At 36.9% G+C, this 71056-nt stretch overlaps 6 protein-coding genes and 1 long non-coding RNA gene across 13 annotated transcripts in view; 3 read left to right on the top strand and 4 right to left on the bottom strand.

The window, feature by feature from the left end:
• Nucleotides 1-3582, top strand: part of LOC145227731 (small integral membrane protein 14-like) — a 4044-nt gene extending 462 nt beyond the window's left edge. The window contains exons 2-3 of the mRNA XM_080092631.1: nt 13-155; nt 3239-3582. Of these exons, the coding sequence (XP_079948757.1) occupies nt 13-155; nt 3239-3289 (194 nt within the window). The 3' untranslated portion in view covers nt 3290-3582. The remainder of the gene's footprint in view (nt 1-12; nt 156-3238) is intronic.
• Nucleotides 3583-4248: 666 nt separating this feature from the next.
• Nucleotides 4249-21974, bottom strand: LOC145227730 (low-density lipoprotein receptor-related protein 11-like). Its single transcript, XM_080092630.1, has 6 exons — nt 21734-21974; nt 21079-21253; nt 6788-6932; nt 6164-6257; nt 5298-5468; nt 4249-5237 (listed from the first exon to the last, which is right to left on the bottom strand). Exons 1-6 carry the CDS (start codon nt 21930-21932, stop codon nt 4888-4890), a joined length of 1134 nt encoding a protein of 377 aa, XP_079948756.1. The 5' UTR covers nt 21933-21974; the 3' UTR covers nt 4249-4887.
• Nucleotides 21975-32151: 10177 nt separating this feature from the next.
• On the bottom strand, nt 32152-34865 carry LOC145229894 (uncharacterized). 5 transcript variants are annotated; one of them, XM_080095237.1, is made up of 6 exons: nt 33862-34865; nt 33531-33675; nt 33359-33407; nt 33191-33298; nt 33029-33112; nt 32152-32944 (listed from the first exon to the last, which is right to left on the bottom strand). In XM_080095237.1, exons 2-6 carry the CDS (start codon nt 33531-33533, stop codon nt 32760-32762), a joined length of 429 nt encoding a protein of 142 aa, XP_079951363.1. In that variant the 5' UTR covers nt 33534-33675; nt 33862-34865; the 3' UTR covers nt 32152-32759. The 5 variants fall into 5 exon arrangements, with proteins under 5 accessions (XP_079951363.1, XP_079951361.1, XP_079951360.1 ...); XM_080095235.1 differs by having other exon boundaries at nt 33191-33407; nt 33829-34865; XM_080095234.1 differs by having other exon boundaries at nt 33191-33407.
• Nucleotides 34866-35182: 317 nt separating this feature from the next.
• Nucleotides 35183-35556, top strand: LOC145229895 (uncharacterized). The gene is made up of 2 exons (XR_013860506.1): nt 35183-35246; nt 35303-35556. It is a non-coding gene; the product is annotated as an uncharacterized LOC145229895 (long non-coding RNA).
• Nucleotides 35557-48057: 12501 nt separating this feature from the next.
• Nucleotides 48058-51165, bottom strand: LOC145227919 (uncharacterized). 2 transcript variants are annotated; one of them, XM_080092880.1, is made up of 10 exons: nt 51014-51165; nt 50711-50848; nt 50562-50650; nt 50302-50498; nt 50135-50247; nt 49975-50076; nt 49611-49906; nt 49376-49552; nt 48748-48930; nt 48058-48679 (listed from the first exon to the last, which is right to left on the bottom strand). In XM_080092880.1, exons 4-10 carry the CDS (start codon nt 50475-50477, stop codon nt 48506-48508), a joined length of 1221 nt encoding a protein of 406 aa, XP_079949006.1. In that variant the 5' UTR covers nt 50478-50498; nt 50562-50650; nt 50711-50848; nt 51014-51165; the 3' UTR covers nt 48058-48505. The 2 variants fall into 2 exon arrangements, with proteins under 2 accessions (XP_079949006.1, XP_079949005.1); XM_080092879.1 differs by lacking the exons at nt 50562-50650; nt 51014-51165 and having other exon boundaries at nt 50711-50777.
• A 16-nt stretch (nt 51166-51181) lies between these two features.
• Nucleotides 51182-52144, bottom strand: LOC145227922 (uncharacterized). Its single transcript, XM_080092883.1, has 2 exons — nt 51642-52144; nt 51182-51577 (listed from the first exon to the last, which is right to left on the bottom strand). The coding sequence occupies exons 1-2, from the start codon at nt 51857-51859 to the stop codon at nt 51343-51345; spliced, it is 453 nt and encodes a 150-aa protein (XP_079949009.1). The 5' UTR covers nt 51860-52144; the 3' UTR covers nt 51182-51342.
• A 1115-nt stretch (nt 52145-53259) lies between these two features.
• LOC145227921 (hippocalcin-like protein 1) lies at nt 53260-65216 on the top strand. Of its 2 annotated transcripts, none has more exons than XM_080092882.1 (5): nt 53260-53388; nt 55865-55988; nt 63537-63676; nt 63765-63870; nt 63947-65216. In XM_080092882.1, the coding sequence occupies exons 1-5, from the start codon at nt 53281-53283 to the stop codon at nt 64054-64056; spliced, it is 588 nt and encodes a 195-aa protein (XP_079949008.1). In that variant the 5' UTR covers nt 53260-53280; the 3' UTR covers nt 64057-65216. The 2 variants fall into 2 exon arrangements, with proteins under 2 accessions (XP_079949008.1, XP_079949007.1); XM_080092881.1 differs by having other exon boundaries at nt 63537-63682.
• Nucleotides 65217-71056: the final 5840 nt, after the last annotated feature.

Raw genomic sequence — 71056 nt, 5'->3', positions numbered from 1 at the left:
TATTTTTTTCAGTTCCAACAGAAAATCCTGCTCAACAGGACCAACAATGGATTTTAGTGTTTGCCTCAATTTTTTGGATTGTTGTTGTCATGTTGCTGTTTTTGACAAGACCAGCAGGATTGAGAAGACAAGCAAAGGCAAATGGTGGAAATGATGTAATGCACAAAATATCAAAAACCTATTTCATTTTTTAGAAAAGAAATAATTATTTTGTACTTACATACACTAGTATAGATAGATGTGAAACATGATGTTTTGTCTGAAAAAGCAGCATGTTAACATTTTCACAGATGACAAAATGTTTAGGCATGTATGGACTGAAATTATTCGGGAAGAGTAGTTTTTATTAGAGATGTACCGAATATTCGGTTTGCCGAATTTATTCGACCGAATCGGCCACTGTTTTAAAGATTCGGCTTTTCAAGAAACCGAATCTTTTACGAACCCACATTTAAAGTGTTAAACGAGTGTTTTCTGCTGATTACCAATGCAAATTGCCTCAATCATTATTATGGGTCCCCTTCCCTGAAGGGGACACATATTGTTTTTGTCCGTATTTTTTTTTTCTTTTTTCTGTCTAACGCTGGTTTGTGAGACGCATTTGGTCAAGAAAGAGTGCTTCAAATTTATTCAAATTTGGACATATGTTAGATATTAATCCAAACTTGGTCCACCTGAAGTTTGACCCCAAATTACCCAGCGGTTCACCCACAGGCCCCCGAAACGTAAAATTTTTAACGCTGGTTTGTAACGCTTGTTTACTGAAGAAAGCGTGCTTCAAATTTATTGAAATTTGGACATATGTTAGATATTAATCCAAACTGGGTCCACCAGAAGTTTGATCCCAAATTACCCAGCGGTTCACCCACAGGCCCCCGAAACGTAAAATGTTTAATGCTAGTTTGTAACGCTCGTTTAGTAAAGAAAGAGTGCTTCAAATTTATTGAAATTTGGACATATGTTAGATATAAATCTGAACTTGGTCCACCTGAAGTTTGACCCCGAATGACCCAGCGACACACCCACAGGCCCCCGAAACGTAAATGTGTCTAACGCTCATTTGGTCAAGAAAGACACTGTAGGCAGAAGTCCCAAGAGAGTACGTTTACGAATAATAGGACAGAGCGGGAGGGCTCAGCTTGACGTTGGACAGACGTTTTACGAGACGTCGTTTCGGTGATTAGAAATCAGCTGTTTTGCACAGCAATGCTATGTCATTTTATTAAGTTATCACTCACATTTTCAGTTTTGACAAAGGTTTCACACCTATGACGATTTAAACCTAATAAGCGTGCTTCGGTTTCGTATATGTCAAGCAAAACTTTCTTAAACAAACTAAATATGAAAAAATAAACTTGACTTTTTTGCAAGATAAAAGTTTTTTTTAAATGCTTAGTGTCAGGTTGGCCGCTGCATGACCACGGGTTACTTAAGGTCAATTAGTAGGTATTACTAACACAGTTCAGAACTTTCTTACGTCATAACGTAGCGTTTTTTTTTTTTTTGAATCAAATACTCAAGGCATGTATATATTAGGTCAAACGGTGTTGTTGAACACCAAGGACGGCGTGTTATTGAAAACGGTGTCAAAAGGTCAAACAGTCGTTTGGTGTGTACACCCTAAAGGTTACTACAGGTCAATGGTACTCGTTTGCGAAACAAAGTTAAATGAAAAACTCGTTTTGCGAAACAAAGTTAAATGAAAAGTTATGTATACACTTGCAGCAAATCGCTTTTTAATTGTCTGTAACACAACTGTTACAGCTTTCTAGAAAAAAATTGTGTTTAAAACCCGACCTTGGACGACAATATCTGGGTCAAAGCAAGAGATTAAATTGAAAGTATTTGTTTCGTTCTTTTTTATTGTTTTTGTAATTATACGACAATAATAGTGCAAAAAAATACAAACAAAATTTTTTTATTGTTGGGTTAATGCTTTTTAAAAATTTGTCCTTAAGAATTAAAAAATCACCGCAACATTTGTTTACCATAAATCCGCAAAAACACGCATGTGGGGACCCATTAGTTTTTGTTTACAAAAACAATCATATGTGTAGATCAAATGATATGTATAGTAAATTGGTAAATATCGTATAGAATATATAAAATGGAAGTATATCAGAAAGCCACTCTTCTAGTATTTTTTAACACATTATCTTTTTTCCACTGCAGGCAAAATATCAATAATTCATTATCGGGTTGGAAATCATGCTTAAGGCAATGATAAACCTCACAGGACTAAAATTAGGACGAAACACAACCATTCTGCATTAATTGCCTGGTATAAAAATTTATGTGTTTATGTTTATGCGTAGCGTACGACTTCGCGTGATGTCATAAATGATTCGGTCGAATTTATTCGGCAAAACCGCCGAATATTCGGTTTCGGCCGAATCGAAAATTTGCCGATTCGGTACATCACTAGTTTTTATACTACTCTCAGTCAGAGACACTGCTTTTTTTACACAGAGTGCACCTCCATGCCTTCACAATTTTTGTCATACAGTAAACTTTGGTTACTCCAGACTCGGTTACATTATTGTCAGGGGTGCTCAAGTTTTAATGTAGTATTCATAAATTACATGACATAGGAAAATTGATTTCTTACCATCTATCCTATCACTTTATTGATTTCAGGATTGCCAATTAGTGTCATTGGTACCAAGAATGGTTTGCTGAATTTTTAAATGACTAGACCTAAAATGGATCTTGCATGTACAGATGCAGACTTTTCCTCTTGAAAACTGAATAAATACTATTGAAACATTACCACAAACACTAAACAATCATGAACACATGTGTGTTTATGTATTTATTACAACCTAAAACATGTACAATTTGACATTGAAATATTAGCAAGGGGTTGAAATAATATTTGTTTAATTCTATTTAAATACAATTCAGATAGTCGATGCCTAGGCTTTGATGAATCAATTCACTTGAGTATAATTACAGGAATCAATTCATTTGAATTGCTGGTATTCGACAGCAAGCAATGAGTATTTTACCAATCCATGAACTAAACAAATATGGCCTGCATGACAAGAAACTTAACAGGGAAATTTGTTTTTTAGGAATTCTTTAGGAAATTTTACAGAGATTAAAACTAATGCCATTTTGAAGAATTAAAAAAAGCCACTGGCAGTTTGATAACAAGTTTCTGAAATAAGTTAGATAAAAATTTAACACAGCAACTAAGTGTTAAATTTTCTTGCAATTAAATTGACCTTATTCTTAGGATCATCAACACAATGGCCAGCAACCACCTGATGAACCACCAGTGTACTAATAATTTGTAATGTATTTGTATTGTATACTAGTGTAATGTTTTGCATTGTAAATTCATAAGATGGTGCACTTACTTTTGTTATAAAATGAGTTGTGCAATATGCCAGGCATATAGACAAGATATGGTGAAGCATATATTATGTCATAACTTTTTGGAGTCAATAACTTGTGATGACTGTCTTTAGCTTAGTGCCTTTTAAAAGTGTATTAAAATAGCATTTGTGGCCATTGGTAAAAGATAAACCAACTTGCATGTACAAAGTTTTCTCAATAAATAAACATTTTTGTGCTTGACTAAGCTGCATTTGTGCCAGACAGTTTTTCATTTATTTTTATAGAAACAGTTAGTTTCTCGGCCAATGCTAACAACGAGACAGGGGAGACAGTGTGATTATTAAATAAAAGATATATTACTTAACCTTTAGAGCTGTGGTAGTTTTAGGCAAAGTTATCCAAAATTAAATTGCATGTCAGTTGCTACATGCTTGACAGTTCTGTACCATCCAGATGGTTAAAATGTCTCCTCAAGTTCGAACCAAATTTTACAGCTTGTGTTGTGTCAAGCTGTGTATTTTTGTAGAATATTTTACTGAAATTTGACCATCGTCTACTAAAAACGTGGCTTTCACTTAATAGCCCATACATTATTTGCCAAACTTACAATATTGGTGACCAAAATTCAATTGTATCTGTATCTTTAACTAATACTTAATAACAAGGTTGTTTCAGCTCCCGAAACTAATATGTTCCCCACACTCATATGCATGCTAAAGGGTAACAGTATTATTGTGGTGTGATCAAAAACTCACACTGAAGATTGTACATGTTCTTTTTTTAATGGTGTTCTGCTCCAAGCAGAAAAAAATACAATAAATTCTAGTATGGGTATATTAGTTATGTGTTTGTTGACCAATATTAGGCTAATATATTCCTCTTCCTTTTTATCATTAAAATGCACTATTTAAAAGTGGACTTGGATGTATTTTGAACAACACAATACAAATGATCACGAACAAAAAAACATTTTTTAGTACAAAAAAGTGTAACATAATAAGAAAACAAAACATTTAGGCACATTTGGTTGTGCAAACTGCATTTGTTTTTGTACAAGAAAGGAATATATTTTAAGTCATAATTGCACGAGTCCTAGTCTAGTCATAGTCATATAGTTGCCAAATACCTTTTGAAAACGACAAATTTGTACAATGTGCCTTCGATGGATCGATTGTGCTAAAGTGATTGTCTTTTTGGTAAAAATGAATCCTAGCTTGTTGTGTCGGGTGCCTTTCACTTTCATAATTTGTTTAATTAAAAAAATATCAGATATTATTTCCTAGAAATATTGTATTTTATGCACTAAAGTTTAAAAAAACAGTCTACAAAACAAATAGCTATAGATAAAGTATCAGAGTTTATCAGACCTTGAATGTGTGGTGTCAATATCTGGTTCATATATCTACCACCATCTCACAGTGTACAAGTAGTAAGCTCATTATTTCCACAATTAAAACGTGTGAATGTATACCAATACTGGCCTGAAAACATTCTTTTTCACTGACTGGCAATACTGATAAGTGACTGAGAAAATTTGGAGTTGTGTCATAGATACATTCCATTGATTAAATAGTCTGACTCGTCCATTAGCAGTGGGCCAGGTTTCCTTGAAAACTTTTTTTTCATAATTTTGAGTCTGCACAACACCATTACCAACACACATACAGTAACAGCAAGGCCCAATGCTAAAGGTAGCAGTGCACCTTGTTCAGGATGAACTGCAGATACAACTTGGTCTTCAAATTCCTTTTCTGTTGAAGATGTGATAATTGTTGTTGTTGTTGAGTGTAAAGTGCTTTTTTGCAGAGAAGTTAACTTGAGAATAGTTTGTGTTGGTTCCATTGTTGGGAATGCAGTTGTGGTAACATTGTTCACATCAATAATATGTTTTTCATCTGAAAAGATACTGTAAGCACCCAAAGCAATGGGAAAGTTTTCATAAAAATAAAACTAACCATCATTGCTGAAGTGTTGCCAAGTTGTGCCTGGGCAATCAATTTCATCACTCCCATCACTGCAGTCTATCACTTTATTGCATACACTAAACATATTTATACACACTCCAGTGCCACATTTCCATTCAAACTTGTCACACCTTTGGATGGGTAAAATGTCACCATCATGATCTAGACAAAAATCTTTACTTGAAAAAACAATTTAAAGCAACATAAACTAGAATGGTGGCTTTCCCACATATTTCCATTTTATATGTTCTATATTTTTTTGCTAACTATTTGACCAGAAAACATATGGGTCCCCAAACAACAGTTTATGTGACTTGGTTACGGTAAAAATGGTGCGATTATATTTAGATTCTTAGGAACAAAATAGTAGAAAGCATTAAGCCAAACTTAAACTTAGTGAAAAAGAATGGGAAAAATACTCCCAATCCTCTAAAATTTTAATATCTAGCTTTGACCTAGATATAGCTGTTCAAGGCCAGTTTTAAAACGGTTAAAACTTTTTCAAGGAAACCCAGACGGTATAACAGACATTGACAAATTAAGAAGATATTTTGCCGCAAAGGAATACATAACAAACTGTTCTTTAATTAACTTTGTATTACTTCCTCGGGAATTGTAAATAACAAACATGTAACCCACTAAAAATATATAATTCAATTTCAGCATTGCGGCTTGTTTTTTGCAAAAATAATAATAATACAAAATCAAAGGGAGAAAAATGGGTGAATCTGATTAAAAGTTAAAAAAGTAGCTTAGAATATCTTACAATTAGACTAAAAGATATAATACAGACCAAAAACGAAATGTGTGTCTTTCAGGAAAGGGGATCCATAATTACAAACCCACTATTAACTTACCTTTATTTGAAATAACAGCAGAAATTGGATGACTAGTTTGAGTCCCATGAGTAGTTGAAGTTTGCAATGGTCCATCGGAATTGGAAAGTGAAACCTAAATAAACCAACCAATTGAAGTATAAAAAAAGTATTGTAGCACTCTAACTGGTGATGTTTCTTGACACTTTATGCTTTAGCTTTATTGTTGTGGCTCCATTACCAGCATAGGCTACAAGGCCGAATAACTTGGGAGCGAATTTAGCTGAACCAAGTGGATGTCTTCTTATGACAATCCAAAATACACTTCAAGGAAGAGGATCAATAAAAAAGTTAAACATTATTATGATCGCATTTTTAGCCAAAATGTTTTGGCCCATCCAAATGTTTAGTTAGAACTGGAATACAATACCAAAAATGTTGGGTATCACAACAACAAATCAACATTTTGCAATTAATTTTTGTGATGAATTTGACAATAAGTTGGGAGCACATGAGATAAATAGATAGGGTCCTCTGGCCACACTATATACATAAACAACAACATTTTTCCAATGTTTAAGAATTTTTTTTCATAAGAGGTGTTAAAAGGGTAGCAAGCAAATTTCTTTATCAAGAAAAAATATATAAAATTTGGCACATGTATACCTGTCGTTTGTATGTTACATATCCAGTATGTTTAGAAAATAAACACAAAAATTCATTATCCTTTGATTCATTGACACAATCAAACAAAAAGCATTGTGGCACATTCTGTCTTGCTGATGTTGCTTGAAAAACTGACAAATCACATCTGTACAAACAACAAATCGAATGTTATGTGAACATGAAGGTTCTTTTTTCTGTGTTGCCACTACACATATTAAATTAAAAATTATTATAACTAGAAGGGTGGCTTAGCACATATTGCCTTTGCATATACACTAAAGCGTATTTTGAAACATTAATATATTTCCTACACTTATTTTATATTGGATCCCATATTATCCACTGTCTTTTATAACCTTGGTTGTTTCTGCAAGCAGAAGCGCATTGGTCCCCCACACATGCAAAGTTGTAAATAATGCATTTCAAGAGATAACAATGAAAAAGTTCGGTATTGTTAAGTCAAACACAGTGATTGGTACTGAGCATAAATATATATGCTATACACATTTTTGAAGTTTTTTTTCTATTTTATGGTCTATCTGATAAAAACGTGTCAAATCATGAGAAAATAGAACAAAACACAACAATCAGCTCCTATTAATGCCGTTGTTCACACAAATGTAGGGGGCTAGTGGAGTAAATGATAGGGTTACAGCAGGGGCGGGCAACTTCTCCAGTCGGCGGGCCTGATATGGGAAAATGAAGTACTTGGCGGGCCGGATTCCTGAATCGATAAATTAATCGTGTACTTATCCAGTGATATAAAACGGATCATTGACCACCTAAACCAAATACATTCAAGAACATCACAAATACAATACAGTACAAACAATCTAACTGATATAACATAAAATTATTCACCACAGCAAATTTAATGCATACACCACAGACTTAGATACTGCTGAAACACTAACTAGGCTACATGTGTGGAAACAAAGGAAACCGTGAAAGCAGGCGACACACATTGTTGGCAGTTATGTCGTAACAATGGACATATGGTGCAATGGTAACAACGGGGGGAAAGATTTTTGGTATTGGGGAGCATTACTGTTCATTACAACTATAATTTGACATAGTAAGCAAGTAGTGGGGGATTGTGGCAGACTATGGCCGCAGGCCACATTATCATGTAAGACCTGAAACTGTCTGCGGGCCGCTCAAAATCTCGTCCGGATCCAGCCCACGGGCTGGTTGTTGCCCACCCCTGGGTTACAGGGTTGAACACAACAATGGACACCTATAAATGGCACACTCTACAAGCTATCTAAATTTCATTCAATTTTGACATTGTACAAAAAATTGGCCCACTTTGGGTGGGCTAATGGGGTAAATGTTGGGCAACAGGGTTGAACATAACAATCGACATCTATAACTAGAAAAGTGGCTTTCTGATATACTTCCATGTTATATATTGTATATCATATTTACCAGTTTACTATACACATAATTTGATCTACACATATGATTGTTTTTGCAAGCAAAAACAAATGGCACATGTGTTTATGCGGATTTACGGTAATTAAAAGTTGCAGGTATTTTTAGATTCTTAACGACAAATTTTTCGCAAAGCACTCAACCTTTAAAGGTTTTTGTCCGTATTCTTTTTGCATCATTGTCATATAACTAGAAGGGTGGCTTATTTTTGTTGTTGCATTCACACTATAACCTATTTTAAAACAAAAATATATTTCCTATGCTTATTTTGTATTGGGTCCCACATTAGCCTTAGTTGTTTCTGCAGGCAGAAACTCATGGGTCACCACACATGTAAAGTTAAAAATAGTGCATTTCAAGAGATAACCATGGTCCACATGCTACCCAAATTTTAGCCAATTCCGACACTGTTTTATAAACTTACCCATTTTAGGGGGCTAGTAGGGTTACTAATGGGGTTTGACAGTAAACTAAAAAAATATGAAACCTCAATGACTCAATCCATAGTATTGCAAAAAAATAAAACGTCTGTCCGCACACATATTATTATAAAAATATGAAACCTCAATAACTCAATCCACAGTACTGCAAAAAATAAAACGTCTGTCCGGACACATATTATAGGCTGTAAAGGTAACTGGCAAAATTTTAAATACTAAATGAATACCCTACTCAAACAATTGTTAAATTTTTCGAAAATATATTTCCTATGTATTTTACATAGGGTCCATTAGCCAACGTTTTTTATAACCTTGATTTGTTTGGGCATACAGAAACTTGTGGGTACTCAAAACCCCACAGTTGTAAACAAACTAGAAGGGTGGCTTAGCACATATTGCCATTGCTCACACACTGTGACCTTTTTTAACATATATTTTCCATCCACCACTTGTTAATTTTTTCGAAAAGTTTAGCATCACAGGGCTTGTATTTCTGGCCTAAAACTAAAACAGATTCCTTCGGGATTTAAGAGGTAAAACAATGGGTGAATCCAATAAGAAGTTACAAAATTCTTTAGTATACCTTACATTGCACCAACCAACAAAGCATGAAACTCCTAGCTCAAGCACTTTGGTGAGTACAGCCATTTAAAAAAAACATTTTGGGGGCCTGTGGGTGAACCTCTGGATCATTCAAGGTCAAACTTCGGGAGGATCAAATATAGATAAATAAATAACGCCTGTCCAAATTTGAATTAATTTAAAGCACTTTTACTTGACCAAACGCATACAAAAAACGCTAGACAAAAAAAATAAAGACAAACACAATATGTGTCCCCTTCAGGGAAGGGGACCCATAAATAGCACATTCTACAATCTATACAAGTTTCATCCAATTCGGACAATGTTTAAAAAAATTATCCTTCTTAGGGGGCTAGAGGGGTAATTTTAGGGGTTACAGGGTTAAACACAATTCCGACACCATTTAAAAAATTCATCCACTTTAGGGGGTAAGTGGGGTAACTGGGGGTTCAACACCCCAAAGCATAAAATATAAAATCACAATGACCAAATTAACAGCCATGTAAATTTTTATCCAAATCGGACAATGTTTACAATTCTGACCACTAGAGATGCTATTAGCAACATTTGTTAACGCTTCTGACGGCATAAGTCTGTTAGCACCCCTCTGTTGGCATGTGCAAAACCATCCACAAAGTATTGCACAAACACAAGTACCATATGTTCTTTTGCCTTTATTAAACTATTACACCACAGAAATCTTTGGTTTGTGGTGCGCAGCAACATACAAAAACGTTTTACACTTTGGGAGCTAGTAGAGTACTGGGGTTATCAAGTCAAACGAAGCAGAGGGCACAACTACATGACCATATCTACCATCTGTGAAAGTTTCATCCAAATCCATCAAAGATTTGATGCCAAAAGTGCAAGGACAAACTTGGGCGAAAAAAAGAAACAAAAAATATTTCATTTCACTTGTACTCACAAGATCTTAAATGTCAAAAAAAATTGCATGTCACTGAACCATTGCATAAATATTGGGAGCAAAATAGCAAGCAGTTGAACATATAACAGTCATTCCCATTTTCCCACTGCACCCATCAGGTGATTTTACACTGCTTTCTTAATTTGTCAAGGATAGCAAATATTGAGGTCAAAGCTGGAGATTTAATTTTCAGAGGTTCAGAGTATTTTTCCCATTCATTTTTACTACTTTTGTAAACAACAAAAACTAGAAAGGTGGCTTTCCTATATATTTCCATTTTGTATATTGTGTACCCTAATTATCGATTTACAACAACAACACACACCATTTTATCTATAACAGTGGTTCTCAAAGTATGGGTTGTGACCCAAACTTGGGTCGCGTTATGGTGATTCAATTCTGCCCAAACGATCTTTTTTCATTTCATTTTGAAAGTTTTTTTTTCGTCCATCATGACTGCATTCTTACATTATAAGCATTTCATGTGGCTTCATCTCAGTAACCTGGAGTATTGCATCATAAGTGGTTTTCTGAGATTTTGATGGCAGCCAGCTGCAGTACAGCCATAGCCAACTGCAGCCTCCATCGACCAAGTTGTACAGTAAAATGAACCAATCATTATAACATACCGACAATAGCCTTTCAATTTTCCTGTTACGCACATGGCGATTGTAACATCATAAGATAGAACAGGAAATAATAGGACAAGTAAATCATGCAAAACTGAACTAGGAGATGTAACAGTTAGTGTTCAAGGATGAGTAGTTTGTCTATTTCCTGTTTTCATTATAATGTCCCATATTTACAAAAGTAGTAAAAACAGAAAATAATAAATACTCCCAATATGAGACTTTAATCACTAGGTTTGACCTTGATATAGCTGTGCAAGTCCAGTTTTAAACAGTTTAAACTTTTCCTCGAAAAACCTAGACAGTATTACAGACGCTGACAAATTAGGAAGATATTTTTGAGCAAAGGTATAGATAACAAAGTGTTCTTCAGTAGCGTATCGCTGTGTAGTCACCGAATAACTGTACAACGACCTTTTGACATAGTTTTTAATAGCACACAGTCCTTACTGTTTGACAATAACCTTTTTCCTAATTTATATATAACTCACATATTGTTTCTTGACAATACGCATCAAAAGTAAATAAGCTTAGTTGTGACAAAAAATCATTCTCAACTATGTTTTGCCTGCAAGTTGACCTTCAGTGACTTTCGTCGTATGACGGCCAAGCTGACAATAACCGTTTAATGACTCTTTATTGTGTCTTAAAACGTCCAGTTTTTTATCTTCATGTTAATCAACAACGTTTGCCTGAAATGTTAGATACTAAAGTTCTAAGATATAAAACCTTTGCTAAAACTAAAAATACGCATGCTAACCACTTGGTTGATTGAGCCAAAATTTTAAATACTAAATAAGTAACCCACTGCAAACAATTGTTTAAAATTTTAGCACATTAAGGGCTTGTCATTCTGACTTAAAGACAAAAAAAAGCTGAATACAAATATTCCGGGGTTTAGGGTGTGAAAATGGAGTCCAAATAAAAGTTACATATAAAGTTCTTCAGAATACCCTACATTGCACCAACCAACAAAACATGAAACTCCTATATAATGTCTTTTAGTTAGTACAACAGTTTTTTTTAAATTACATTTGGGGGGCTGAGATCAAATTTCAGAAGGATCAAATTGGGATCAATAACTAACATCAGTGTATATTTGGGGCACTCTTTCTTGACCGAACGTGTATAACACACTGTAAAACAGAAAAAAACACTAGAAGGGTGGCTTAGCACATTTTGCATAACACATACACTACAACCTGTTTTGCAATGGTTATATATTTCCTATGTATTTTACATAGGGTCCATTAGCCATCGTTTTTTATAACCTTGATTTGTTTGGGCATACAGAAACTTGTGGGTCCTCAAAACCCCACAGTTGTAAACAAACTAGAAGGGTGGCTTAGCACATATTGCCATTGCTCACACACTGTGACCTTTTTTAACATATATTTCCATCCACCACTTATTTTATAATCGGTCTCATATCAGCCACTGTCTTACTCATGTGTCTCCCACATATTCAAACTTGTTAAGTTAACAAAGGTTGGCAAGGTGGTCAAATATGGTCAATTGACTGGTCAGTTGACAGTACTCTATTTGACCAGTCGAATACTATTTTCAATTTTAAAATTCAAATGTGGTAAATTTTCTTGGACTTGCTTTTCAGTTGTAAGAAAGGGTAAACTGGAATAGTGGTTTTCCTATATATTGCCAGTTTATACATACTACATCTTATTTACTGATGTAATACATATAGCATTTACTATATTTATAATGGATATATATATATATATTAGAGATAGACCGATACGTTTTTTTAGGGCCGATACCGATAACTGATTATTGGTAGTCAAGAAGGCTGATAACCAATATTTTTTTTACATTTTAGGGAAAAATTGTAGTCTCAGGAACAATCAAATATCTCACTTAACCTTGGCTGTTTGTCTTGAAGCACATGTTTTTTGGACAATAACTAAAATGTTTTTTGATGAAAACAAAAATGAAACGAATATGGTAAGAGGTAACCCAAAGTCAGCAACAAAGTGTCATTAATTAGTATTTCCAATTAAGCAAGGGTAAATTATGGTGCAAGAAGCACAATTGCTCAGCGTGCTGTCCTGTGAGACGGCTTCTTTTACTTTCATTTATCTGAGAAACTTCGCTGAAGACACACTCACTTGGGACTGATGATGGTGGTATGCAAAGAAATTTTCTTGCTTGGTTGGCAAGAAGCTTAAAACTTTCTTTAATTTGTTTCCACCACTGCAGTGGGTCCCCTACGTGTCTGTCGATCACAGGCTCTTTAAAATACAGATGTAATTCATCATAAATGCTACTACTGGTCAGCAAGTCACCAGTGTGAGGTGTAAGTAGGGAACTAAACATCGCATCAACCCTGCTGGATGTGTTTTCCATTCGGCACCTTTTGTTGCTCATGTTTCCCTCGGTTTCATTTGCTTCCTGCTCTGTCATACTGAATTCAGTGGCAGCTGGCTGTTGCATGGTATGCTGTGTGACCTCTTCCTTTTTCAACCATTCAATGGCCTTGCTCAATGTGGTAGCACAAGAGAATGTGACTCTTATACCTTGGATCTAAGAGACAAGCACACACCACAGCTTTTGTGTCTTCTACTTTAAAGAAGCGTTTGCTGATGCTCTCCTTCATGACTTGCCTAATTGTTCCAATGCCTTTTGTGGAGGGGCCCTCATCATCACAAAGAAGCATCTTCAGCACAGTCAGACATGGAATTATACAGAAAGCTGATGAGTTGCTGTGGCTTACATGAAGTGTAACTTCTTCAAACAAATCCTCCATGCTCGCCACAGTATATTGTCAGTGCGCGCTTTTGCTCTAGCATTCTTTGCAGCATGTGAAGTGTTGAGTTCCACCTTGTCGGTACAGCCTGGATTAGGTTGTGCTGTGGCAAACCAAGTCCCCTCTAAATGTCTCGCAACCGTTGTTTGGCCACGATTGAATGATGAAAATGTGTTGCACACTTTTTCTGCATTGCGATGATATCAGTGATAGCTCTTTGACTTGTAAGCCGATCATTGACCACAGGTTGCAAGGTGTGTGCCGTGCAGCTTAGGTCTTGGAGCTCAGCAAGTCTCATTTCCTTTACAATATTTGCTCCACTGTCACGGAGCACAAGGGCTACACAGTCTTTGCATATTTGCCACTCATCAAGCATATTCAGGAAAGTTACTTTCAGATATTCCCCAGTATGAGACCCATGCATTGCTTTTGTATTTAGGATTACATGCTTTCTAGTCCATGTAGCATCAATGAAATGGCATGTTAGACTCATTAGAGATTCTGTAACACCAGCCTAGCAGTCTGTGGTGAAGGAGAGTGAGTAGCCAGCATTTTCTGGTTGAATCATACCTTTGATCTTATCCACAACCTTTGGATAAACCTCTTGCAGCTTCTCGGTACCGTAGTACTTGTCACTTCTCAGTTCATATCTCGGCTCTGCTACAGCCATAAGGCGTTTGAAGCCAACATCTGACACCACTGTGAATGGTTGGTCATCAGTAGCTATCATCTCCATGACCAGTTTATCCAATTTTTTCGATCTTCCATCTGAATGTGACCACATTCTTTGTTGTTTAAACATGTTGTCGATTGTTGACTGAGATGAAGTTGCTTCATTCTTGTTCGATTTACATTTCTGTTTCTTTTGTGTTTGATCAAACAACTCTAAGTGATGAATCCTGAGGTGGGTCCACAAGTTTGATGTATTTTTATTTTGCCCTGCAGTTGCCTAACCCCTTTATTGCATGCATTACACATTTCCCAGTTGTGGTTAAGTACAAAAAGTCCATACTGCACTTTGTACCTTTAGTCTGTCCATCTGCAATCAAGGTTCACTAGCTATAATTCTGCAATGTGCTTTCCTGCAATAAAACGTGCTGAATTACCATTCCTACACATCAACACTCCTGTCACTGACTATTTTCTATCAATGCTATCAGCTAGGTTTAAACCAGTCAAAAACACCAAATAGCCTGCTGTTGCAATCTTGTGCACATTTACCCACTGCAGCTTGCAGCCTATATTGCAACATGACATACCCTGAAACGTAACAATGCTCACTATGCGTAATAGTTCAAGCGAAAGGTCATTGTGTCTGAGTCACTGTTCCTAAATTTCTGGTGTACCACGTAGATTTTGCCATGACCATCACTCTCGCATTGTGCATGTTTTAAATTGTATTGCGCACTGGGGCTAGTAATGCGCACAGGCATGTTACCCGGCAAGGGCAAGGACAGCACAGAAATTATACCACTGGAGAACAACAGTTATTTGCCGTGACAAGTTATTAATTTATTTTGCAACTAAAATTATGGCTTACTATTATATACTAAACTTTAAAGCCCCTGAAACAACCAGTATCAAAGTATCAAAGTATAAAACTGGACAAAGTTCAAAATTAGGCTACCACAAGTTGTCATGTATCCCGCATATAGCAAGCATCAAAATGCTTTCTGCCATAGGTGAAAGAATAGCTAGTGCTGTCCTAGCCCGCACCAGTAATTAAACCGAAGGACAATGCGAGCTTATATACACCGCTTCTAGCAATATTTCGCAACAGCGGTTCTTTTCGGTTTTTAGTTTGTTTTACATTGAGATTGCAACATTCCAAGGCAATGCCGAAAATGGCACCATCTCAACACAACAACTAACTTTCAGTTTGTTTCAAATAACTCTTGCAACATTCCTATGCAATACCGAGATTGCACCATCTCGAGCATCATCTAGTTTTGCGTCATGGAAATGTTCTGTTTACACAATATGTGGCCGCTACAGACCACACAATTTTGGTTTACATCCTTGGACCAAGCTCTGCTAATGAACTGTTTTCGCTTGAGCATGAACTTAACAATACTGCAGGACAGAGTAAGTAAAAAATAATGGTGTCGCATGTAATGATTGTGCGACAAAATGGTCGACAACTGCAAAGAAAGTTAGTCTTGTATGTTTTAATACATGCTGTACATAAAACAGAAAAATCAGCTTTAATGTTAGGGGTCATTGTTAATGAGCACTAGGTCGTTTGCCGCCGTACATTAAGCAACATAAAATTTGTACAAAACAGACACATGCTTCACTTTTGCGGTGAAACCAATTGGCGACCAGACTGAGACGATCAGACGAAGGAACACGGCTGAGTCTAGTAAACCCCCAACAATTATCGGCCAACAGATTAAAAAAGGGCCGATACCGATAATCGGCGAAACCCCGACTATCGGCGCAGATAATAATTGGCTTGGCCGATAAAATCGGTCTATCTCTAATATATATATATATATACATTTTTTTCATTGCGTCCCTATCTTTTTACTGGCACTTTATAACATGATTGTTTCTACAAGCATAATCCAATGGGTCCCCACACATGTGCATATGCGATTTGGTAACTATAAAAATAGTGCACAATGATTGTTTTTAACTGTCACACATTATACGTAATACAGTGCAAAAATTAAATCCAAACATCGAATAGGGCTTTTATGAACACTGTCTTCACTTTGTAGTTGTGTGTTTATTGACAACCGTCGCAGCATTACCACGTTTCCCTTACTTCATAAAAGTGTCGATTTTTCACAGTTTCGTTTCCTTCGATCATTGTCTCATGTGTGCGAATGTTGTTAGATAAAGATATGGCGCAGAAACTGCCTGATAGCACGTCCAGTTATGCGCGAGGCTGAGATATTCGCTTTTCAGTGGACAGGTTTACGCTTTTTGAGCCCAATTGGGAGTTTCGCGTTGTTTTCATGAGGTGGAAAATGGATGAGTCCAACTATTTAAACTTTTAACAAAGTTTTAACATTTTTTCCCTAATAGCCCTTTGTTTGTTGAATTATGATTTTTAATCTGCACATAGCGTTCGCTGGCGCCGTTAAGTTTCTACATACCAACAATACGATTGCTTAGCTGGGCTTTTTATGTCCAAAACCTGTTCTGAAACGGTTTTATTAACGCTTTCAGTTTGAGAAGTCACGTTACACAGGTATAACAAATCGTGCTGCGTTGTCGCTCTGCGTTTCGAAACACGAATAAGTTGACCTACATTAACATTTACAGCGCAATATAAGTAACATCGTAACATCTTAATTCCAACCAGTTAGAAAATGGTCAAGTGACGACTGCGTTCATGCATGAAACAGATGCATTTTTTTCCATGCACCACTATCGCCAATCACTCTCCTTGCATTATCTGTGCACTAAGCGAGCACAAATTTGACAAAAGACAGCATGTAAAAACATATTTGGGGCAGTAAGAGTAATTACTGAGCCAATTGCACAGCTGTTTAAAATTTCAGCAGGTTAAGTCTTGTACTTCTGACCTCATTAACATGTGAACAAACAAACAAATATTTGGGGGTAAAAGGGTGAAAATGGATATATACAACTTCAAGTTACAAAATACTTTAAAATACGCTGCAATGTACCAATCAAAAAAGTATGAAACTCCAGAATCATCTGCTTTAGCAAGTATAGCCGTTTCAAAAAATTTCACGTTTTTGGGGGCGGTGGGTGAACCAAGGGATTAAACAGGGTCAAAATTCACTTGGACCATCTTTAGATCAATATTTATAATGTGTGTAAATTTGAAAAGGTTTGAAACATTCTTTCTTGACCAAAACGTGGGAACAAATCAGCGTTAGACGGAAAAAAGAAAAAATATATAGAGACAAAAACAATATAATATGTGTCCCCTTCAGGGAAGGGGACCCATAATTATTTCTAATAACCCTTAGGTAGAAAAGTTGAGGGCATACTTTTGTATTAATAAGTGCTTTGAAAACCAATTTAGATTTGTGTTGTGCATTAGAAATAGCGCCTTAAACATTTAGGGGATATTTTTCGTGTAAAATTAATACCGATATTTGGCCAATTTAAAAAGTATTTGACCGGTCAATTAACCGGATTTTATTTGACCGGTCAAATGCGCAACCCTATAATGTAAACCAGTGGTTCTCAAACTTTTTTGACCGCGACCCAAATCTGAGCTTTATGAACATCTTGCAACCCAAGCCTCAAACAACAAAAATGTATTTTTTATTTTTGTATAAATAGTTATCAATGCTAACTGTTACTTTCCAAGTTCAGTTTCGTATGATTAACCTCCTATTATTCCCCGTGCTAACGTGTTACAATCGCCGTGTGCGTAATAGAAAATTGGAAGGTTATTGTCTGCATGTTATAATGATTGGTTCATTTTGCTGTATAGCGTTGTCGAGTGAGGCTGTATTTGGCTACGGTGGTATCAAAACTCTCAGAAAACCATTTACTTATTTATGCTGCAATACTCCAAGGTTACTAAGATAAAGCCACATAAATTGCCTATGATACAATAATTCAGTCATGACTGAGAATTAAAAATACTTGAAAATTGAAATGAACAAAGTTCGTTTGGACAGAATTGAATCACCACAGCGCGACCCATTTTGTGACCCTGCGCAACCCATGTTTGGGTCGAATACAGTGCATACTTTGAGAACCACTGATGTAAACAATGCATTTCATGAAAAATCCATAATAAATTTTGGTGCTATAAGTTTAAACAGGGCAATAAAAAAGTCTGCAGAAATATTCATGCTATATGAGGTACAAACTATACAAGTCACATTCAATTCTGCCATTGTTTGCAAAATTTACGCATTTTAGGGGTTAGTAGGGTAAATGGTGGGGCCACATGGTAAAACTTAACAATTAACACAAAATGACATATTCTACCAATTTTTCAGATTTTTTGAAATTCAATGTTTAGAAATTACACCCATTTTAGGGCTTAATGGAGTAAAGGTGGGACTTAAAGGGTAAAACACATCAATAGATGATATATTTTATAAACTCTTTAAATTTCATATAATTTGCCTATTTTTTTTTCAAAATTCAACCATTTTAGGAGACCAGTGGGGTAAATATTGGGGCCGCAGGTTGAAATGCAACAGTCAACACCTATAAATGAAAAAATAAACAAACTGTCCAAATTTCATCCAATTCTTTTAGGGGGCCAGTGGAGTAAAAATCGGGGTTACAGTGTAAAACACAACAATGGTCACCTGATCATGGCAAAATGAACAAACTGTCCCAATTTCATCTAATTCGGATATATATTATTTAAAAATTTACCCATTTTAGGAGGCAAGTGTGGTATATAAATACTGGGGCTTTTAAGTCAAACGAAACAGATTGCACATCTGCAAGATCATATATATTTATCTGTGAATATTTCCCCGCAAATCAGCAGAGATTTCATAGTTCCAAATGTAACTACTTCTAAAACTAGAAGGGTGGCTTTCTGATATGCTTCCATTTTATATATTCTATACGATATTTACCAATTTACTATACACATCATTTGATCTACACATATGATTGTTTTTGTAAACAAAAACTAATGGGTCCCCACACGCATGTTTGTGCGGATTTACGGTAAACAAATGTTGCAGTGATTTTTAGATTCTTAAGGACAAATTTTTAAAAACCATAAACCAAACAATAAAAAAAATTTGTTTGTATCCTTTTTGCACTATTATTGTCATATAGTTACTAAAACATTAAAAAAGAACGAAACAATTACTTTAATTTAATCTCTTGCTTTGACGCAGATATTGTCGTCCAAGGTCGGGTTTTAAACACATTTTTTTCTAGAAAGCTGTAACAGTTGTGTTACAGACACTTTAAATTAAAAAGCAATTTGCTACAAGTGTACACATAACAAATTGTTTTTCATTTAACTTTGTTTCGCAAAACCATTGACCTGTAGTAACCTCTCAGGGTGCACACGCCAACCGACTGTTTGACCTATTGACACCGTTTTCAATAGCACTCCGTCCTTACTGTCCAACAACACCGTTTAACGTAATTTATACATGCCTTGAGTATTGATTCCTAAATTGATTGCAAAAAAAACTCTACGTTATGACGAAAGAAAGTTCTGAACTGTGTTAGTAATACCTACTTGTTGACCTTAAGTAAACCGTGGTCATGCGGCGGCCGACCTGACAACGAGCATTTAAAAAAACATTTAGCTTGCAAAAATGTCAAGTTTATTTTTTCAACTTTATTTTGATTAACAAGTTTTGCTTGACATATACGAAACCGAAGCACGCTTATTAGGTTTAAATCACGTCATAGGTGTGCAACCTTTGCCAAAACTGAAAATGTGAGTGATAACTTAATAAAACGAAATAGCATTGCTGTGCAAAACAGCTGATATCTGATCACCGAAAGTCTCGTAAAACATCTGTCCGACGTCAAGCTGAACCCTCCTGCTATCGTAAACCGTTGAGTTACTCTCTTGGGAACTTCTGGAGGATCAAGTTTGGATTAATAACTAACATATGTCCAAATTTGAATAAATTTGAAGCATTCTTTCTTTACCAAACCAGCGTTACAAACCAGCGTTAAAAATTTTACGTTTCGGGGGCCTGTGGGTGAACCGCTGGGTAATTCGGGGTCAAACTTCTGGAGGATCAAGTTTGGATTAATAACTAACATATGTCCAAATTTGAATAAATTTGAAGCACTCTTTCTTTACCAAACCAGCGTTACAAACAAGCGTTAAAATTTTTACGTTTCGGGGGCCTGTGGGTGAACCGCTGGGTAATTCGGGGTCAAACTTTTGGAGGATCAAGTTTGGATTATTAACTAACATATGTCCAAATTTGAATAAATTTGAACCACTCTTTCTTTACCAAACGAATGTTACAAACCAGCGTTAGACAGAAAAAAGAAGAAAGAAAAAAAAAACGGACAAAAACAATATGTGTCCCCTTCAAGGAAGGGGACCCATAACTAATCATGCAACAATGTTTTTACATATATTTGGACTGAAAATGTAATTACTATGCAGAACTGGTAAAATTTTCAACAACAAACAATGAACACAACACTTGCAGATTTGCAAAATTCTACTGCTTTTAGGGGTGGATTTTAGATCTAAAGAGCCTGCAAAACATACAAAGGAAATTTTGGCATGAAACGAAGCAAATTAGGTAAATTGACTCAAAACATACAAACCGCTTTTAAATACTATGCAACATATTACATTCCAAAAACTTATGTAGTAAAGGAGTTAATACATTTTCATGTTTGGTGGGCCTGTGGGTCAAAATTAGTACTTATTGGTGTTATGTGTAAATTTGGAATTGTTTGAACCGTATTTTCCCAATTAAACCATGGAAACTCCCCAGTTATAAGCAGAAAAAAGTATAAAACTAATGTTTTCCCTTTAGGGACCATTAAAGAACTTTATTAGCATGCAATCTAACTTTTGCGAATGAAATACTTCCAGTTTTTTACTTACAATTAAAACCTACCGCTGGTTTTCATTTTCATTTTCATTTTCAAATTTGCAACATTTTTGAAAGCAAGCCTGTGCAGAGGCAATGTGGGGGACAGCAACAAGAAACTGGGCTCCATTTTGAAGTGAATCTCGCGTTCTGATTATTTGGTCATTATGTGTTTGAAAATTATTTTGGCACTCTTGAAGTTCTGCAAGGAATGCACGTAAATGTAATGTTCAAGTGTTTGAAACTTTTCAAACAAGACATCTTGACACAACTGGGAGTAAAGTTCTGTTCTTCCATTTTTCCTTTAGTTAAATGTTACACTTAAAACAATTTTACACAGTCATGACAAATATTCTTGACATGATGATGATTTTTTCTACGACAGTAATTGCACATCATCTATATAGATTCTTTGGTGGATGGAGAACAATAACTTTTTTGTCAACTATTAAATATTCCAGAAACAATAAACCATTTAAATGCATTTATGATCAGTTTTATTGTTTAAGCTTGCAAGACCTCACAAAAACTGTTTTGGGCAGTACATTGACTTTTACCTTCTTATAGTTTACCCATAAAATCTTTTTTGTAACCAGAACTCCATAGAAAGGTGCCCTTATTAACTGCTTTTTTACATACTATACATCCTATTTGGAATTTATCAAATGTGTTTCAAACTTACCAGATTGGGGTTGTGCTCCATCAGCTTTAGAAAGAAGTTCATCAACAAGCTTTGAAAGTTGAGACTTTGATAAATTGTCTAATATTGGAACTCTGTTGTCCGTACTCTCATTATTGGCTTTTGTTTCACACAGAAACACTAACCATGGTAACAATATGTAACAAACCAAACAAACATGCAATCCTAACTTTCCGACCATGACTACAGTACTGCCTGGAAAACGGTTGGAGAAAAATTACTATGGGAATGATTTACAGCATGGACAAATTGTCAAACTTGAATAACAAATGAATAACATCAATACTAATTCGACGAGTCGTTTGTAATAAAATGAATAAAAACTAGAAGGGTGGCTTAGCACATTTTGTTGTTGCATTTACACTATAACCTATTTTAAAACATAAATATATTTCAAGAGAGAACCATGAGCCACATGCTACCCAAATTTTAGCCAATTCTGACACTGTTTTAAAAACTTACCAGTTTTAGGGGGCTAGTAAGGTTACTAATGGGGTTTACTAAATGGGAAAAAACGAAGTGGTATGCACATCTACATAACTATATCTACCATCTGTGTAAATTTCATCCAAGTCCATTAAACATTTGATGGAAAAATGAGTCAGACAAACTTCGGCAAGAAAATAACATATTTTAGGGGGCTAGCAGGGTAAATACTGGGGGTTATCAACAAAAACAAAGTGGGATGCACATCTACATACCTATATCTACCACCTGTGTAAATTTCATCCAAATCCATCAAACATTTGATAGAAAAAAGAGTCGGACCAACTCTAGGCAGAAAATAACCCATTTTAGAGGGCTAGCTGGGTAAATACTGGGGTTATGAACAAAAACAAAGTGGGATGCACATCTACATAACTATATCTACCACCTGTGTAAATTTCATCCAAATACATCAAACATTTGATGGAAAAATGAGTCGGACAAATTCTAGGCAGAAAATAACCCATTTTAGGGGGCAAGCGGGGTAAATACTGGGGTTATCAACAAAAAACAAAGTGGGATGCACATCTACATACCTATATCTACCATCTGTGCAAATTTCATCTAAATCCATCAAACATTATATGGAAAAACGGGTCGGACAAACTTTGGGAAGAAAAAAACAAAAAAACAAAACAAATTCGAGTAAAATCAATATGTGTCCCCTTCAGGGAAGGGGACCAATAATTAAACTGTACAAATAAAATAAACAGTTGGAAAAGAATGAATGCGGCTGTAAACAATAAGGAGTACATTTTGGTTTGCATGAAGTTTAGCACAATGAAGTTTTATCTATGTCGTGACATGCTTAATTTTGTAAATATTATCCATGAAAATCGGCACATCAGAAAGTAATGATCGTCACGCATGAAATAACATATTAAAGTCACAAACATAATCTTTAAATGTATGTTTTGTCGATAATTAGAGGGGTAAGTTACATCACTAAAATGACTTTAGGGCTTTTTGAAACTCATTACTCCAATATAAATAACATTTTGACAAAAAAATATCCGATTAGTAAAAAAGAGAGTTTGCATGCACAATCGAGTGAACTATGTCAAACTTGGTTATGGAAAGTTTTGTTATTCCTTTTGTCACTGTCTTGCGGCAGTTAAAAAAATGGAAAAGCAGGATAACAACACTAAAAACGGAGGGAAGGAAAAAAGAAACTTTGTGCCTTTTTGAAAGAGGAAAAACAAATTTAAGAAAAACAGAAAAAAGGTGAAATTTCCTATTTCTTGATCTTTCAAAAATAGAAAAATAGAAAGTTGGGGAATGTGTTTTATTTCTTTTTTATGCTGTTTCTCACTTGCAAAAATCATAAACTCATCAAATGGCATTATACATCGAATTTGTCAAAAAAGAGAAAAAGCAGAAAAGTAGGAAAATGATTTTCTATTTGGATTTTTGTTTGCCCTTTTTAATTCACACAACTGACTTTTATACTGATCTAATACCTTTTTAACTGTTGTATCGAAAAGCAAAAAAGACAATTATGTTTTTTATTTGTTGTTGTTTTTTGCTGTTTAACTTGGTGAAAACCATTTGAAAGCTATATAATGCCTTTTTAACTGATTGTGTCAAAAAAGAGAAAAGCATAAACAATAGGAAATGTATCTATATTTGTGCTTGTGGCATTTAAACTGGTAAAAACTATTTAAAAATGCTTTAATCGGTTACCTTTTTAACTTTTTTGACTTTTTACAAAAAATAAATAGGAAACATTTTCTTTCGTTTCTGTATTTAGATACATCAGTGAAAATGGCGCAACTCTAAAATATGCAATCTACACAATCTACGCATTCTATTCGTAATCTATATAAAAAAACAAATTAAGATGTTGACGGTTAGGGCTATTATGGTCAGGGTGAGGGTTTGTTATACAAATAACTTTATAATTTAATCTCAGATAACTTTTGGGCCTAATTTGTGTTAACATGCGATAGCATACAGTGTTTAGTACCACTTTCAACACCCATAAGAATATTAAGCCCAAACTGGGCATACAAAACTAAATTATAGTGTTATATTTATCATAAACCCTCACCCAGGCCCTAAAAGCCCTAACCATCAACATTTTTAAAACTCGCATATGTTTTATAAGTAGATTGGGAAGAGCCCGTGAAAAAGATACTAAATCCATTTAAAATGTTTTTGGTGGAATAGAGCAAATAAAGTAACATTTCCTGTCTTATCTGTTTTTTTACACAATCTGTTAAAAAGGTATCATAGTTTTTAAATGGTTGTTACAAGGTAAAATGCTACAAAAATCAAATAAAGAAACATTTCCCATCTTTTCTGCTTTCCTGTTTTTAGGAAACATTTGATGTGAAGAAGTATTAGATTGAGAAAAGATGGCTTGTGTGAGTTAAAACCAGGGAGTCTAACCAGAACTGAACCCGTGAACCGGTTTGAGCAGTTCATTTCATTAAACCCGAACCATAAAGTACGATTCCCCGAAAACCCGAACCGGAGTTGAACCCTATTATATATTTGGTGTTGAACCTGAACCTAACCATTAAAAAATATAATCTTATTTTTTTCTAAAACAGGGCAATGAAAAATATGCGTGAGATAACAGCTATATAGGGCATGGCAAAACTAACAAATTTGCACATTGTTTCGCAACGAACAGTCGAAATTCTTGTGAAGGTAAAATTAAAATTAAACAAAAGGGGATTTAAACGGGTTCGTGCCGGGTAATTTGCCCGAACTGGAACAAAACCCGAACCCGAAATTATACATTTTAAAAAACCTGAACCAAACCCGAATCCCTCAAAACAAAACAAAGTGAACCCAAAACCTGAACCCATATGGGTGACACTAAAACGGTGAATGGGCGGGACGGGCGGAATGGAGGGCGGGACGTCGTGAAAACCGCTAAATATCGGGTTAGATTGCTGACGGTTGGAGCTATTAAGGTTGGAATAAGGTTTTATAATAGAAAATCATTAAAAAAAATTTCGCCGAACACTACATTCCGTACCCGAAACGTCCCGCCATCTCCCGCGACATCCCGCCATAGCATTTTTGCCTAATGTCAGGAAATAGTTGAATAAGTTTTAGGCAGGGACATTTTTTGATTCATATACTATTATAAAACCTCAACCTAACCCTAATAGCACTAACCGTCAGCAATTTACCCGATATTGAGCGGTTTCCGCGACGTCCCGCCCATTCAGCATTTTAGTGTCACCCACCCATATGACAAGCAGTTCGACTCCCTGGTTAAAATGGCATAAAAAAACAAACAAGAAACATTTACCTTCTTTTCTGCTTTGTGTCTTTTTTGACAGATTCGATTTATGATGGCATTAGATCAGTTGAAAATAATTTGTGCAAAAAGCATAAAAAACAAACAGAGAAACTTTTGCCTTCTTTCTGCTTTTTGGATCGAATATCATGAAACAAAAAATTGCACTTTTTTTCTGTTATTTTTTCGGTCATGTCTAAAACTGCGGGCCCACTTGGATCACTTGGCCCGCTTGGCCCAGCACTTGGCCCGCCTCATGCAATTGGAAAACTGCGGGCCCGCTTCTTGCAAGTATAAAAACTGTAGCCCCACTATATATCCAGTGCTTGACCCGCCTCTCGTATCGAAAAACCGCGGGCCCACTATATCCTGTGCTTGTCACGTCTATCGCAAGGAAAAACTGCGGGCCCACTACATCCATTGCTTGCCGTTCAGATCTTGTCGAAATCAAAATTTAATGACATGTGACAGGTGTGTCCACGGCTTTATCAAGCCGGCCCGCAGTTTTTATACTTGCATGAGGCGGGCCAAGTGCTGGGCCAAGCGGGTCAAGTGCTGGGCCTAGCGGGTCAAGTGGGCCCGCAGTTTTAGACGTGACCCTTATTTTTTCCCTCGTTTAAAAATTTTGCAAAACCTTTAATTTCTGTTTTTAGTGTTAATTTCCTGCTTTTCCCTCTTCTCTGTTATTCTGCTTTTAGCACTGGGGTGACAGTGCCACTGAATCGAGGGATTTAGCGCGACGTCGCGGAAACTGCTAAATAACGGGAAATTGCTGACGGTTAGTGCTATGGTTGGGGTGAGGTTTTATAATAGTATACGAATAAAAAAACGTCCCTGCTTAAAATTCATTCAGCAACTTTCTTGACAATTGACATTCAGCGTAAGGCAAAGACATCAGGACATGTCTAAAATACGGGAATACGGGACGACGGAAATACAGGAATGGAGGTCTAAAAGACGGGGTTACGGGAGAGACGGAAAAAGTGCCAAACTAAAAGACGGGAGAGGCGGGACTACGGAAAATCGCATATTCAAGTAGAATGAAAGACGGGACTGGGTGAAAGTTCACAGACCGTGCTTATAGCGTTAGACGGGACTACGGAAAAGCATTTGTTCGACATGACTAAAAGACGGGACTCGGTGAAAGTTCACATATAGTTCTTATAGCGCCAGACGGGACTACGGAAAAGCAATTGTTCGACATGACTAAAAGACGGGACTGGGTGAAAGTTCACATATAGTTCTTATAGCGCCAGACGGGACTACGGAAAAGCATTTGTTAGACATGACTAAAAGACGGGACTGGGTGAAAGTTCACACGCAATTCTTATAGCGTTAGACAGGACTACGGAAAAGCGTTTGTTAGACATGACTAAAAGACGGGACTGGGTGAAAGTTCACACGCAGTTCTTATAGCGTTAGATGGGACTACGGAAAAGCGTTTGTTCGACATGACTAAAAGACGGGACTGGGTGAAAGTTCACATATAGTTCTTATAGCGCCAGACGGGACTACGGAAAAGCATTTGTTAGACATGACTAAAAGACGGGACTGGGTGAAAGTTCACACACAGTTCTTATAGCGTTAGACGGGACTACGGAAAAGCGTTTTTTAAACATGATTAAAAGACGGGACTGGGTGAAAGTTCACATATAGTTCCTACAGCGTAAGACGGGACTGGATGATTATGAGGATTGCTCTTAAATTCTTAGCAGCACATGTAGGCCTACCTTATCTTTTCGTGGTTACTGTGACCGGTCCCTGAAAGAAGACTTGATAAAAACACAACTGCAGCTTGATGGCCGGACAGCGACAACAAATGCCAGCGAAAGTTTAAGTCAGAAAATAAATTTGCTTCCCATATATAGGCTACGCTTGAAAATATGACTGACGAAACATGAAGTTCAACTAATGAATGAGTCCAAAACTTTAACTATAAAAGTTTGCAGAGCTAGTGTAGCCTAGCCTAAAAACATGAGCAGTACCGTCTTACGCAAACAGGAATAGCGCGACTGTATGTTAAGAGAGTTTCCTAAACTGTTTTTCCATAATAAACAACATTCCCCTCGCCAAAACTGTGACATAAAAGATCGTAACTGGCTTAGGTTTATTGCCAGCGATGCGACTGTTAAAAACGTTATAATAAAAAGTCTAAAGATTAACGTTTATGACCAGCTGAGAATGTGGAAAAGTTGTAATTACCCAATATTTCCGCTCTCGAATGAATGCTTTTCGGACCTTTTTGAAACAAACGACCAACCCAACCTGTGGGCCAAATACGAGGAAGGGCATTGCCAAGAAGGTAAAACTCGAGAAAAACAGATATTTTGCAACACCTGCTTACCTGACCAAAAAAACGTGTTCTGGTACTTAACTTTTCATGCGGACACATCAGAAATAAAAATTGAATACTTATTGGTTTTGTTTCGTGCTTCTTTCTCTTTTGCATTGTTTACAACTAGTGATGGACCGAACCCATCTAAAAAAGTTCGGGCCGAACCTTTTGCGGCAGAACTGTTTCGGCCAACCGAAACTTCGGTGCATCACTATTTACAACCTTCGAAGATACAACCAGCATTAATAGCAGAGTGCAGCGCAAGACATTGAAATGCTGTAATAAGTTTAAACTACAAAAAGCACCAACCGTTTTCAACAGGTGTTCAAACGCAAATACAGTGGTCGCGTATTGCAAGCATAAGAGTCTGTAGGCTACTTTGTTAATAGAACATTCCTCGGCCATTATTTGACAAGAAATTAGACTCCCACATTTGAGGCCACCCATAGATATAGGAAGCAACAAATTGTTTGATATGGACACGTCGATCAATCAAGTCAAACCAGTGGTTCCTTTTTCGCACATTAACGCTATAAAAACTATATGTGAATTTACATCCAGCCCCGTCTTTTAGTCATGTCTAACAAACGCTTTTCCGTAGTCCCGTCTAACGGTATAGGAACTATACGTGAACTTTCACCCAGTCCCGTCTTTTAGTCATGTCGAACAAACGCTTTTCCGTAGTCCCGTCTAACGCTATAAGAACTGCGTGTGAACTTTCATCCAGTCCCGTCTTTAAGTCATGTCTAACAAACGCTTTTCCGTAGTCCCGTCTAACGCTATAAGAACTGCGTGTGAACTTTCACCCAGTCCCGTCTTTTAGTCATGTCTAACAAACGCTTTTCCGTAGTCCTGTCTAACGCTATAAGAATTGCGTGTGAACTTTCACCCAGTCCCGTCTTTTAGTCATGTCGAACAATTGCTTTTCCGTAGTTCCGTCTAACGCAAAAGAACTGCGTGTGAACTTTCACCCAGTCCCGTCTTTTAGTCATGTCTAACAAACGCTTTTCCGTAGTCCCGTCTAACGCTATAGGAACTATATGTGAACTTTCACCCAGTCCAGTCTTTTAGTCATGTCCAACAAACGCTTTTCCGTAGTCCCGTCTAACGCTATAAGAATTATATGCGAACTTTCACCGAGTCCCGTCTTTTAGTCATGTCTAACAAACGCTTTTCCGTAGTCCCGCCTGGCGCTATAACAACCGCCTTTAAACTTTCACCCGGTCCCGTATTTTAGTCATGTCTAACAAATGCTTTTCCGTAGTCCCGTCTGGCGCTATAAGAACTATATGTGAACTTTCACCCAGTCCCAACAAACGCTTTTTCGCAGTCCCGTCTAACGTTATAAGGATTATATGCGAACTTTCACCCAGTCCCGTCTTTTAATCATGTCTAACAAACGCTTTTCCGTAGTCCCACCTAGCGCTATAACAACCGCCTTTAAACTTTCACCCGGTCCCGTATTTTAGTCATGTCTAACAAATGCTTTTCCGTAGTCCCGTCTGGCGCTATAAGAACTATATGTGAACTTTCACCCAGTCCCGTCTTTTAGTCATCTTTTCGAACAAACGCTTTTACGTAGTCCCGCCTCTCCCGTCTTTTAGTTTGGCACTTTTCCCGTCTGTCCCGTAACCCCGCCTGTCCCGTCTTTTAGACCTCGATTTCCGTCGTCCCGTATTCCCGTCTTTTAGACATGTCCAAGACATCACAAGTTTGACATTTGACTAAATGCTGCCGGACTCCGGCGGCAGTGTTTCACAAAAAAATATTCGGGATGACTTCTTTTTTTGAATTAGCCTGATCAGAGCCACCGTAAACTATGGAGCCACTATATTGATAGGCAAGGATTGTCATTCTGGCGAAATGAAGATATAGAAAATTATTTTTCGCATGACTGCACAAAATTTCACACAATTTTTTCAGATTTTGCAGGTGCCGTATTTGAACACAACCAGACGTCCGGAGTCACCCGCACATGTTCGGACATGGCATACATACCTGGACAGGATTTCTACCAATAAAAACACTACAAATGTCCAAAATTTAGGGTACAATATGTTTTTTTTTTAAATGAGCAAAATTGCCAATTTGGGCAATTAAAAACAAAGGAAAATCACTTGCTTGTTTTTTTTCATTCCATATAAAGGCAAAAAATAACGACAACAGTAAATACAAAAGATACACAGCATTTATGCTTCTTCTGTTGAATGCGCGGCATTTGTTGCACAATTTAATGGTTCAGCACAGCATCGCTTCTTTTTTTTAATGTAATGTATTTTAAGCACTTCCATACAGCAAACTGTAGCGAAATTTTATTTGCTTGTTATTTTTTGTCACCGTCACTTATTGTTTTCGTTAGTTTTCGTTGTGGCACCTTAATTACGTTTTTGTGTTATGGCACCCTCGCTGCTTCCCCTTAGGAGTGATTAGTTGTGAAAGCGTTGATTGCGCCGGAATGTGCCTTCCTGTTCCGCATGCTTTAAATAGGGCGTCACTAGTCGAAGATAGGGCTTTTTCTCTGGGTGCCGTGAAACGTGGTGATATTGGTGTTGGTGGTGGGTTGCCACGTGCCCGGTGTAACTTTGTTTTTGCATTGTTTTAAATATAAGTCGCGCCCATAAGCTAAACCAGTGTGAGGGAGTATAATTGGCTTTAGTGGTGAGCCGTTATTGCAGGGTTCTGGACCGGTTACGAATTAAGTAAGCAGGCTTGGTGCATAAGATCGATTTTCAGGCCTGCCGAAATAATTCGGTAACAAAACCAACCCTAATTAAACTCCTTTACCAAACACCTTTTCAAGCAATGAAATCCATTAACTCCAAAGTTCTGTGGTGGTCATTGTTACGTAAGTAATGCCTCGTGTTAGCAGCTCTACCGGAAAGCATGGCGTGCACATGTTTCATTTTTTCATGCATGGCGTGCACATGTTTCAATCAACGTACAAACTTAACGAGTTTTTTAAACACTTTCCGAAAATGAGAATTCTATAAAAATTGGCAGAAATGTAGACAAAGTATGCTTAAAACATTGATCGGAAAGTGTTTAAAAAAACTTGTAAAATTCAAGGGCTTAGCCGTCACGTCAAAGCCAAAATGGTGCACATTCTAAATTGTATAGGTCTCTAACAAAAAGGTATTTTGCTGAAAATTCTTTAATCGCGCCAAATTTATTTTACTGTCAAGGTTTTAAGCATGTTTTGGTCTACATTTCTGCCATTTTTTATAGAATTATCATTTTCGTAAAGTGTTTAGATCAGTGGTTCTTAACCTGGGGTTCGCGGACCCCCAAGGGGTCCGTGAGATGGTTTGAGGGGGTCCACGGGAAATATGTTAAGTATCATTAACCAACAGAAGAATATTTTTAAGTTTCTCAACCGTTTTTGCAATCCTGTATGCGAGTGCACGCTGTTTATTACACCGTAATTATGCCAAGAACAATTACTTTTTGTGATTATCTTCGCTATTGTGACATCATAACACACTTGGACAATAGACTTTATAGGACAAGTGATTTGTGAAGTTATATATAGGCCTACCAGAAATATTATCAATTCGATGCGTTGGCCACTACAGTACAAAAACGTCATTGATTTTAAAGGACTGTGAAGGCGGATTTAAATGATTCAAAAGCATGGCAGGGTATAATGCCAAGACACGTGAAGCATAAAAAGACTTACGGTAAATTGCATTGGGGGTCCGCAGACCTACAAAATTCATAAAAGGGGTCCGTGACTACAAAAAGGTTAAGAACCACTGGTTTAGATTAAGCTTTAAACTTTAAGGGTCCTACTGTTACGTCATATAGCCAATAATGCATACACATGCCAAATTGTGTAGGTCTTTGACAAAAGGTTCCATGCTAAATTGTATAGGTCTCTGACAAAAAGTTATTTTGCTGAAAATTTTTTAATCGCGCCAAATTTATTTTACTGTCAACGATTTAAGCATGCTTTGGTCTACATTTCTGCCAATTTTTATAGAATTCTCATTTTCGGAAAGTGTTTAGATTATAAGCTTTAAACTTTAAAGGCCCGTTTACACTATGCTTAGCGGCGCCTAACCTATCCTTACCTTGCGACCCCTTCCGTTTACACTGCGATTATCGGTGCGTACCTAAGCTTACTAAATAATATACTAGACGTATTTTAGCTCACAGCTAATGTCGATGACCATAAATTACCACATAAATTTATTGTTACCTATTTTAGATCGAAAAAGCTTTGTATCAATCTAAATTAAATCATATTTTGTTAGTAAACATGATTTTGCATCTCGGTAATCATACAGGATTGTTCTGGATGTTGTTGTATAGATTGGTGACATATTTATCTCACTTTCATGTTTCTATAACAATGTACATTTTAAATGCAATTAATTACAATATTTAAACACAATAAAACACAACAAGCAATCATAACCATGTAATAAATACTTAAATTGAAGGCAAATAGCGTGTCATCATTTATTTTTGGCAATTAAACCAGCTTTTTCAAATCAGAAACCCGTAATATACAAATGTGCACAGTAGTACAGAACAAAATTGCAGAAGTACCGTATTTTACGGACCATAAAGCGCACCCGATTATAAGGCGCACTGTCAATAAATTGCTTTGATTAGTTTTTTGTTCATACATAAGGCGCACCGGGCTATAGAACGCAACGTATTTTAAGGAGTATGGGTTACCGTATAAAGCTCATTAAACAAAGCAATAAAGCACTACTTGGTCCATACATTAGGCGCACCGGCTTATAAGGCGCACGATCAATTTATGAGGAAAAAAAATGATTTAAGTTGCGCCTTATGGTCCGTAAAATACGGTACAGTGTTTTTAAAAATAATCAGGTGAAATGAAGGTACAGAAGGTATGAAGGAAAGGTTTTTGAAGAAAGAAGTCTACATATAAAAAAAAACAGTCATACTCAGTAAACACACTATTTGTCTGTTTTCGAGGGGTCAGCGAGTTGCACCACAACAGCAGGCTGCTGCGAAAGTTGATTGATGCTCTCAATAAAAGCATCAGTCATCTTAGTCATTATTTTATCACGACTTTTTCGGTCTTCTTCGCACTGCTCTTTGAAAACGTCTGCTAGCATCTTAAAATTGTCATCGAATTTCCCTATGCAAATTTGAAATGGCATCATAAAGTGACAAATAGACAACCAAAAGCCAAAAGTTTTGCAACCAAAAGCAACTTGCATACCTTTATGAGACTTTTTCAGTCTCTTTGCTGCATGGGGTTCACTTTCTGGTGGCTGTTGCCCACTACTTGTGCTGGGTTGATCTGCTTTTGCAAAAACAATATGCAAAAGTTTACCTGACATTCATTGCACGAAATAATAAAAATTGCTTCTGAACATATTACCATCAGTGCCTTGTTCCTCTTCTATGTTTTCCACTTGCTGTTGTGGTTCATCAGCAGAGGTTGCAGGTTCTTGTTCCTCAATGATGGCGGGACTATCATCCATACTGCCTACATTTCCACAGACATATGTTAAATGAAGTGGGCAAGGAAAAAAAATATATATCTTACCAAATTGATCAAATGTTGTGTCTACCCCCTGTGATAGTCCACTTAAAGCCTGAAAACAGGTTGAAGCACAAACTTCATTGTTAAATAGTTTTTTTGTATCACTGAGGTTTACATAAAAGACAAATTTGTTCAATACATTAATTAGATACTGTTCACCTGCAACAAAAATTACCATAGCTCTTGGTCTTTCTCCGAGCAATTTGTCTAGTTGGTCATAGAAAGGTCCAACTGCTCTCCCACTGCCACTTTTTGCAAGCTTCCTTTTTTCTTTGTAATATAATACCTTGAGGTTTTTCCATTTTGTTCTTATCTGTAACCTTCACACAAAAAACATGCATAAGTTGCACTGCACCCTCATAATACAATGTTGAACAGAAAAATGCTTAAGACCATAAATCTCTACCACATAAGGTTAATTTTAGAAACAAAAATGCTAAGTCATGTTTGGGGTCATGTTTTAGGACATTCACTTTTTTAATTCCTGCTTTTGTTAGTCTACAAACCAGTCAAACTCCAAATGGTGCTCCTCAGCAAGAGTTTTTTTTGCAGATTCATGAAGACCTGCTGGTTTCTTTGAGATTTACATCTATTTTGGACAAAACTTTCTGCTCCTCAATAAGCTGTAGAAGCAGAGTTGTATTTTCTTTATTCCAAAGATTTTTTTCCTGACATGATTTATTATTGCTATCACCTTGAGTATAAACCACAAATGTTTAGCAAACTTTTTTATCAAAGAGATACAACAACAGCAAACACAGTTTTTATTCAAAGACTTGTTAGTTTGCTTACGTTTCGCCCACCAGCACAAAGGGCATTATCAACACCATTAAAGCGAAAACGTTGGGTGCAAATGTACAGCACGACAAAACGCAGCGGGATACCAAAGTTAATAACGCTGCGCACGACAGACTTCCAGAAATAGGGGATAAAAAGTTGACAGTTAATTAAACTAATTAACTGCGTTAGCAAGGTTTCATACAAAAAGACTTGCCTTTATTGCAATTAACAACGTGCTACCATGAATTAGTAGTTCATCTGTAGTTTCCTGGGAGTCTTTTCTGCTTACATATAACTTCTTGAATCCCGCTGCTACACTAAATTGTTACTTAAATCACAAGTTATTCAACTGAAGTAGATCATTTTATGCAATTTTACAACAACTCGGACTAAAAACTTAACTAAACTTGCAACCTAGGCGGATAAGTAACAACTGAAAGTATCCAAGTTGATTTGTGCAAAAATTTGACAAATCAGCATCATTTGACGAACTGTTCACAAAAAGTTCCTGTAAGCGTATTCGCGCCGTAAGCGTGTTCAAACCACCTGTTTCAGGCGTATTGGCAATCGGAGATCTCCAATACGCTTTGCCTTTTTCCTTTTTCGGAAACGAGAGAAATGCGTATCGATTAAGCGTGTTGAATACGCTTAAACGCTCCATGTAAACAGGCTTACTGGCGTTGATCAGCAGGCTGTTGTTTTTATTGCTTGTTTTAGCTTTGATGCGTACATTTTTTTTATTGTTTACAACTGATAAAACTAACGTAGTATACGTAGTTGACAGTTAAGCAATAAATAACAACTGTTTGCTTAAAAAGGTAGGTGTTTTGTTGTTGACAAAAGGTATTTTCCACGTAACAGAATTATTGTAGGTGTTTATGTACTAACTATGTGATAATGGAGGAGAGAAAATCATGCGTTTGCTGCCATGAAATTAGTAAGTGCAACAGCAGTTAGCCAAGTTCAACGAATATTCCGAGTCGAATCTGCTTTGTATAAAAGTATATCCTGGATTTGGATCTACATGTCTCCACGTGTATTAGAAGCAGCATGTTATCGATTTAAACGTCAATTGGGAAATCATGATGAGGGTAATTAACACCCGTCACGAGTAAGTTTTACTGTACTAACTACTAACATGCAACCAGCAATCTCTATGCGTTACAGGTATACTGCCTACAGAAAATTTGTTGAATGGTGCTGGGGAAGACTTCAGAGTTACGTTGCCAGACTGACAGCCACTTGTCAACTATAAGTTGTGAATTCCCTTGTGATGTTGCTGCACAACAATACATGTGGTTGCATATGCTTTTCACCCAAGGTCCCAACTCTTTGCAACATGCTTTGTTAGAAAGTGCTGTCAGTTTCTTTTGGATTTCTGAATTGAAAACCATAAACACAAATATACCGGTGTATGCTCATCTTTTATTTCTATCATACTTGTAGCTACATGCCAAACATAATGTTTTGTTTCTGACGATTCTTCACTAATGTATTTAATGATTTGTGGATGACTGTCAGTCACAAAGGCTTTAATAAACAATCCTTTGCTTGTGATGTTTTCAATGCATCCCAAGAATCCTTTTTCCATATCATTGCTGTTTGCCACTTCATTGCTCTAGAAAATATTATGAAATTACCATCTGAATACATTAACAAGGTTAATAGCAACAATTTTATTGTTGTAAAGATCCATCATTGTGTATGTACTAAATTTAGCTGAGTGTCCAGGGAAATCTGCAGTTAATTTACTTCTGGTACACCATTTAAGAGGTAAAAAAGTTTTCCTTTACACACAATGTATTTTGGTTCATAGCTTAGATTGGGTGGTTCCCAAATGAAAATGTATTGATATTATCACACCTTTTTTTCATAACCACACTTTTTTGTTATTACCAAGTAAATGGCATGACAATAAACTAAATTAGTATGACATAATGGTAATATTAAAGACTATAATGTTAAATGAGATTATGTCAGAAAACAGTTAATTAAAGCATACCATGTGCTACTTTTCTTGCAGCTGCTCTCAATGCCATTTCTTGCTGTTCTAATGAATACATGGAATGGCATTTGGCTTTAACACCAGAACTTTTGCCATACCCCTGTCTGCTGCATTTTATTTGTGAAACATTCATCTGTGAAATGTAGGCTACAAAGAACACAGTATTTCGTTGGTCCCTTTTTTCACGTTAACAAATTTAATCCAAGCTGACCGCAATCGCTTTATATTTGGAAAGCGAAAAAGTGTCATATTGCTGGCCTTTTGATTTCCTCTTGAATTGCAACCATACAAAGAACACACTGCAGGCATTTTTTCACACTTGAGTATAAAAATGAAAACATTTAAACACCAAAATACCTAAACTAACTAACGTAATTGGCGTCGCAGAACGTTAACAACCACCGACTACAAACAAGCTCCAAACCAAGTTGGTACGAGGTGACGTCACATGGCGTTTGAGCTCAGTGACAAAATATCCGCAAGGTGTCAGTGTTTTTAGATTTAAAACATAAATATTTGACTAGTAACATCGATTTTTGTGGTTTTAAATTTGAAATCGTGTTTATAAAAATACGACAAACAACATATTAAAAACTAATTTTCCGGTGCCGGGGCTCTTTAAGGATCCTACTTACGTATGCTAATTGTGTAGGTCTCGGACAAAAAATAATTTTGCTAAAAATTCTTTAATCGCGCCAAATTTATTTTACTATCAAGGTTTTAAGCATGCTTTGGTATACATTTCTGCTAATTTTTATAGAATTCTCATTTTCGGAAAGTGTTTAAAACAAGTTGTAAAACTCAAGGGCTTAGCCGTCACGTCACAGCCAAAATGGTGCACATGCTAAATTGTATAGGTCTCTTACAAATCGTAATTGGAGAGCCAGATCAAAACGGTATTATTTTATATCAGTAATAAGAAATTGTTTTTCATTTTAAAATGACTTATTTTTGGAAACACTGCAGAAAAATATTTCTTCTTTCTCCCTATTTTCACTTCGCCAGAATGATGATGCTGATGGTAAGCACTTAATGTAAAGCGGCAGGTACTGGGTTGTCAAGAAGAAATCAACGCATTTGGCGCGAAATCCTAAAAATGGTGTTTTAAGCCTAGTTAAACTATTATATTAGTTATTGAGCAGAAATTGTCAATTATGTATGTTAAAAGTCACCGTCCTTTTGGTGCGTGACCCCTATCGAGGTTATTCGCTGTAGCAAACTAGAGTAACAATGCACAAGCTCAAAAATAGCTGATAAAAGTGTGACAAGTACAGTTCCAGTCAAACGTTGCAGTAATTGGCATCAGTTTTACTTTGAAATGTTTCCTTCTTGTTTGTCATTGTCAGGATGCTTGCTGTTTGCATTTGACCCAAGAACAAAACATCAAAACTGTACAAGCCAACCAAACATTTTATGACAGGCATACTGAAAGGGATTGAATTAAGAGAAAGCTTAACAAAAGTAAATAATCTACACATTTTGAGTACTGTTATAGATTAGATTTACACCATATTGGTTGATTAAGAAACTTGAAACCCTTTCTGCATTATTTCTTTGTGTTTGGCCAAAAGTAAACTGCAAAATAGTTTAACATTGCATGTGGTGGTTTCTTCAGCATCGCTGGAGAACAAGTTCTTATTTGCAAAATGAAAGGCATTAATTGATCTTTTACAAGTTTGATTGTGTTGTGATTATACTGTTTTATAAGTTTTTGTATAATATTTTTAACAACTGTATAGCGGGATTCACACTAGACGCGTTAAGCGATAAGCGTCGCGTTTTTGTGATAGGCGGCAAGCGACATACCATTCACACACGACGACGCGCTTGTCGTGACGGCACGATTTTCTCAGTGGAAGCGTCAGAGTTAAACCAGATTTAACTTTTCCGCTTGACGCTTCACACTGGAAGTATCTTGTAACAGCAGAAACCTTGTTTATTAGCAATTTAGTGTTTGATTGCAAGTAGTCAACCACAATGGAGTTAAACGAAATACTCATACAAATTGTACACGACTCTCCATGTATGTACGATGATCAACATTGTAACATCCATTCTTAAGTACTTGTGGAAGCTTTTTTGAGGGTACTCCTGTATGTTTTTTTACTAAGTTGAACTCACCCATTTCTTCCCAGGCCTAAAAGATTGGGCGAACCCATACTCTGCATAAACTTTAACACATTAATTTAGGTACTTTACCTCCCAGGGTAAAAAAATGTTGCAAACAAGTATCATGATAATATCCAGCAACAACAAAAGCAGTCGGTCAATGGCAGTAAAGCAGATTTTTCATCACAAAAATACCTCTTTGCAGCATTTGCCTTCGTCCGCTTTGAGGCCAACTGCGTAGCGTGTGTGAACCCCTTATCGCTTGACGCTAGACGCCGCGTTGCTCGCTTGTCGCTAGAATCACAACGCCAGACACATGACGTTTAACGCTTATGTCTGCATAGCCCTTATTGCATTGTAATTTGCTGCAAAATAAAACAAAAATTTAACAGTTTTTTTTTATGTAACATTGCTATTTAAGTTAAAAGTGGCCAGTACTCAATCAAGCTATAGCAAATATACAAATATTAGGGTGGAATTCACCAAGCAAGATTAACTTAATCTGGATTAGGCCATAATCTAGGATTAACTGATCCAGGATTAAGCACATGGATTACTTGGTATTCACCAACCAGGATTAATGTTTTATGCACCCAAAATGCACAAAATTTTATGTGCTCCACATTGGGTAGCATTAGGTGTAGCGTCGCACCTTCAGTGCAGCGCCTGGACAAGTTACCAGTGCGAGCAACAGAATTTTATTTCGACCAAGATGAATGACGCGCGCAATAAACGCGTTTTTCTGCAAATATAACAACACTAGTAAAAGTCAGAACGAGGAAAGACGACAAACGCATTTACAGGCGAGAAACAAATAACGTGCCAAACTTTGATCGGTCCAGGCATTAGACTTCCCAGTTGGAAATCACAGATTACGGTTTTCACACTGTAAATATCGTAAGTCGTAATCAGTAAAACACACCAAGATACAGGCCACTACATTAAAACATACCGGCGTACAGCAATGCAACCAAGTCACTTCGTCGCACAGATCGATGCAGGCCGAATCTTGCCCACAGTAAATTAATCGGGTCACAATAATCCAATGCTCTGCGCAAAGTTCACAGGTCCAATTCACTTAGGTACAACTTTTTCACATTTGCAATAAACTTTCTTATTCAAATAGAATCAGAAATTCGTTACTTAGCTATCACAACCCACTTTCATGCGTTCAGCACATCACAGACACTAATAAACTAATAACCATGCGGTCTCGCACAAGGCACCACAATGGATTCTTCCATGGACGATCTTCCTGGCACCCGTACATAACAGTTTGCGCCGCTAGAGGCAAGAAATCTTACATTAGGAATTGGGATTTTAGCCAAAGAACCGACATAGGACACAATTAGGTGCAGAACAAATCCTTAATAATTAAATTCTTTATATTTGCCACGCATTCATGCGAAAATATATTGTTTAAAATAAAAATTTGTACAATGTCACTCAAAAGCCTAAAATTTACATGTTCATATACGACAGCGACTATCTTTTTTGATTTGTTCTTGTTTTAATTCTAAATACTATTATTTTGTTTAAAAAATCACTAAAAATATTCAAACATATAGCCAAAATGGTTTAAACCGCATCATTTACCTTGTTGCAAGAGGTAAATAGCTAAAACAAGTAATGCGGGAGTGTGGTTATGACGTCATAAGCGCGTTTCATTTTAATTGTTATTTTTGTGTATCAACGGTATCCCAGTACCTGCCGCTTTACATTAAGTGCTTACCGATGCTGATAGGCACTAGGGCAGGGGTGGGCAACCTGCGGCCCTTCTTTAAAGGTTGTGCGGCCCACAGACAGGCTTGGATTTCAAAAGTACTGGCAAACGAGTCCACTTATTACATATTTTTGAGCTGATTAATGCGCCTGATGCTAGTTTTCTGCGACCTGGCAAAATGTGGCTAGAAATAAATACGAATTATGCTTGTAATTTACCATATTTAGTAAGCCACAAAGCAAAATCACTTTATGTTATATACAGGTGCGGCCCGCGATCCAACTTTGACATTTGTAATTGGCCCCACAGAAACAAAGGTTGCCCACCCCTGCACTATTAGGGTTTCTCAAATTTGCCACTTTGGCTTTTCCCGGTATTCCGGGACAAATTAATCCCGGGAAATCCCGTGATTTTATTCAATTTTTATAAAATTTGTTTGTTTGTTTCATTTCTATTTTCAATTGGCCGGCAAAGCATCAATGCATTTTGTTCACGAGGCCATCGTCGAGCTGCCTGTTATATTCCAAGTTAATTGAATATTTTTTAAATTGAAAACAGTTTTCGATTTAGGCGAAAAGGATTAGAACCTACAACCTTGTGACCACGGGCGCAAATCCCGGGGGGGACATGTCCCCCCAAAAAATTTGGTTGGGGGGGGCTTCCATTCATCTGTAACCCCCAATATTTTTAATACCCTTGAGCTAAAAATAAGATATAAGTCTATTGTTCAATATCACACAAATCTAACGACATATAATACTACTTCATAATTCACATTGTTGTCAACAATGGAACTCAATCGAATTGTTTGATGTCTGTGCAAAAAGCTTGACTGTACATTCAGTTGATGGAATATTTGCGGCCCTACAAGAATAATGTCTCAAAACGTTAAACGGCTTAAAGTTAGTAAGATAGAACAGTATTTCGTTTCCAACGCAGCGAGTGGAAAAACAAACTCGAGGAAAGTAGATAAGGTCAATTCTGCAGTGCCTGAAAGTGTTGTTACTAGAGAAGGAAATAGAAATACTCGAAAGCAAAACCAGTTCCACCACAACAGATGGGGGAAGCAACTCCTGTGTAACAGAAATTCTGCGGATCTTTTGTCACAATCCTGCCCGAACCAACCAGAAGCCATTTGCCAACAAAGAACTGCGGCGGTAGATTTTTAAACTTTCAGACCAAGTGGTATGTTTCATTTGCGTACCTGGTGTTAAAGGGATGCTCTGTTTTATTTGTTCAAAAGCAGACAAACTGGGTTTGTTGCACGCAGTTCAAAAAAAAGAACCTGCGTTTATATCAGACGGTTTTCGAAACTGGAAAAAGGGAAAGAGTTCATTTGATTTGCACCAACTAACAGAAAAACATACATTTGCCACCATGCAACTAGATGCCATAAAGCGGAAGTCCGTTGCACTTTAAATAAACACAGGGTTTAACGAACAACAAGCTGCCGCCAGGCGATTGCTGATAAAATTGTTCACGTCTTTGCGATATTTGTTGCGACAAGGCCTTGCTATCCGAGGCCATGACGAGGGAGAAGGAAATTATCACCAACTCCTAAAACTTCGTGTTGAAGATAGTGCCGAGTTTAAAGAGTTCCTCCAGCGAAAAACCAACTTCATAGCATTTCGTGGTCAGAAAGAAATGACACAAATGTTCAGTCACTTTATTTTACGAATTTTAGCGTCTAAAATTAAAGCCAATGGAATGTTTGCAGTGATGGTCGACGGCACACAAGATATTTGTGGAAGTGAGCAGGAGTCCGTTTGCATCCGCCATGTCGATTCGGAGCTATGTGTACATGAAGATTTTCTGGGTCTGCAAAAAATGCAGCAGATAACTGGAGATGCAATTGCAAGGATGATTTTAGACGTTCTGACTCGATTTTCCCTATCTGCTGGTCAAATACGTGCACAAACGTACGACGGAGCCTCAAATATGAGTGGGAAGTACAATGGGTGTCAAGCCGTTATTAGCAGTCTGTGCCCACTCGCCACATATTTCCATTGCCAGTCACACTTGGCAAACTTGGTTATGCAGGAATCAATTGCAAGCTGTCCGTTTTTCAGGGACGCCGTCCAATGGGTCCATGAACTCGGCGTGTTATTTAAAAGATCTGGAAAGTTTAAGGTATTTTATACGGGTTTTTTTTGTGTGGTTATTAAATCATGATTAACGTTTGCAGGTTATGTTTGAAAGCGTCGTTGCTTGTAGTACGGAGCTCATCAATACAAAAGCATCGATTCGGCCGCTTTGTCCAACTCGTTGGCTTTGTCGATTGTCGGCAATTTTATCGGCATTGGAAAATTATTCTGCTGTAACTGAAAGTCTTCGCGGCATGTCGGAGGGGAGTTCAGATTCTGCCACCAAAGTCAATGCCCTTTTGAATCGTTTTGAGAAAACCGAAACATTCTTAGCTTTATACCTTGTTACAAAACCAATAGCTCTGCTGGAACAACTAAACAGCTCGATGCAGGCATCTTCTTCAAATTTATCAGGTAGTAAATTGTACCATTTTTTAGACACAGAATGCTTAGGTTTGTATGTCATGCAGGTTCAATAGAAGCTGTAGCGACAACAGCAAAGCAGATACAAGTGTTTCGTGACCCTACAATGTACACGAACCTTTTTGACGAAGCAACAAAGATATCAGCGAATTTGGAGCTTGATGAAATTTCTGTGCCACGCCGTCGGCAGCCGACACCACGTTTCGCTGGATCCTCACCACACTTCCACGCCGAATGTGCCAAAGATCATTACAGGTTTGTATGTGGAGTTTATTGACTGTTTACTTGGGTGTTTGCAGAAACGGTATGATGTCCGCAACTCAAGCTTCCAAACATATTTGGAAATCGAAAATATGCTAATGAAGGGCACAGCAACATATTTAGATTTAATTTCAAAATATCCCGAATTGAATGTAACTCAACTGTCTGTACAGTTACCGATATTTAAGTAGCACACGGGGGCAAGTTCTGTAAATGAAGCAAAGTTAGCTTATCGCGCTATGAGTTCCGAACTACGCCAGTTATTCACGCAGGTGTTTAGTTTGCTCAAACTGCTTTTGGTGTGCCCTGTCAGCTCTTGTGAATGCGAGCGAAGCTTTTCAACACTTCGGCGTCTAAAAACATGACTGAGAAGCACGACTACCCAGGTTCGCATAAATCATCTAGCTGTTTGTCACGTGCATTCAGATTTACTCGATCAAGTACCGGTTGAAGAAATCACTAAAGAGTTTGTTGCTGTTTCGGAAATTCGTCGAAACATGTTTGGACATATTTGACAACAAAACTGATTACGTGTCATAGATTTTTTTCGTATGTCATTTTGTTGTTTGTTTACAATAAACAAAAAATGCTAAAGCTTAAAATCTGAGTTTGCTGCAAAGGTTTCGAGGCAACGTATTTCTGTAGTCAAATAAAATCTGTTTGGTGACGTCATGACTCCAATCGAGATGACGTCATCTACTCACAGCATTTATAGGTCCCCCCAATAATTTTAATGGATTTTCGCCCCTGCTTGTGACACAAGTTGATGGCGCTAAAGCCAATCGGCCGTCTTGGCATTTTACAAATTGACAGATTTTCACCAACTGGAGAGCTATAACGTGGGTTCTAACACTGTTCGCAACAATACAACTATTTATCATTCCAGTTTGAATTGTTACATGAAACCTCGGGGAACCCTTTATTTCACGGAAACCCTGTGGGTGTTGCACCTCTGGTTAAAGAGTGTGACGTAAAAAGTAACAAATTTTTTGTCCCGGGACATAGGGAAAATCCTGGGATGGAATTTTTTGCTAAAATTGTCCGGGATCCCGGGAAAGAAACCCTAATAGGCACTGTCTTGACTTTCAAGACTTTCCCTGTAGCGCGGCAGGGTTAACTAACTATTGTCATGCTAAATACCGGATGTGATCGCATGTGACCGTATGATATTCCGCTTAAAATACTGCATTGTATGTGAAATGTGGGAATACAAGCCCAAGGGGAAAATAAGCCAGATTATAGTGTCACTTTATTTACAAACCTTTACCCAACTCGAATAGCTCTAACCGTTAGCGCTTTCAAAAGTGCGCAAAATAAATTTTCGTAAAAGCGTATTTAAGTTCTTCACAAGTTCCTGTCTTGTGATAATATGCGATATAGCCTATCATGCGGTAACATATGCGGTATCAAGAGGTAGTTGGTACCACCGTGATCTGGGTGATTGTCGATTATACAGAAGGCCTGACTGGGCTACCAAAGCTGGGTTCTTTAATGGGGCGATTGCGACAATTTTCGGAGTTGGGGGCGATGTTACTTCCAAGGGGTCGTTTTCATAATTTTTGTGTAAATTTATAGCTACAAAAACTGTGGAACTCAGTTAACTTGAACCAACAGATTTTATTCGTATGGCAAACAAACACGAGGCACATGGGGCGCATGAGCCTAAACATGCCGCTATTTGAACAAATTGTGAGGCAGGAACTTGGCTGAATGGTCCCACGCGCCTGACCCATGTATACAGACATAAGAAATCTTGAACGGGATTCGTCACCGGTAGCGTCCTGGGTTGAAAATTTATCACTTGAATTTGCTTTCACGAAAATTATAATTTTGCGGACTTTTGAAGACGCTGACGTTTGAAGCTATTCGGGTTGGGTAAGGGTTGTAGCCTAATTGAAATAATACTAGAACCGGGCCTAATATAGCCTACCCTTGCTGGGGCTTGTATTCTCACATTTCACAGACCATACAGTATTCTAAGCGGAATCCCATGCGGTATCATGCAGTCACATGCGGTCACAATCGTTAGTACCACCCCTTTATTAGGACTATAGGCATATGTATGGTGACGGGTGATACTTTTTAAATACTAGTCTACAGTATAACGAACTTTTTCTCAAACTTGTTTTGCTTTCACACTTTCTATATGCCTACTAGGTACTATAGCGACCCAAGCTGCGCAGTAGGCTATTTGTAGGCTACTATTAATTTGGTAAATCTAGTGCAAGTTGATGCAGATTGTATTGGATTTTCCTCTATGAGCCATTGCCTAGAAAGGGGGCAGTTTTGCTATAGGCTAAAGGATAAAGACCCCTGAAATAAAGCGACAACAAGAAGGATTGACTTATAGGGCGCCGTTTTTTTAATAAATTAAGTTGCAGCAACTTAGCTAACCTGCAACGAAACATAGGCCCTGTGGCCTACCTCAGTGCTCTTCAACCACGGTGCACCCTGGGGTGCACCAAAATACGCATGGGGTGCACCAGTACGAAACGGTATACAAGTGTGCATCGCAAACTTTTAATGAATGATTAATATTTGACTTACAGGATATTAGAAAAAAGATGTAGGTTTCAATTGATGTATAAACGAACCTCTGTATTTTCTAAAAATGTTGATGTCTAAAAATTTTTGTTTCGGTTTAATTGACATGATGATATGCATAATGATTTTTCATGTCGCTTTTTACATCAGTTTACCTTTTAAGTAGACAGGGTGCATGAGTTTGCCATAACTACTTTAAGGGTTCACCAAACCAAAAAAGGTTGAAGAGCACTGGCCTACCTAACTTGCGACGCAAGATAGCTAAGTTGCGGCAACCTGCAACGAAACATATACGCTACTTGCGACGCAAGATAGATATCTTGCGGAAACCTTTAGGCTAGCCTACGTCGCAAAATAGCCAACTTGTGGCAACTTCGCTAACTTGCAAGTTGCAACGAAATTTAGGTAGTTGCGACGCAACACAGTTATAACTTGCGGCAACTAGGCCTACTAACTTGCTGCAACTTAGCAATTTTTCGTCTCGAATTAGCCAAGTTGCCGCAAGTTAGCCAACTTGCAACGCTAAGTTGCCGCAAGTATAGTTTTTTTTCAAAACGGTCCAAAGGCGCCGTTCTCGATAAAATAATTTGCGACAACTGTCCTACACTGACTTGGAACGTTGGGAGGTTGGAAATGGGATAGTTATTATAATTTGTTAATTTTTATTTCTTTTCGTAGGGTTCGAACCAGGACGTCCCGGGGACGAATCCCGATCAAGGCTTTTATGTCTGCATGTGGGTCGGGCTCGCCGGACTATTCGGCCAAGTTAATACGCGTTTTCTTTCTTTTTTTTATTGCGATAACTAAGACACGAACAAAGACAGATACATGAAAGTACAACAGAACAAACAGACAAACGCTAAGTATTTAATGGCATTCAGAGGCCAGACCACTTTACTAAGCACTCTGCACGTTTTTTTCTTTTAGTAGCAATAATTAGTTCGGACTGTTTCGTCATTTTTAATGCGTTAATAAATCTGTTCACAGTAGGTTTGTTTTGTGCATATTTACATTGGTATATTACAAACCGGGCACATAGAAATATACAATTTAACAATGGTGTAACAGAACTGTACGAGTGGGTTCCAAATAAACATAACGCTACATTCGGTTTAATATTCAGTAATAGTTTGCGAGAGATCCAAGAAGTAACATTTTCCCAATATAGGGCGACAACTTTGCAAGTGTAAAACAAATGAAAAATGGTTTCAGGGAAACTTTCACAGAAAACGCACTTTTCTGAAGTTACTATGCCAAAATTGTATAGTTTATTATTTGTTATTACCGCTCTTAAGTTTAATTTGATTTGAAACGCCCTTAATTTTGTTTCTAAGGTACAGTTATACGTGTTCCTGTACACCTCCCTCCAGTTGGGCTTTTCTGTACTAATCCCTATGTCGGTTTCCCATTTTTTCTGTTCTTGTGTTAGCGGTTCTGATGTGTGGTCTTTTACGAAGTTGTAAGTTTCTTTAACTGTGCCGTGCAGGGCTATGGTATGCAACCAAGTTGGTTTAGTTTCAGTGGGTACTCTGTTGGTTTGTCGGTCATATATATCCCAATTGTCTGGAATTGCGGCGACTAATTTGATAAAATAGGTGAAATCTTGATTTGTTGGCTGAAAGTTAAATTTGAGGGCAAGTTCGTCGTATGTATAGTAGGATCACCATCATTGTTAAGTAGATCAAGGTGACTGAGAATACCAGCGCGAATTAGCGGTGGCATGTAAAAGGGTTTTAGGCGTGATCGGACTTCTTTATTTAACCAAAGGGGTCTATAAACATTAGCGGGGAGATTTGTAAGTTTTGCGAATTTTTTGCAGGCAGAGACTGCCTTTCTTAATGTTCGTAAGGGGATTGATTGAAGGAAGAGTTTTGAGTTGGGAGACACACTGCTGTTTAACCACGAGTTGAATTCGCTGGGGCTCCCGACCGAGGTTTCGAGATCTTTCCATGGAGATGTATACGAATCGTTGAATAATCGATTGACCCATTTGATATCTAATGACACCAGATATGCGTCCAGGTCAAACATATTGATTCCCCCATCCTCAATATTACAACAGAGCTTTGCTCGTTTTACTTTTTCCCATTTTGAGTTCCAAATGAATTTAAAAAAAATTCTTTTAAGGTTTTTGACGAATGCTTCTGGTTTAATCATAGAATTCTAAAAACAAAGAAGGACCACTGGGCTTCGTCACGCTTGAGTAAGACTGACACGATCAGAAAAAGTGTCAACAGCGGCAGGCGACAAATAGGCCACTGTACCTGCTTTTTGCAGTGATGTTGGTTTATTTTATAACATTTTTTACCTTGTTAGCAGGAGCTTTACCTTAAAAAGTATGTCGGGCAGTAAAATTACCGAAAAGTTGCTTTTGGAACTGTTTGACATTCCAGATCGACTCGACACAACTCCTGTCAGTGTCATGCAGTCCACATGCGAAAATACCCCTGATTTTGTAAAGCGTATTTTACCTGACAAAGTCAAAGTATCTCCTGCAGGGTATGAAGTTTTTACAAAATGGCTAGGTATGCATTCCAAATGCAACCAAGCAAGCATAATTATTGAAGAGTATCCAAAGTATTGTTGTGACGCTTATATTTTATTTTTAAAATTGTCACAAATGGAAGCAGCAAAACAACTGTTACACGTTGTTAACGAAATTTTGCGTCATCCGGAAAAAGAAGCCATGGCTCAATCATTTCCACTTACAAAAACTGAAAGTGAAATTTTAGCCTACGTAGGTGGTTACACAGTACATAAAGCAGAAAAGAAATTTCCACACCTACGATATATTATTCAACATTTGTACGATGCCAATGATGCAAATTCATCATTTCTTTGCATGCTTGAAAGAAAAAACGGATGTTTAAAAAGGCCATCAGAACATTTTACATTCTTCACGGACTATTTGTATTTAAATTTTAGCAAGGAATGCAACAAGAAACTTAGCACTATTAATTTTGATTCTGTGATTGTTTATGTATTTTCTGGTTCCCACTTCTTAAGGTTTACAGAAACTTTAAGTGACATGGCCAAATGTGACTATGAGCAAAGTGAAACAATTGTTACCTATATTGTCAAGCTTTTTATAAGGGTACTCGGTCACAGTTTTAGCAAAAAACAGTTCGAAAACATTTTTAGAAAAGTAAACAAACAATCTTCTGGGTTGCGAGCAAGTTTGGCCACTACATCAAAATAACAAGGGTTGCAATAGCTGTAAATTATTTATTTTTCTTTTGGAGTGGTTCATCACACAATTCTGTCCAGGCATTCTTTTTTCCAAATGTAGTGTTTCCCCCTTTAATTTTTTTTATTATTTTGCGTTGGGTTATGTGCTGCACCCCATATGACACCTGAAATATATCAGGGTTTCTGGCTCGATGTCCAAGTTGTCTCTAAATAAAATTACAAATTGTGTAACCGGTATTCTGTTATTTATGCAAACAGCAACAAATAAGCTTACAATGTTTCCAAAAAATGCCTCCAACACATCTTGTGAAAAAGTGTGAAGGCACACATATTCGAATTTTTCTAAAAGCCTCTTTGCAAGAAAAATCAGATTTCTTTTTGTAAATACTAATCCTTCCAGTGTTGGACGGGCCATAATTCTTTTCGTCTCACCCTTGTGGTGTTTTTCTATATCATTCTACATAAATAAAACATTGAGGTGATGAACTGAGGACACCAATGGCAATAACATCACAGGGACTAAGAGTTAACATAATCTTCATGCAGAATGTTAGGTAACTATTGTTTTGTTAATGTTGTCAGAGTACTACATAAATGAAAAGACCTTTCAAGCAATAAGCTCTTCAATAAACACATTTTGTAGCCATAACAATCGAGAGTCTTCTGGATTGCGAATTGGACACTTGACGCCACAATTTACTATGTCGAACCACCTGCAAGTGCAAACAAGCCTATTGTAAATAACCTCCGTATATAACAAATGGATCCAAATGTTATATTGGTTTAACAAGTTGGTACAGTAATGTACTTACTTAGCAAAAAGAAGGATGTAATCAGCTGTTCCAGATCTGTATGATAAACTGCTTACTTATGTGGTTATGCAGTCATAGCATATTAATTACCTTTGTACATGAATTCAATTGAATATGAGCCAAGCTTAAGTTAGTTTTTCTGAGCAAAGGCATATCCTTGTCGGTATTATACAATTCCACAACATGGGTCCATAAAATATCTTTTCCATTCCTGTTCATGTACTTTGATCCACCAGGTTTTGAAGAAAATAAACTGTTTCTTGCAGTCTATGTAAAAAAAGGCAGGCATGAAAAAATATCCAGTTGGAGTATACTTGTTGCTTACTTTTAACAAATGTGAAGGATCCGAACATAAATAAACAGGACGACTTGGACAAATCGGATTAGGTGCATGCAGTGGTTCCAACAAACTTATTTCTTTTTTTCCACTAATCAATTTAAAAAACTGTCGATTTGTAGCCATTCCATCAGCAATAACTGCATGGATCTGCAAACCTCTAGACTCGCATTCCAACAAAATTTTCCAAAATATTAAGGCCAGAGCTGGTGCAGGGGTAACTTTGGTTGGATACCACGCTATAGGCAGTGAAACTTTTCTTTTGACTGTTCTCACATAAAACACTAAAACAGGATGAGTTTTAAAATCATGTTTAAGAACCTAAAATTTTCATTTTAAAGTAAACACTTGCCCAAAACATGTGTTGCAATATCATTGCTTAAGTCAGCTCCAGAGTAGTCCAGGTCAACAAACCCAACCAGTTTGTTGTCCTTCATGACAAGGTTTTCTTTTACTGCAAAATCATAGATCAGTAAAAATGTTTATTTGGCATACACCAAAATAAAACATACTTTTCATTTCATCCAGTGTGAGAAATCCAACTAACTCAGAGACCGAGGTTGATACCCTTTCTATCTCATCAAGAGACATTTGATTAATTCCAGGCTGAGGCTTTATAAAATTACTACACAAAAGTATAATAAATATTTTGCTGTCCCTTAACAAACTGCAACTTTACCGGTAACGCTTGATGGTTGTTGGGGAAGGCAAAGTCAAAACATCGGAGGCACGTATATGTTCATATGCTGCTGGCGACCGGCAATAAAATTCGATGCACCATCGTACTAAATCTGGATGGTAACGGCGAGCATTAGGTGGCAGTGTTATGTTCAATAACTGTTGCTTTAAAAACATTTCTTTCCAAGGATTGGTGTTCTGCAAAATGCAATTAATCGTTATTATTACTGTTTAATAGGTAACTAGCTTCATATAGCGTACTTGTTTAACTTGTGAGTCATCATCTTCTAGCAAAAGTGATTCACTTTGAATTTCAACGCACTCAGGACATGTTGCATTTTTCTTGCAAGCTAGAATTATAACATACCTTGATACAATCTGAAAATACATACGAAACAATATACACTTACCAATTAATCTACAGTTTGTTGCTCTAAATACATTGTTAATTTTGATTGATCCATTTTCCCATGTAAGAATAGGATGAACTTTTGTGTTCTTAACTTCTTCTTGTACTCCGCTACAGGGAGTCAGATTGGAAATTTCATCTACATATTGTTTGTAGAAAAGCAGTTGGTCATAATATACAAAAATAAGTTAGCTACAGATTGCAAACACTTTTTCAAGTAGTAGTGTCTCATCAGTGCAACTGGTGACAACACAGATTTATGTTGTTCAGATTTAAATGACCAAAGCAAAAATTGGAAACTTACATAATACTTTACTTAGTGCAACTTGTTGGGAATCAGGAAGAGGTACTGATCCCAAATCAACTTTCCACCCATCTACAGACAACTCTGCAATTTTTGCATTTAATGCAAAAACAACCCTAACAGTGTGAAAATTAATTCTGATTAGTACTTTTTTGGGGTAAAAACTTGCCTAAACTTTTACCTTAAATGAGGAACTAGTTGTGCCTCTACATGTAATTCTGACACCAAGTTGTTTCCTTTCTCATAAAATATCCATTTTTCTGAAAATGAATCTGCATTATTAACTACTTTTACTGACATGGCACCTGGCAGACTAACAGCTGGCCTCTCTAACCTTTTAAAAACTCAGGTAGTTGTTTAAAAGACTTCTGTAAGTCAATAATATTATTGTGTCTTTTTCTGGGCTCTTCTGCAACTCTTGCCACTGGTGGCTTTCTAGATGGATGGGTAAAACTTGACTTTTTTGGTAAATGTAAACATGGTTTAGCACCCTGGCAAAGAGTCTTGAATTTGCCATGAACAACAATATCTGTTGGCATAAAGTGCAACTCACAAATTGCTGCCCTGTGAAGAAAAATACTGACATTAACTGATATTACGATTTTTTTGCATATTCATGGCAATTTACGTTTCTTTTTGTAGCATTTCTTTAATGCAATCACCAGAGGCTGCATCTCTCATGGACAGCACAAACCTTGTAAGCTGCTCTCTATGGGCTTTTTCTGCTGAGCTTTTGGCAAGAGCCGGTTTTCGGACAGCAAAAATTGAAACTTTGCGTTCGTTCTTAATTTTAGAATTTCTGACGCCTGAAATACAGCCAGGCACACAGCAATGACTAGGCGCCATGGTTTATATTTACACTTTTCGAGCGACCAAACAGACAACAGGTACTGAAGTAACGAGAAAACTCGCGGTATCGTGTCAGTCTTACTCATGCGGAACGAGACGCAAGAACAATGAGTGGTCCTTCTATGTTTTTAGAATTCTATGGTTTAATACGCGTTTTTTTTTTTTTTTTTTTTTTTTTTTTTCACGGGGTTCGAACCCAGGACTATCCCGGGGACGAATCCCGATCAGGGTTTTTTATGTCTGTATATGGGTCAGGCGCGCCAGACCATTCGGCCAAGTTCCTGCCCTTTAATACGCGTTTTCAATCGAGAAAAAAAAACTACTGGGATAATGCGCTATCTACCGGTAGAAAAAAATTAAAAAAAACATATTTTTTACATTTGTGACGCATTTTTGTCAACATCCCTGGATTGAAAAAATCCGGGAAATATTGTGGTAGGTAGAAGAAACAATTACTGTAGTATCACCTACTCGATCAAGGCAATCCGTGTTACAGTATACATATAAGGAGTGTGTTTTTTAGTCAACTCTGTTTATAGTTCGTTCGATGTGAATGTTGCCTGTCATAAAAAAGCTCCAAGCCTCCAACTCTCACTCCAATAGCTGCCGTTGCGACCATGTATTTTTTGCACTGGTACACGCGATATGAAACAAACATGCAATTAAGGCATTATGCTGTGTAAAAGTCAAGGCTGTTAATACATTGATAAATCAGTAACAGGATGGTTTCATTATTCAATTTACACACAATCAAACAAAGAGAGATAAATAAAACAATTTAAAATTGTTACGATAACTAAATGGACAAACACAGACAAATCACCAATAGTGCATACTGCATTACCCAGTATAGCCACTGCAAGAGCAGCTATTTTTGTCAACAATGGTTCTTTAAAAAAAAATCAATTGTGCAGATAAAATTTAGGTCTTGTTTTAAAAACATTTCTTAGCTTTTTTGTAGTGTTGTGCAGTGTTCCTGTATTATTTTTTCTACACATGCACCCCAAAGTAAAAACCATGCACTCTTTTGAATGAGGTAACAACCAAAGCACCTTTGTTATGGATGAAGTTTCAGGCTTTCAGCTAATTTACAAATATGGAATTTTGAAGCAACAAACATGCAAAAGTAAAGTGACATTTTCCAAGCCAAAAATAATACATTGAAAATGTGGTGAATATCATATGTAATCATGCATACAATTGCAGACACTATGACATGATATTGTAAATTACTACCTGTCTCACACTTTTTGATGAACTCCTTTGTAATGATTATATTTAAAATGAATTGTTCATGAATCAAAACAGTGTTTTTATTTTTAAGCTAATTTATTCAAAAAGGCATCTGCAATTTGATATTATACTTTACTTCATATACTTTTTTTTTACTTTTACAGACTTGTAGTAAATGTATAAAAATGGGAAAGCAGAATAGTAAACTTAAACCTGAAGACATACGAGATCTTCGTGCAGCTACAGAATTTAATGAACATGAACTTCAGGAGTGGTACAAAGGCTTTATCAAAGTAAGACTAATAGGTCTTTCAGATAATGATTTTGCATATTTTCTTCTGTTCATTCTTGTGGACAGTTCGTATAAAATGTAAATATCACATAAGAATAGATGGGTGTGACAGGGAACATAATTATGTAGTTTTTATACATGCTTTTTTCCTCCCAAAGACTGTTGCTTATGCTGATATCCCCATTGGTTGTTCTACTAACTAGGTAAAGTTTGCCAACATTACAAAATCAGAAATTTACAATAATTTGATTGTTTAAATTTATTCAAACTGAGCTGCTATTATATTGTACAGCTTTTCAGTCCAGGAAGAAAAAATACAATTTGTGCTACAGTAACTAGTTTGGATTAAAGGTGTGGTAAACAGCCTAAAATGGTATTTGTTGGTTGTTCTGTTCAACACAGTGGTTCTCATCTGTTTTTGCCTTGCGACCCCCTTAAGAGGCATTCTAACAAAATGTTACCGCATACAAACACATAGAAGAAGTTTTATACCATAGTGTGGTTATCACACATCACTGCAAAAGTTCAGCTATTTACTGTACAGGAAACTCTTAAAATTGTGGTTATACCTCTTGTCACCTTATAAACATTTTTAATATTTCATGCTTTTTATGTCAAAAAAGTCCAAAACACAATCATAGAAGTATATATTTGTAAATTCTGTTGCAATAAAACTGTGGTATGATTTACCATGCTAAAATCCAATTTGGGTTTCGCCTTTGCCATAGGCATAACGTTTCAAAAAAATAGTGGCGGTTAAACTTTTGATAATCGACCCCAATACCTATACAATGTGCAGTATATGTACGGAAGGGGACCAAATACTAATACCTTTTACATCAGGGGTGTCCAACCCGCATCACAATTTCTGCATTGTTACGTCCACAATCTTACTCTTGCTTCAAGAGTCAGTCAGTAATATTTCTTGCTTCATTGTTGTACATCTGATATCAAACACTCGCGCAAAACGCATTTAGCAGTGAAATATCTTAGCACTCTGCAGTGATATAGATTATGCCAAATAAGAAACGAAAAGCAAGTAACACTAACAGAATATTCTAAGAAAAGTGGACATGTGGACAGCCATTTTAAGATTACAAATTAGCAGCAAACACTCAAGTGGCCCGCGCAATCATTCGTAAACCGCATGTGGCCCTTTGGCCATAAAGGTTGGACACCCCTGTTTTTCATGCTCTAGCTTGCAATTTCTGTCACATTGTTTTGCGAAAAGTCACTTGACACAATTTCTTTGTTTGTTTGGGATGTTTAAGCATAGGACTAAATGTAAAATTGATTATAAGTAAGAAATGTGGCAGTCTCTACATTGTTGATTCCCTAACATAGGTCACTTTGGATCAAGTTAAGGCCGTTGCAGTGCTTTGCAAACAAACATTAAACACGGCTTTGGAATCGTTTATGCCAAAAAGATAAATATACATGCACCTTGCATTGTTTAATGTTGACAACCTGTAGGTTAAGAAACACTGGTCTTACACAAAGGTGTTTACATGTTTTGGTCGAAAAAGAGTGTTTTTATTTTTTTATATATATCATATTATTCAAATTTATATCGATGATAGATAGGTCCCAGAAGTTGTGTCAAAATCTATTTTAACCTAGGTGTTAACTCCCATACCCATGAATAGAAACCAAATGTGTGGAAGACCAATATATTTGGTTGCAATATACATATCAGAGTAGTGTGGGTTTTATGATAATTTGTTGTTAGTCGACTTTAAGTGCTAATGACTTAGAAGAAATGAAAGGAGTTACAAAAATTTTGGTTGTTTTTGTTTGAAAAAAGGAGTATTTTCATTGCGTTGTGACATGCTTGCATTTAATTCTATTGCCAGACAAGCTCTATAAAGTTTATGTAGCTTCTTTGGACATATTGCTTGGTTATGTATAAATCAGAAAAGACATTAATGTTGAACACAAAGGACTGTGTGCTACTAAACCGTTTCGAAGTTGAACATATTCATACTGGGATCAGCCCCAAAGCTTGTCATATGGGAATGGTTGGGAGATCAGCTGACTGGGTACAGGGCCTTCAATAGGCCATTTTAAAGGTTCATTAAATGGTCATTCAGCTACTGCAGGTCAACGGTATCCACCTAACATTTTTCAGTTTGTGTTGGTGCTTTGAACTAATTTGTCTTTCACGAAATATCGCATCACTATTATGCCAAAACCAATTGGCACATGTGTGTGGGGGACCCATTTGTTTTTCAATCATGTTAGTAGGTCAAGTTGTGTGAATAGCAAATCAGTAAATTGGATATAGAATATGTCAAATGGAAATGTATAGAAAAGCCAACTTTCTAGTTTTGAAACAAAATAAAAACCGAAGCAATTGTTTATTCTGCTTAGACAATTTGCCACACTAGTTTTACCCAATTAATATGGAGGCCAGGTATTTTTTCTGGTTTGCAGTTTTAGTTTTAAACAATTTCAACTAAACCAATATTTTGATTTAGGATTGTCCATCTGGAAATTTGACAATGGATGAGTTTCAGAAAATTTATGCCAACTTCTTTCCTCAAGGAGATGCTTCAAAATTTGCAGCTCATGTATTTCGAACATTTGACTCAAATGGTGATGGTAGGTTGAGAATTTGTTTGATTACATGTGGGATACATTTTGATTATATGTTGTTTGTTTTTTTGTTTGTCAAGCTGGAACATGTAGTCTAGTAGATGGGCCATATGTTTCGTTGGACCTACTGACCTTGCTTGTCCCACAATAATTATGGGTCCCCTTCCCTGAAGGGGACACATATTGATTTTACTCAAATTGTTTTTTTTTTATTTCTTTTTTTTCTTTCATTTTTTTTTCTCCCCAAAGTTTGTCCGACTCGTTTTTCCATCAAATGTTTGATGGATTTGGATGAAATTTACACAGATGGTAGATATAGTTATGTAGATGTGCATCCCACTTTGTTTTTGTTGATAACCCCAGTATTTACCCCGTTAGCCCCCTAAAATGAGTATTTTTCCCCTGAAGTTTGTCCGACATGTTTTTCCATCAAATGTTTGATGGATTTGGCTGAAATTTACACAAATGGTAGATGTAGTTATGTCGATGTGCATCCCATTTTGTTTTGTTGATAACCCCAGTATTTACCCCGCTCGCCCCCTAAAATGGGTGTTTTTACCCCGAAGTTGGTCCGACTCATTTTTCCATCAAATGTTTGATGGATTTGGCTGAAATTTACACAGATGGTAGATATAGTTATGTAGATGTGCATCCCACTTTGTTTTGTTGATAACTCCAGTATTTACCCCGCTAGCCCCCTAAAATGAGTGAGTTTTTATACAGTGTCAGAATTAGCTGAAAATTGGATTTCTTGTATAGTATGCCATTTATAGGTGTCAATTGTTGCGTTCAACCCTGTAGTCCTAACATTTACCCCACAGGCCCCTAAAGTGTAAAACGTATTTGTATGTTACTGGGCACCACAAACGAAAGATTTCTTTTGAGCGATAGTGTTACAAGGGCAACCAGTTGTATGTTGCTCGTTGGTGGGTTGCTTGGTGAACGTTTTTGCGCCATGGCAGTTAGGGGCTTGTTAACAGCCCTATGACGTCAGAAACATTAACAGTTGTTGCTCAAAACACCTCTAGTGGTCGAAATTTTAAACATGGGCTGAAATTTTGCAGTACTATTGATTAAGTCGTTGTGGTTTTTATATATTTTTTAGTTTGTGTGTCGAACCCAATTAGTTGCCCTACTAGCCCCCTAAAATGGCTCAGTTTTTTAAAACGTTAAATAGGACATACTTCAAAGAATATCTGGAGTGAATCTAATTTTATAGTTTGTATTCTACATAGTATTATTATTTAAGCCCAGTGCCGATCACTGTGTTTTACCTTACAACACCCGACTTTCTCATGGTTATCTCTTGAAGTGCATTTTTTACAACTTTGCATGTGTGGGGACCCATTAGTTTTTGCCTGCAGAAACGACTAAAGTTAAAAAAGACGATGGCTAATGTGGGACCCAATACAAAATAAGCATAGGAAATATATTTATGTTTTAAAATAGGTTATAGTGTATATGCAAGGGCAATATATATGTGCTAAGCCACCCTTCTAGTCTGACCTTGCTTGTCCCACAATTTCGTTTGGACCTACTGACCTTGCTTGTCCCACAATTTTTTTTATTTGTTCATGTACACAAATCAAGCATTTTTAGTGGCATAATATGAAAACAATTGGATTGATCCAAATGGACTTTTTTTCAACCTTAATTACTTAGTGCTCAATAGACCTCTGGTGTTTTGCGGCCATTAGGGACAATTTACAGCACTAGGTCTTTGTGGTTTGTTGTTTTGTATAAATTGGATTATAATATACCAGTTAGTGGTGTGGACTGTTGTGTTTCAACTTATAAATCTCAGAACTGGAAGAAATGTGGACAGATATTTAACTGATAAAGAACTAACTTTTTGCCTATTTTGTAAAATGCAAATAATGCTGTAAAAAGTGTTGCTAATGTAAAATGACAAAGTGAATATGTACACTTCAAAATGAGTAACACTGTACATACAATGGAAGCCACCCTTCAAATACCAAGTTCTCTGGAAATGAACTGAATTAAAATGACTTATGTGCTGCAACAATTTAAATGTATTTATAAATCACAAAGTGATGTCATTTTGGTTTCACAGCTAGTAGATATTAATCTGCCATTTGTTTTGAATAGACTTAATGGTCCTAATGGCTACCTTATTCCTAATGGCTACCTTAGCTACCTTATTCCTAATGGCTACCTTAGCAAAATATGTTTCACATGTTTTTTATGCTGTCAGCATGAATTTAAAAGTTTCCTTCATAAAATGGTCTTGTTTGTTTCATTTTTAATCTTGGTGTGTGTCAATGTTGGCATCATAGGCACTGAGTAGGGCGCCGCCACCTTGGGTGTGTAAAGCACGGTGGCGGCCACTGTGGATATTTTGGTTTGTTAGTTGTGGTATCGTAGGAAACATCATAAAATCTTAAGAAAAAAACGCTCCAAAAAACCTGTTTGGGTTAGTGCCTTAATTGTTTATGACGCCAAACACATAATTGTTTGCCAGTGTTTGTTCGGCCATTATTGCGTACAATGCAAATGTGTTTTAATAAATGGTTAAGTCAGATGGTATAAAGCAGCACCAACTAAAAGAAACATTTTTTTTACTATTGCTAAACCAATAACAAAGTCCCAACAACGTGTTTCCAAAATTAATATTATTTCAAACATTCAAACATTTATTATGGGTCCCCTTCCCTGAAGGGGACACATATTGATTTTACTCGAATTGTTTTTGTTTGTTTTTCTTCCAGAAGTTTGTCCGACTCGTTTTTCCATCATGTGTTTGATGGATTTGGCTGAAATTTACACAAATGGTAGATATAGTTATGCAGATGTGCATCCCACTTTGTTTTTGTTGATAACCCCAGTATTTACCCCGCTAGCCCCCTAAAATGGGTGTTTTTACCCAAAGTTTGTCCGACTCGTTTTTCCATCAAATGTTTGATGGATTTGGCTGAAATTTACACAGATGGTAGATATATTCATGTAGATGTGCATCCCACTTTGTTTTTGTTGATAACCCCAGTATTTACCCCGCTAGCCCCCTAAAATGGGTGAGTTTTTAAACAGTGTCAGAATTGGCTGAAATTTGGATTTCTTGTACAGTATGCCATTTATAGGTGTCGATTGTTGTGTTCAACCCTGTAGTCCTAACATTTACCCCACAAGCCCCTAAAGTGTAAAATGTATTTGTATGTTACTGGGCACCACAAACGAAAGATTTCTTTGGAGCAATAGTGTTACAAGCGCAACCAGTTGTATGTTGCTCGTTGGTGGGTTGCTTGGTGGTCGTTTTTGCGCCATGGCAGTTAGGGGCTTGTTAACAGCCCTATGACATCAGAAACATTAACGGTTGTTGCTCAAAACACCTCTAGTGGTCGAAATTTTAAACATTGGCGGATTTGGCTGACATTTTGCAGTACTATTGATTGAGTCATTTATATATTTTTTTAGTTTGTGTGTCGAACCCAATTAGTTGCCCTACTAGCCCCCTAAAATGGGTCAGTTTTTTAAAACGTTAAATAGGACATACTTCAAACAATATTTCTACATAGTATTATTATTTAAGCCCAGTGCCGATCACTGTGTTTTACCTTACAACACCCGACTTTCTTATGGTTATCTCTTAAATTGCATTATTTTCAACTTTGCATGTGTGGGGACCCATGAGTTTTTGCCTGCAGAAACGACTAAAGTTATAAAAGACGATGGCTAATATGGGACCCAATACAAAATAAGAATAGGAAATATATTTATGTTTTAAAATAGGTTACAGTGTATATGCAAGGGCAATATGTGCTAAGCCACCATTCTAGTTTCAAACATTTTTTTTCTAAATTGTAACAAACGTTGTATCCTATGGTAAGTTTGTTGGGCTTCAAGTTTGAGCTCTTGTGGTTGCATGCATTAGTGACATCATACTTCGCATTCGCCACCTTGTATTTTTGTAAAATTCGGCACCTATGGTAGGCATGCATTATGCTCACAATGTGTCTTCCACCGGGCTGCCTGCTTTATTGTCCATTGAATCGTTATGGGTCCCCTTCCATGAAAAGTGCACATAATGTTTTTGTCCGTTTTTTTCTTCTCTCTATTGCTTGTTTGGTTAAGAAAGAGTGCTTCAAATTCGGACAGATGTTAGTTATTAATCCGAATTTGATCCTCCTGAAGTTTGGCCCTGAATGACCCAGCAATTCACCCACAGGCCCCCAAAGCGATGTAAAAAAAAACGGCTGTACTGAATAAAGCACATATTCTAGGAGTTTCATGCTTGGTTGGTAGGTCCAACATTTACCCCACAAGCCCCCTAAAATATGTAATTTTTAAAAAAGTGCGGGAATTAAATGAAATTTGCAAGGTTTATTGAACATACTATTTTAAGTCCTCAATTGTTGTGTTTTGCCCTGTAGCATGACAATTTAACCAACTTGTCCCTAAAATGGGTGACTCTTTTAACAATGTTCAAATTGAATAAAAATTGGACAGCTTAGAATTTGTTATTCATAGGTGTCTATTTTTTTGTTTTACCCCATTATACCACTATCTACTCCTTCTTTTCTTGAAGAACAGTGAATAGGACATACTTTAAACAATATCTGGGGTGATTCTGATTTGTCTAGTTTGTACTCTACATAGTATTATTATTTAAGCCCAGTGCCGATCACTATGTTTTACCTTACAACACCCGACTTTCTCATGGTTATCTCTTGAAATGCATTATTTTCAACTTTGCATGTGTGGGGACCCAGGAGCTTCCGTCTGCAGAAACAACCAAGGTTATAAAATACAATGTGGCTAATATGGGAATTAATATAAAATAAGCATAGGAAATATATTAATGTTCTAAAATAGGTTATAGTGTATGTGCAATGACAAAATGTGCTACCCTTCTAGTTTTCAACAGTTTTAAATTGTAAAATTTACAACCCAATAATAATTTCATGGCAACTTGACATTATAATGGTTAATTCTGTTTGTGACGTCATTTATGTGTTAGCTCACTGTTGAGTGTTGTCTGGCTAACAATGCTTTGAACCAGCTCTCCAAAGTTCGGGCTGAAAAAAATGTGTGGTCGAAAAAACAAAAATAAAATAATTATGGGTCCCCTTCCCTGAAGGGGACACATTGATTTTACTCAAATTGTTTGTTTGTTTTTGTTTTTTTTCTTCCCAAAGTTTATCCGACTCGTTTTTCCATCAAATGTTTGATGGATTTTGCTGAAATTTACACAGATGGTAGATATAGTTATGTAGATGTGCATCCCACTTTGTTTTTGTTGATAACCCCTGTATTTACCCCGCTAGCCCCCTAAAATGGGTATTTTTTCCCCAAAGTTTGTCCGACTCGTTTTTCCATCAAATGTTTGATGGATTTGGCTGAAATTTACACAGATGGTAGATATACAGACGAATCCGGTTTATCGCATCATCGATTTGCCACGGGTATTTGATGCGATTAACCGGATTATGCGATAATCCGGTTGCTATGTAAACAGTACACGCCGTTAACGAAAGTGCTCATTTTCACTTCCCAAGCTAAAAAAAGTTGCAGTGACGCTCAACTATGGCAACGGGGCAGTATTTTCTCTCTTTTGTTGCCGAGAATCGAAAAAAAGTACTCTCAAGTCAAAACTAGATTTATTACTCTAAGCGCAATGCATGACGTCATGCTTCCTAACTGTCGTGGCTATGGTGCAATCAAGTGTGTTGAAGAAACAGTAGAAACGCACACACACACACTCTTAGTTGGCGCGCACGCCACAGTTCGCTTGATTGTGCTTTCTCTTGCAGTAAGGTTTATTTGAAAAGATATGTTACATCGCGTCGTAGCCAAGGGGCCCAACATATAAATTTGGGAACTTCCCTATGAAGACGGTTTATGACGTTTTAGTCTTGTTTTGGGTAGTTTCCCTTATAAATGTGCCAGGCGTCTCGCTTCATATACACGTAAAATGGCCTGTTGTTTCTAACCCATTTCGTTTTCTAGTTCAAACCAACGCGTTAAGCGGCAAAGTGCTAGGTGCATATTTGTAAGCAAGCCCAAACCCGTACACGACCGAAACCTGGTCAAACTTACAACTTCGGCACATTCTACAGCGCAAGGGCGCTAAGGCGAGCTGAATCATCAGTTTCTATTATAACCCGTTATACAATTGACAAAAAGAATAATTGATTTTAGCAAAACTTTAAAGACTCAGATTGTGGCGCTACTTTCTAGCTTACTCAGCAAAACTACAGCTGCAAGACGAACGTGACTGTCACGTGATCAACGTGTGATTGTTGCTTCAAAAATTTAAAGCAGCAACAAGTAAGGTCACGAATAGAAGACATAAAATATGTCAGTCGTTGGCACGTTACCAATTACGTGAATCTAAACAACATCGTGTGATTACTTGCGATCTAACATTTTTTACAACCATAACTTGTTTGGCGGGTCATGAACAATACAACAGAAAACATTTTTAAACATTTGTTTTACCTTTAACTTTGTTTAAATTTCAATACAGTTTAACACTTCGAATTTGGTGCAGTTCGCACTTAGTAAGAAATTACAATCAGCGTCTTTGCCGGAACACCAGTTTCGTAATTTTGACACGTTAAACTCTTCATTTAAATTTTAAACGCCTGTTATATCACTATTGGCGATTAGATAAGCCAATAAAAAAGATCAATGTGCACGGCTTTGAGATAACGACTCCTTGTTATCGCACAGCGGTACACTGAACGCCGTTTTAATCTCCTAATGACTTTTCCAAAATATTTTATAGTCGAGACGTGTCATTTTCAACGTTGAAATTATATGCGTTATTTGGTGTAGAATGCAAAAATGCATCCACGTCTTTTCGTGTACATTACCTCCGGAGGATTTTACTATCACATCGTCGTTTTTTATTCGAAAAACTCGGTCTGTTCGACTTTCACATAGAGATCATCAATCCGGTTAATCGCATATTTCGTTGAAAATCGATGCGAATATCCGGTTTATGCGATAAACCGGTATGCGATTAACCGGACGATTTTCTTAACAAACGATGGGCGACGGTTTGGGATTTTTAATTGTGATGCAATTAAACGGATTATGCAATTAACCGGTATGCGATTAACCCCAGTCCCCAGTATTTACCCTGCTAGCCCCCTAAAATGGGTGAGTTTTTAAACAGTGTCAGAATTGGCTGAAATTTGGATTTCTTGTATAGTATGCCATTTATAGGTGTCGATTGTTGTGTTCAACCCTGTAGTCCTAACATTTACCCCACAAGCCCCTAAAGTGTAAAACGTATTTGTATGTACCACCATCTGTGAAAGTTTCATCTAAATCCATTAAATAATTCATGACAAAGGAAGGTGTACACACTGCAGGAAAGAAAAAAAATCTAGTAAAATCAAAATTAGTGATCTTCAGGGAAGGGGACCCATAATTACCCCACAAGCCCCCTAAATTGGACCAGAAGTCTTTGTGTAGCAACCATTTCATTGTTGTATCCAGTTTGAGGATACCAGATTGAGATGCTAATTAACAAACATTTCTGAACTTAGCATCAATGTCCATATGCATACAGTGTTGTTATTTTTTCAGAAACTATAGACTTTCGTGAGTTTATAGTAGCATTAAGTGTGACCTCTCGCGGAAATTTAGAAGACAAGCTTAAATGGGCATTTTCAATGTATGATTGTGATGGCAATGGGACTATTTCACGAGACGAAATGCTCGAAATTGTGAGGGTATGTGCATTAGCGTGGATAAAAGTATAACTATGATGATTGGCCAGTTGCCAGAAAATTTCTCATGATATGTGCTATTTAGGCTATTTACAAAATGGTTGGTGCTGTTATGAAAATGCCTGATGATGAATCTACTCCAGAAAAACGTACAGACAAAATTTTCAGACAAATGGACAAAAATCTTGATGGTAAAACATGACATGACCTTCACAATATAAATTGTAACTTGTTATTCACGTTTAAATAATATATGCTTTTTTATAGGCAACATATCACTTGAGGAATTTGTGGAAGGTGCCAAAAATGACCCATCAATTGTGCGCCTTCTTCAATGCACTCCAGGAAGTACAGGATTGGGGATGTCTGGCCAATAATGCTTCCAACAAAGTCTGTTATACTTTTTTTCCAAAATGGGTGCAGATCATGAGTTGGAATGCCTAAAATCTGTATTTTTTAAAAGGACACCTGGAAAGCTTATGCACATGTCATTCTTATTACGGGAGTGGGGCATGCTGTGCACCTAAAATGTGAATTGACCTTAAAATGTAAATAAATTTAAGAGTTTATGATGTATATTCCTATGTGCCCTGAGATTTTTCACAATAATGTTTTGTATTCTTTCACATTTAATGTATGAAATATGCATTTACACTGGTATTTTCAACTCTTAAAATTTAGTCTGTTCATAAGTAAACTATTTGCACTAAATATGTTTTTATGTCAATTTAATTTCAGTTATGTAACTGTTCTATTTTACTTAGTAAGCTGCCAACCTTCTTTCAAGTATTTTAACATTCTTCTGCTTCGTCGATACAAAACTCCATATTGATGTGGTTTTTAATTCAAGTTTAAGCTAATGTTTCTAGCTAGTAAGGATGGATGAAGTTAGCCAAGCACAGAAATGATGATTAGTGTTTAACATTGCATAACACCAAATAGCCAAAGTAACAACTGTAGCTTGAAGTGACAATCATCAGACACTCGCCTTACTTTTTTAAACCTTACACATTTTGAAAAAAGCAAAAATATTTTAGTTTTTGAAAATGGTTTGAATTGAAAAAAAATTGAATTGCTTTAACCAAATGCAGACAACCTGCTCAAGACTTGTGTTAAGGAGTCTTTGGTTTAACCTGCAGAAAGCATACAAAATTGTTGCGACTCATGTTATGTTATTTGTGTGATAGTATGATGACATGTTTACCAAGCACTAGATTTATTTTGTAATGCATTGTGCCGGGCCAAATACATATTTCAATTTCAACCATCCTTACTAGCTAGGCAAAACCCGCTAGTCCTACATATAGATACGGTCCACTGGGGTAAGATATATGGTTCTTGTTTTTTTGGTTGTGTAAGTTTTGATATTTTTTATGCAATAATTTAAAACCACTTCAAAACAGCTGGAACAGTCAATTTTCAAACACACCTTCAATGCCAAGAAAATCAAGTAATATTTGTAAAAAAATAATCATCAGCGAAATTTAACCTGTGGTTTTAACATTTTTTCCCAAGAAATAAAACCAGTGCCTTGCAACTTGTGTATGACATATGTGGGGATTATTGTGCCATACAAGCAAATATGTAGAGTTTAGTGTAGGCTTTAATGCCAATGGGGAAGTTTATTTGTCTTATACCTTTTTTGTATTAAGTCCTTGCATATCTGAGCTAATAGTTCACTGGGTTTCGTCCAAAAAAGCGTTTAAACGTTTGCCTAAAAGATAGTTCATTAAGTTATAATGGTTCGGTTATGTATGTTATGGGTGGATAAAATATATGCTAACACATAACAAGAAAACAAACTAGAAGGGTGGCTTAGCACATATTGCCCTTGCACATACACTATAGCATATTTTGAAACATTAATATATTTCCTACACTTATTTATATTGGGTCCTATGTTAGCCATCGTCTTTTATAACCTTGGTTGTTTCTGCAAGCAAAAACTCACGGGTCCCCACACATGCAAAGTTGTAGATAATGCATTTCAATAGATAACAATGAGTAAGTAGGATAACTAATTGAGGTTCAACACACACAAACTTAAACGAAGGAAACCACAATGACTTAATCAATAGTACTGCAAAATTTCAGTCCAATCTGCCAACGTTTAAAATTTCAACCACTAGAGGTGTTTTGAGCAACAACTGTTAATGTTTCTGACGTCAAAGGGCTGTTAACAACCCCCGAACTGCAATGACGCAATAACGATAATTGGCATACTTTACAAGCTATCCAAATTTTAGCCAATTCTGACATTGTTTATAAACTCACCCCTTTTAGGGGGCTAGTGGGGTAAATACTAGGGTTATCCGGACAAACAAAGTGGGATGCACATCTACATAACTATATCTACCATCTGTATAAGTTTCAGCCACATCCATCAAGCATTTGATGGCAAAACGAGTCAGACAAACTTCGGGGAAAAAACCATTTTAGGGGGCTAGCGGGGTAAATACTGGGGTTATCAACAAAAACAAAGTGGGATGCACATCTACATAACTACATCTACCATCTGTGTAAATTTCAGCCGAATCCATCAAACATTTGACAGAAAAACGAGTCGGGCAAACTTCGGGGGAAAATACCCATTTTAAGGGGCTAGCGGGGTGAATACTGGGGTTATCAACAAAAACAAAGTGGGATGCACATCTACATAACTACATCTACCGTCTGTGTAAGTTTCAGCCACATCCATCAAGCATTTGATGGCAAAACGAGTCAGACAAACTTCGGGGGGGAAAAACATTTTAGGGGGCTAGCGGGGTAAATACTGGGGTTATCAACAAAAACAAAGTGGGATGCACATCTACATAACTACATCTACCGTCTGTGTAAATTTCAGCTGAATCCATCAAACATTTGATAGAAAAACGAGTCGGACAAACTTCGGGGGAAAATACCCATTTTAGGGGGCTAGCGGGGTAAATACTGGGGTTATGAACAAAAACAAAGTGGGATGCACATTTACATAACTACATCTACCATCTGCGAAATTTCATCCAAATCCATCAAGGATTTGATGGAAAAACGAGTCGGACAAACTTTGGGGAGAAGAAAAATGAAAGAAAAAAAAAGAAAAAAAAAACATTTTGAGTAAAATCAATATGTGTCCCCTTCAGGGAAGGGGACCCATAATAAATCACGATGTAAAATGATAAAAATGTAAAAGAATAAAAACGGATACAGGTATGTTGCAGTTAAACCACACAAGACCCTGCTGCAACGGCTACAACACCACTACTGATTTGAGACTGACAGTTTTTGCGGGGAAAATTTTTATCATTTTACATCGTGATTTATTTGTTTCCTGTTTGGGACTGACGATGCCATATATTTGGGCGAAATCGATTTCCAAAGTGTTTCGCATAAGAAATATACAGACTGATTTAAGTGTGTGCTGAATTTGTCAGCTAATTAATGTCTAGCCTATAGGCTATGTGTGACTGGAATCGCCTGTTGAGCACTCGTGGATCAGGACGATTTCTGTATTAGTACATCGAAGATAAAAAGTGTTTCGTATGTAGGCATGCAAATATACTTTCGAAACATTAACGTCAATATACTATAATATTAATATACTTTTTTTAAATACTGTATGTACTATTAACGTTTTGTGCCGAATACAAACTTTTTTTGCTGACATATAGCCTATTAGAGTTAAACAATTAAGTGTAGGCTATTTATGTTGGAACGCTATTGTCCCCATTAATCACCTAAATTGGCCAACTAAAGTTCCATTTGCATTACTGGCAGAAGTGTCCGGACCTCGTTGATTATTACCTTTTGTATCTGGACCTTAAGTTAGGCCAGTGGTTCCCAACCTATGGGTCGCGACCCAAAGTTGGGTCGCCTGTTTTTTGTGACAATAAGAGGATTTATTCTTTGACTTCGTTTCGTAGCGTTATTTTTTAATTTCCCAAGGTTAAATCAGGGTTCTTCAACGATGGGTATTTCGTCCAACGAGGGGTTGATGGTGACAGTTTTTAAAGTTGGGGGCGATATAAGCTTACAAGAACTGTGAAACTCAGCTAAATTTATCTTACAAGCAGATTTTATTCGTCTTGCAGACAAACACCAGGGACAAGGGGCGCATCAGCTTAAACGTGACGCTATTTGGATATATATTTTTTACTGACGATTGATTGTGCTTTTTGTGATCTCGACAGCAAGGTTGGGCAATTAATTTGCCACATAGGTAGGCTACACTTGTTGAGGCCATGTATGGTGACGGGTCATACTTTTTAAACACAACGCTAACGAGCTTTCCCTTAAACTTGTTTCGCTTTCACACTTCCTATAGGCCTAATAGCGCTTCCCAAACTGTGAAGTATGTTGGTAAATGTAGTGTAATTTGATGTTGAATGTATAGGATTCTCCTCTACAGTATAGGATTACCGTATACCGTACAGCAGTGGTCGGCAACCCCTGACACGCGTGCCAACGTTGGCACGCGAGAGGGTTTTTCATGGCACGCCAACTGATTTGCATGTTTGTATTGAAGTAACGATTTAACCTGACACACTGCTTGTTTCTTGTTTTTACTATGACATTGTCTTAAAATTTAGCTTTATATGCACAATACACTCCGCTTTCTCTTTACTATTAATAATTGCTGGCACGCACTACTATTATTTAGCAAAACGTTGGCACGCGAGGTCATTAACACATGGAAATAACCAGTAAATTGGCACGCGTCGTGTAAAAGGTTGCCGACCCCTGCCGTATAGGAATGTATAGGATTCTCCTCTCTTCTAATGCCCCATTGTTTTCAACAAATGAAGGGCATTGTTTGCGCATAATCGTAATATTATTTTGTCTATGATGTAACAAACTATTTCAAATTGTTGCCCCAAAATAATTTCAAGACAACTTGGCGTAATAATGGTTAATTCTGTTTGTGACGTCAAATTGGCTGATAATGCTTTGAGTCAGCTCTGAAGTTCGGGCTAAATGGAAATGTTTTGAATAGTATTTGTTTGATTTTTTAAATTTTCCAAACTGGCGTAATAATTTTCGAAAGCTTTTCTGATTCAGTAACAAAAATACAACCGAAATGGAAAGAATACATGCCCATGGGTCGCGGGACATCACAAAACAACATTTTGGGAAGTATTTGGGTCGCGTCAAAAAAAGGTTGGGAACCACTGAGTTAGGCTATAGCCCAGTGGTTCCCAAACTTTTTTCTTTTAAGGCGCATTTTAGAAAAAACAAAAATTATTTGGCGCACTTCGAACATTTGAATAACTTTTTTAGCTGACAAAGGCATCAACTATGAGGTCATAAAGCCGCTATACAGGTCACTTTCATAGTTAAATAGCCTAGTTCAGTGGTTCTTAACCGGTGGGAAATTTAATGTTTTCGGAGGGAAATTATGTAAGCTTGAAAAGAGCAAACTTGGGCTCGATGGTCGAAACCGGCTTTGAATTAACCGTTGAAAGATACATTACTAAAACTTTTCTGCAACAAAGTGTAAGATTGATTTAACCAAGGTTTACAAGACACATACAAATCCAAAGGCCGTTTGTTACATCACAGACAAGACTGAAACCATCAATGACTTTGCTGTTGTGTACTTATAAAAGCCTTTCCTTTGTTGATTGTGATGCAATAAATGACTTATGCAAGCATAGCAGACTCTTCAGTATTCCAAAAACGTTTAATATCTCACAGAAGCACTATTTAAGCTAAATAAGATTGCAGTATACCTTTAGGGTCCAGACCAAAGCGCTCCACAAAATTATTTCATTTAAAGAATTTTTTTTTTGTTACGTAGAGCACAAAACATGTTTATAAAAATAAGAGAGGGGGAAATTCGAAGTTGGTGATTGTCTTTAGTGGGAAACCACACCAAAAAGGTTAAGAACCACTGGCCTAGTTGAACATCTCAGAGACGTGGAGCATGTTGGCCTAGTGGTCTAAGCACCTGGTACCACAACTCTACTTGATTGATTTTTTTTTCACGGGGTTCGAACCCAGGACACTCCCGGGGACGAATCCCGATCAGGTTTTTTATTTAATGTCTGTATGTGGGTCAGGCGCGCCAGACCATTCGGCCAAGTTCCTGCCCTACTTGAATGATTTTAATTTCAATATTTTTTGCGGCACACCTAATGACATCTGGTGGCACACCAGTGTGCCGCGGCGCATAGTTTGGGAACCACTGCTATAGCCTATAAGTCAGGGGTGTCAAAAGTGCGCGGGCCGCCTATAATGAAATGCCTATAATGAAAGGTGCTTATTAATTAGCTTACGTATACAATTAATTGTATTTATTGTTGCAAAAATATTGCAGTTGCATAGGCTACTGTTATTAATGTGGTGTGTTGGCTTACTATATGCGATCCTAAAAAATTTCAGTTGGGTTATAAAAAATAACCAGATTTTTTTGGTCTTAACTAAGCACTGAATAAATTTATTGCGCGACGCCCTCGGAAAATTTAATCGATGGTCAGACCTGGGCAATATTCGCCGATCCGTGGGTCAAATATAGCTGTTTAGAAGGTTCTGGTTCACCCGTTTAAACGGATTGCGCACAAAAGAATAAACACATTTTATGGTTCAAACCTGCAGTTATTTTTTACTTACTCTCGTGAAAAAATAACGCATGAGGTTCGAGGCTGTGATTCAATAATGAGTTAACTGTAGACTACTGTATTGGAACTCGTCTTATGACATAACAGAGCATTTGTTTGTGGCTTATTACGCAATATGCTGTACCCATAGATTATAATCTATACTTGCTGTACCCATGTATGCGGTGGCGGGCTGGCGCCACCACTTTGGGTTTGTAAAGCACGGTTGCGGCCACCGTGTATGTTTTGGTTATAGTTTGAAATATCGTCAATCTGAAGAATAGCGTTCTGTCGGTAACCACAAAAATAACCACAAAACGTGGCTTAAAACTCAACTTTCTTGGTTAGTTTCTTGTTTATGACGTCAAACACACTATTGTCTGCCATTGAATGTTTGGCTATTGTTTTGTACAATGCAAATGTGTTGTAATAAATGGTTATCTCAGGTGATATAAAGCAGCAACAACTTGACGAAAAATTTTTTAAACGTTGTTAAGCCAATGATAAACGTTACAGCACGTGTTGCAATTGCCAACTAAATATTATTTTAAAGATTTCTTCTTTTCTGATTTTGACGAACTTCGTATTCTATGGGAAGTTTGTTGGGCTTTGAGTTCTTGTGGTTGCACGCATTAGTTACATCACATGAAGTGACGTCATATTTTACGTCCGCCACCTTGCATTTTGTAAAACTCGGCGCCTATGGCTGTACCGTCTCCATTTGTCAAAACAATTTCTGTTCAAAGCTTGTTTGTGCAAAAGTATATTCAAGCCCCCATATTCATGCCCCTTTTTTGGTCCG

This window comes from Phallusia mammillata, chromosome 5 (assembly GCF_965637545.1).
Source record: "Phallusia mammillata chromosome 5, kaPhaMamm4.hap1.1, whole genome shotgun sequence".
Taxonomy (NCBI): Eukaryota; Metazoa; Chordata; class Ascidiacea; order Phlebobranchia; family Ascidiidae; genus Phallusia; species Phallusia mammillata.
The sequence above is the reverse complement of the archived record's forward strand: the minus strand, read 5'-3'. Positions and strand labels throughout refer to the sequence as shown.

Coding starts and splice junctions, on each gene's coding strand:
- LOC145227730 (XM_080092630.1), bottom strand. CDS start 21,932: ATGGTCGGAAAGTTAGGATTGCATGTTTGTTTGGTTTGTTACATATTG. Junction 21,254..21,733: donor TGGAGCACAACCCCAATCTG/GTAAGTTTGAAA, acceptor CATTCCTTGCAG/AACTTCAAGAGTGCCAAAAT. Junction 5,238..5,297: donor GCAACACTTCAGCAATGATG/GTTAGTTTTATT, acceptor GTATCTTTTCAG/ATGAAAAACATATTATTGAT.
- LOC145229894 (XM_080095235.1), bottom strand. Junction 33,113..33,190: donor AGAGGAACAAGGCACTGATG/GTAATATGTTCA, acceptor TTTTTGCAAAAG/CAGATCAACCCAGCACAAGT. Junction 32,945..33,028: donor ACTGAAAAAGTCTCATAAAG/GTATGCAAGTTG, acceptor AAATTTGCATAG/GGAAATTCGATGACAATTTT.
- LOC145227919 (XM_080092880.1), bottom strand. CDS start 50,477: ATGTTTTTAAAGCAACAGTTATTGAACATAACACTGCCACCTAATGCT. Junction 49,907..49,974: donor TATTGCAACACATGTTTTGG/GCAAGTGTTTAC, acceptor ATCCTGTTTTAG/TGTTTTATGTGAGAACAGTC. Junction 49,553..49,610: donor ATCCTTCACATTTGTTAAAA/GTAAGCAACAAG, acceptor TTTTTTACATAG/ACTGCAAGAAACAGTTTATT.
- LOC145227922 (XM_080092883.1), bottom strand. CDS start 51,859: ATGGCGCCTAGTCATTGCTGTGTGCCTGGCTGTATTTCAGGCGTCAGA. Junction 51,578..51,641: donor GAAATGCTACAAAAAGAAAC/GTAAATTGCCAT, acceptor TTTTCTTCACAG/GGCAGCAATTTGTGAGTTGC.
- LOC145227921 (XM_080092881.1), top strand. CDS start 53,281: ATGGGAAAGCAGAATAGTAAACTTAAACCTGAAGACATACGAGATCTT. Junction 55,989..63,536: donor ATTTGACTCAAATGGTGATG/GTAGGTTGAGAA, acceptor TTATTTTTTCAG/AAACTATAGACTTTCGTGAG. Junction 63,683..63,764: donor AAATGCTCGAAATTGTGAGG/GTATGTGCATTA, acceptor TGTGCTATTTAG/GCTATTTACAAAATGGTTGG.